The following is a 72,089-nucleotide window of genomic DNA, read 5'->3' on the forward strand; positions in this document are numbered from 1 at the left end:
GTCTCCATTTTTATCACACCATGCCCCTTAACCCCACCCATTCCTACCTCTCACCCTCAAACCTACCCTATTTGGTTTTGTCCACATGTCCTTTATACATGTTCCTTGATAGTCCTTCCCCTATTTCCCCCATTATCCGTCTACCCCCTCTCCTCTGGTTGCTGTCAGTTTGTTCTTTATTTCAATGTCTCTGGTTATATTAGCTTTTGAAATATCAGAGCTAAGTCAATCTTTATTCTAATTATTGCTCTACCATTCATTATTTTGGTGACTTCTATCCAGTTATTGTACATCTCTGAAAGTTTAAATGTCCTCCCCTATAAATTGGACTGTCACTAGTGCCCACCTCACTGGGTTCTTGTGAGGAATTTACAAGTTATGGATGTAAAGTGCTCAGCAATGTTTTCATCAACTGAGTGTTTAATTAATGTTAATTATCATAACAATTATTGTGATTAATAGTTAAAAGTCAGTAAGGAGATGGTCAGGAATAAAACTACTTATGTCAAAAGACTGAGTAATGACAGTATAAAATAAAATTCACAGTACACATTGTTAATGTTGAAATGCAGGCAGATACTCAAGATAGAGGAAACTACATTTTTAGTTTTAACGAAAATTTCTTTGTCCACAAGAAATAAAGTTTAGATCAGAATTTTGTGCTATCCATATATCAATCTGTTTTAGAATACAACAGATTGTTCATTATAGCAAATAGACCATGTACAATTGTGGGTGGAGCTTGAGAAATAAATGTTTGGAAAGGGGAGTTGAAAGATCAGTCAAAATTAACTAATGTGCTCTTCCACAGGAGAACAATCACAGATTATAGAGAAGTCTGTATTAATCCCATGAAGGGAGCTGATGTACAGTATTTTCATTGCTGTGGACCTTTTCTGTCTACCATCTCTGTTAATTCTCAGGGATGCTCTAGTGGTGAGCCTGGGTAGGTTCTGGTTGACAGGACTAGTGATCCAGATAGAGCTGTGTCTGTCTTTTACTGAATTTAAACAGTGACAACTCTCAGAACATAATGGCTGTTGCTTTGCCCCAAATCTCACACAACTTCACTTTTGGCTAACTCTAACCTTGAGCAATAGGGGCAAGGGGCTTCTGTGAAACATAGTTCCTACTGTAACCAAGATAAAAATGAACAATCCAGCATAATTTCTAAGTTGACATTTTCATCTGTTGTTATTATATAGAGATATTATCTGTACTGTTGTTTATATGTACATTGTCTGCACTAATACAACCACATGCACATTGATTATTTGTTTTAGAGCTATATGGGCGATATTGAATGTGTTCCATGATTTTTGGAAACCTGAACACTGAGAGGCATAGCTATGAACTTTCCTGGACTACCTATCCAAAGTTAGCTCATGCAATTCCAATGGGGCTTGGGTGAGAGGTTGAATCATCTGCTTGATTTCATTCATTCATTTTACTCCTTAATCATCTTGTGCTTGCTGGCAAAAACACCATCGTTTATTTTAAAATTTGTCTTATTCCTTGTTGTCTCATCCCCTAACTGATGTACCATGTGCATTGGTTGTGATATTTAGTTTATTCTGCTAACAAGTTAAGGATAGTTGTCATTACTGAAGTGTAAGGAGCCTAAGATGAAGCTGACTGATCATTTTCTGGAGTAATTAAACCCAAACAAACAGAAACAACTCTTGTTAGGCAGAAAGCTTGTTTGTGCTGAGATATGTACAGCTGTATTATGTGTCACCTCTAATTTATCTCAAAATGTCATGGTACATTTCCTTTACTTACAATAGATTGCAAAAAGAACTTGGTAAGGAGTCCTAATGTTTGCTTCTAGAGATTGTATATGTGAAAGCTGTGCAAGTAAGGAGGTTTAAATTCTTTTTTTAAATAACAAAATCTAGGCCTCTGTGTAGAGAATATTCCAAGCCAAGATTTGAGGGCTGTCCAAAAAATGGCTCAACACCGTGTGCATTGACATTAACTCCCTCAGCCACCATAATTTATGAACATCAATTAGATAATGAGCTGCTTTGCCTGTTTTTATAAAAATGCCAATTTGAAACCTTGGCATTGATGGCAAAAGCCTCTTCTGCTGTGCATGGAAGGCGGCCAGCCAAATGGTCTGCATGGAATTCCTTCATCAATCTGGAATGGCAGGCAATAAGTGATTCCCTTTGAAAACTGTAATCACCTTATAGAGATCTCACAAGGAGGTGTGTAGTTATTTATTCCCATCTTTGCAGAGAAGCAGAAAATGCAATGCTGTGTCATTATGACTACACACGAGGCCCAGCAGATCAGGATCACCAGTTAGACCCCAGAGTTCATTCCACATTCTGGCCTTCAAATCATCTCCCTTGTCACCAACAGCCAAGACCTGGCTAGTATATCCAGATCACTATTCCTAGATCCTTCTGTCACAATAAATTCTGCCTCAGACAATTCCTCAATTAGACCTTCCACAACAGAAATCGTTCTATTGAGCTCATCCTTTCAGTTCTCTAGGCTTTTCCAGACATGCAAAGCTCCTAGCAATGGGCACAACTTCTGTTCAGTCTCAGCCTACTAGCCAACCAATTCCTTAACTTAATAGATACCCTTTTCCCCTCCCCAAAACACATTCCCTACACCTCTACTGAGTTACTTTAAGTTCACAGAGACCATCACATTTTTTTCATTTTGAGATTTTTTTTTTGAGGTTCTCTTCTCCTCATCTTGTTTGCCTGGAAAACTGCTTATTCTTCAAGATTTCTCAAGAATCATTTATATTTTCACACTTTATCTAACTACTTCCTCTCCATCTTATCCTCACTGCTCAGCACATGTGCACACACACATACATATGAACACAAATATAGAGTGTTTCTTTCCTACATGCTTCCAAGGGGATTATCAATTGTTGCATATTGTTCTAAGAATTTTGTATCTATTAATATTATCTCACTTAATTATCATGACCATCCTTAATATCACCTATTTTACATATGAGGAAACTGAGGCAAAGAGGTTTAACTAACCTGTGTAATTTGTGTATGATCACTCACATTTGACATGTTGTAGAGTCAGGAGTAGAACCTCAGCAAGATAGTCTATAAACTTAATCAGTATTCTAGATGGAGAAGCTCTATCAGAATGTACATGCATTTGAAACATGTGTCCTAGACTGGGGGATCTCTTGTTGGTAAACAAAGGTCAGCTTTTCTATTAAACTAACAAAAGAAAAATATTGAAAATATTGAAAAGACATTATATTTTCATAGGATGATTATGTTCATTTTTATACATTTGTTTTCCATGTGTTCTATAATTACAATGTATGTGCTTTATAAATTTTATCATACATAATTAAAGTATTAAACTCATTTATAGCTATTAAAGATATATCTATCTTTAATAGAAGATATAAAATATCTTTTCATCAAAAAATAAACTAGTTAAATAATTTTCAGAATTTCTTTGCTCTCTGTTACCATTGTCTCCAAGAAAAATGGAACCAAAGAGATCGAAGCCTGTGGACACATGCAATGATGTGCTCAATCTCATTGGTTATAAACATGCATTTCATATATGAGGCAAACAGCTGCACTGTGTCATTCTAATGGTTTGAATAGGTATTTGGAGAATGTGATGTCTATGTGTCTCACATCCGAATGAGAAGGTGCCACATCTCAGTTGGAATTGCAGCTTATTTTACAAAAATTAAGTGAAACTTTTCTCCTGATACTTTGGTAAGCATTAGGGATGGCTATTAGAAAGGCTAATTATAAATGATGTTCACTGCTCCCCTTCCTTTGTATGCTATGTTTTTACAAGAATCACTGCATCGTTGACACATACTACACCTTGCCAAATGCTTGGTACAGAGAATAGTACTTTTAAGATCATTGGTTGCATCCATATGAAATGTAGCTGAATAAAATAAAGTTTATTTCTCCAGTGTGACCAACCAGATTATCAGGTAAAACAGACCTGAAAATTCTTGCCAGCCTTTATCACACACTTGTCCATTGACTGTTCTATTCTTTGCCTAATTTGGCCTAGACATTCCGTACAGTATTATTCTCATGTTTGATTTGTTTCTAACTATATTTTTCTTTATCAAGATGTTTTGTTATCTTACCCATACTCTCCTAGCATCCACTCTTCCTCTTTTCTTTCACTTATGCATCTTTAATTTTTGTCTTAAAATTCACAAATTAGAATAACCTTGCAGTTTCATGGAGATTGAGAGAGGATGCAGCCTCAGTAAACTGGTATGTAATTTTCTTTTTATAGAAACATATATTACTTTTCTAAACAAAACAATTGATTGCATTATAAGAAATTATCCCAAATAGGAACTCACATTTTCAAGAGTTTTTTTTTTGAGAATTTTAGCATTCTAGAAGTACTTTTAAAAAGTATATTTCTCCAAAAAATTGTCTTAAAAAGATGACTACAATAATTTGCCAGCTTTATATAACTATATACCTTAATACTGTGGTTTTTATGTTTAATTATACTGATTTTAGCATAAATAATGGCATATTATGGTATAATTTGCAATAGGGCTCTTTATTGCAAGGAAACGTCTTGTAACATGTTGGTGATTACCTTAAAATATAAGATATTGGAGTAGAATAATAAAAATAGCTAACATTTATTGAGGGCATATTAGGTTTCAAGAAACTATTCTATGTTATTTAAATGTGTTAACTCAATTTTCACAACCCTACAAGCTATTATTATCGCCATTTCTCAGATGTGAAAACTGAGACATGGAGTGGTTAAATAACTTGCTCAAAGTTACACAGCTAACTAGTGGTGGAATGAGGATTCAAATCCAAACAGGTGGATACTATCCAGAACTCATATTCTTAACTGTGCTTTTTTTCATTAAGGGTTGTAAAGAGTAATTTTGAAAGTTCTTAAGCATATGTCCTTTGTTAAGATCTATATAATATAAGAAGTGTTATTGCTTAAGAGCCTCCAGTGAAAGTCCACTTTATTGTGGCATTCATACCTGACCAATGCTACTGGATTCTAAGCACTTCAATTTCTATCAGCGGTTAAAAGTCAGAAATAAGGAGTCTACTGTGGTTCATAATTGTTTTAAGCTCCTTAGTGTAAGAAATCTGCTTCAATGTACTAGTGTTTTATTTCCTTTCAATGTCATGAAAATTGCCAGGTGCTCTTGGAACCTAACCCGCTTTCCTGGCTTAGTTCATAGTTGGCACAATATCATCTAATTCTGGGTCATATGCAAAGCAAAGGTCCTCATGTAAAAACTCTGTGAGTTTCTTTTTCATAACCTATTTATTTCAGAAATTCAATTTTTCTTTTGGGGTTTTTGGATGGATTGATTAAGTAACTATTGATGGATAATGGCATTGCTTTTGGAGTATATCAGTGGAATGCTTCAGTCCTGGCCTTCTTTAGGTTTGTACACACTTATTGAAATTAAAGCTATTCATCACATTAATGCTGTACTGTTATTTAGAGTTAAGAAATAAAACTCGTTCCATTCTCTTGGAAAAGGCACCAAGGTAAAATCGACACTGGTATTAAGATAAGCCATCAGCCAGTGTCACAAAAAAAAGGTAAATCTTTTAATAGTGAAAATCATATACAGAAAACTTAATAATTAAATATTGTACAAAAATATGTTGCATTCAACATTGTTCATAATCACCCCAAGTAGATAGTTCAATGTAAATACCATCATTATTTTACCATCACTGTGAGGTACAGAATTGAAGTAGAAAAAATGTTATTATAGAGAGAAGGTTTATGTTAAAACCTAATGCCCGATATGATAGTATTAGCCCTTCTCAGGGGTGATTAAGTTATGAGGTCAGAGCCCTCATGAATGGGGTTAGTAGCCTAACAAAAGAGGCTTCCAGAGAACTCCCTCCTCTTTCTTCCATATGAAGACACAGCAAACAAAAATAAATAAATAAATGTCCATGAACTGGGAAGCAAGATCTCACTAGACACAGAAACTGTTGACACCTTGATTTTGGACTTCCCAATCCACAGATTATGAGAAATAATTTTTTGTTGTTTATAAGTTGGCCTGTCTATGATATTTTTGTTATAGCAGCCTGAATAGACTAAGATACATATTAAGCTATGAATTCCAATAAATTATCTATTGTGATATCATCTCATGCAAGCACACCATTTTTCACAATTACAATGGTCTTCAGAAAAATTTTGGAACAGGCCAGTCTATCTCTTGATTCAATATTTTTAATGCGGCTTCCTCCTCATGGAATTATATTTCTCCTTCTTGTAACCTAGGTTGGACTTTTCCTTTTAAAAATCTCATGTTAACATCACCCCTGAAAGAGACCTTCACTGACTGTGCTATTGAAATTATTCCCAATTTTATTTTACTATCTGTCACATAAGATTGTTTTATTATTTTTTCTTCAAAACACTTATCACAGCCTTTGTTGTGTCTACACTATATTTTTAGCTCTCCCACTAGAATATAAACTCCACAAGAAAAGTGTCCTGGAAATCTGGTTCACTGCTCTATATTCCCAGTACCTGCCATTTGGAAGTTACTCAGTAATTATCTACACAATAAATAATCATATTTCCAACATCACCAAAAATTGAAATAATTGGTCATGCTACTTAACTTCTAGGTAGTGAAATGTTCAGCTCTGGCTGAATGTCTGAGACAGTCAACACTTTCTCATATTTCTCAGAAAGAATGAACTTACAATAAAAACTTTGGAGAAAGATGTAGATTTTACTAACTCATGGGGCACAGAGAGGAGGGTTTTGTTGTTGAAATTTCTTTCTCCATGGTCTCTCTGCTGATCTTGCCTAGCTGTGGAACACTGCCTCAGCCCTTTTCTCATGTAGCACTCAGTCTCTATGTCTCCTCACTATCTTCACAAGGGTTGTAGCTCTGTGCCCAAATGTGTATACAAACAAACAAAATTTTTGACTGTAGCAAGGTCCAAGCTCTGAAGGAAATTTAATAACCAGCTCTTATTTAGCAAGCATGCTTTTGGGGAGCTGACAAGTGGAATTTTCCCCAGTTTCCTATATCTGTAAGTGATGTATTTTGGTTTTGTTTCTTTTCTGGTTTTGTTTGTTTATTTTGTATCTGGAAACATCATCACTGAAAGCCAGGGCTGTGTTGAGAATCAAACAACGTAATGTATGTGAAAACATTAATTTATTTAAAGGTTTATTAGAAGAATACTGTATGCCACACACTGTGCTAAGTATTGAATATGAAACGGTGACTCCTACCCATTAACCATTTAAAGTGTCCATTGTTAACTATACAGAATGATGACAATTTAACTTCTTGTATCAAATAATTGTACATTTGCATTATCAAAACGGTCATGTCATTGACCCTTGGGTTGAAGTTATTAATATTCCTGAATTCTGAAAACAACACTCAAATCATAAATGCTTAATAAGTTTAATGTGATATTTCAGAAAGGTTAAATAAGATCAGTCCTATTTTTCCATTGGTTGGTTTTATTACAATTTAGAGGGGATATTTTAAAGGAAAAATCACATGAGTTCTTCTTTAGTTGTTACTTATCTACTGTTACTCAGATCTATTCAGGAGTCAATTATTTAAATACTACAGATATAAGTTAAGCATGACCTGGCTTAGAATAAAGGTCAGGCCCACAGCACTGCTTACCCTTAGATAGCTCAAGTACAAACATACTCCCTCTAACTCTCATAGCAGTGCACCAACCATACATCTTCCAGTTGCCCAAGAAGTCTTTTTTTAAGGAATTTATTTATTTATTTTTAGACAGAGGAGAAGGGAGGAAGAAAGAGAGGGAGAGAAGTATCAATGTGCGGTTGCCTCTCGCATGCCCCCTACTGGGGACCTGGTCCACAATCCAGGCATGTATTCTGATTGGTAATTGAACCAGTGACCCTTTGGTTCACAGGCCAGCACTCAATCCACTCAGCCACACCATCTAGGGCTCTCTAAGAAGCCTTAAAGAAAAACCATGTCACCTGGTTCTGTTTATCTGAATACAGCTACAATGTAATAGGAAATACAATATATCACTACATTACAATGTGATAAATTCTGTAATAATAAGCATGAGAGTCTATACTGCACCATAGATAATGAGGCCCTTCAGTGAACTTGGAGCATCATTCTACTAGGAAGAGGTAGTATCTGCTCAATAGCCTAAAGACTGAATAGATGCAAACCAGATGAAAAGGAGTCTAGAGAAAGAAAAACATAACACTTCCATAAAGTCAAAGAGAACATAAAATGAAATGGTACAGAAATAAGACAACAAATAGATTTAGTTTCATTTTGGGATGAAGAAGTAGTAAAATATAATAAAAGAGGGGAGATTGGAACCAATGAAATTGACAAGGATTTTGGGTACCAAGCTAAGGAAATTTGAAGCTATTTAGGGGTTTTGAGCAAGTGAGTTATTAGTCTGATTTTAGTCCTTACAAAGAATAGGTTAGAGAGGGAGACCAGAAGCAGAAAAACCAGTAGTTGGAAGCTGCTGTATAAATTTATGATAATCTAGACCAGGCTGGTGGTAGCTTTAAAAAGGAAAAGGCTGGTAGAGGTGTTTAGGAAGTATAGGAAGAAGAGAGAAAGATGACAGTGGCTTCCATAGTTCCAGCTGTGGCACTAGATGAAATGCTTTTTGAAAAGGCAACATGGACATGGAGTCAAGACCCAGATTCTAGTCCCAGCTTCATTACTTATTATCTAAATAATCTTGCCCAAGTTACTTAGCCACTTCAAGCCTCAATTTCCATATCTGTCCAGTGGAAATACCTTACCCAATTCACAGGTCAGCAGAGGCATAATGTATGTAAAACTTCCAGATAGCCTATGTGAAAAGATTATTAATGAGCTCTCTAAACCATGGCATTTGTTGACTAGCCATATATTATCTGATCATGCTTTGCTGTCACATTTATGTCACTTATTTTCCTTCATTCTGATGGGAGTGCTGACACTTGAAAGCTGTGTTTAAAAAAACTAGACATTGCACTGGCTGGTGTGGTTCAGCAGATTGAGTGCTGGTCTGTGAATCAAAGGGTCACTAGTTCAATTCCTGATTAGAACACATGCCTGGGTTGCAGGCCAGGTCCCCAGTAGGAGGCATGTGAAAGGCAGCCACACATTGGTACTTCTCTCCCTCTCTTTCTTCTTCCATTCCCCTCTCTAAAAATAAATAAATAAAACCTTAAAAAAGTAGACATTAATTGAAGGTTTTGTTCTGAATTTTAATTTATTTACTGAAGGAGAAAGCTGAGGGAAAAATAAAATTTGCAAATATTATTAAATATCTTCAAATTTTACACAGTGCCATGATTCATGGTCAACATTATGGAGAATAAAGAAATAAGTAAGATCTGTTGTTTACTCTCAAGAAGAAACTCAACTGAAAGACAATATCTAAATATCATTAGTAGCCTATCATTATATCATAAGATGTAAATAAAAGGTAACCAATAGAGGGATAAGCCAAGAGTAATTGGAATTCCAAAAGGAATGGTACCATGGGAGGCTAGCAGACATTGAGGAAAGAAACACCAGAAAAAACATGGTGCATTAATGAAATAAAGTAATATATGACAAACCCACAGCCAACGTTATTCCTAATGGGCAAAAATTACAAGCATTTTTTTTTAAAGATCAGGAACAAGACAGGAATGTCTGCTTTCACCACTCGTATTCGACATAGTACTGGATATCCTAGCCACAACAGTCATACAAGAAAAGAAATAAAATCACCCAAATTGGAAAAGAAGAAGTAAAACTGTCATTATTTGGAGATGACCTGATTCTTTATACAGAAAACCCTGAAGATTACACACACACACACACACACACAACCCTACTAGAATGGATAAGTGGATTCAGTAAAATATCAGGATGCAAAATGAATATCCATAAATCAGGTGCATTTTTGTACACCAATAATGAACTATCAGAAAGAGAAACTAGGAAAACAATCCCATTTACAGTTGTATCAAAAATACATAGGAATAAATTTAACCAAGGATGTAAAAGACCAGTACTAAAAAAATTATTAGACACTGAAGAAAGAAACTGAAGATACCAGTTAGTGAAAGCATATAAAGTATTCATGAATAAGAAAAAAAAATATTATTTAAATGCCCTTACTACCTAAAGCAATCTATAGATTCAATGCAATTTCTATCACAATACCTGTTGGGAACCGCCCTGCCTGGTATTAGAAGCCGTAACCCCTGCCAAGGCTAAGGCTGAGGGAACGACCTTGGACCGTAAGCCAGCAAGGAGACAAAAGCATATCTCCCTGGCTTAGGAGTGCTGCTTCTGCTCCTTTTACTTCAACCATAACTGGCCCCCAATGCTTGGTTGGTTAGCCAATGACAGGTAAGATTCCCCAAGGGGGGAATGATCTAAGACAGGCACTATCACATGGGAGGCCCCCAAGGAAGGACTTTGGGGGCTACAGCAAAAGGGGGTGATGGAACCCTGCCCCTCGGCTTTGACAAAACCTGAGTCCTCATTGTCTGCGAGAAAATTTCCTAATCTCTTGGCTGCCTTACTTCCCTTGCTCCACCTAAGCCTGAAACAATGACGGAGGGTGGTGCAGCCCTGTGCTGGAAAGGGCGGGTTCCCCAGGCAATCAGGCCTAAGAAAGAATATGTAAAATCCTGTGAAACCTGCTTTGTTTGGAATGTTCTCAATGAAATGATAAGGGTCCAAGCAAGAAGTAAGTTTGTTCCTCAAAGTTTTACAGCTCTTTAGCTATCTGACCCTGATTCAAAATAGGCCCTCAGACTTTGTTATCTATTGTTTGATCCTTACTTCCTGGCAATGAGTAATGAGCTTTACCTGAATTCCTGTGTTAACAAAACCAATAAAAGCCTGCTCGGGCGGGAGAACGAGGTGCTCTCCACCAGAGAGAGTGGCCGTTTCGTCCCTATTTCCCCACAAGACTTGGTTGTCCCTGTGTATGTTTTTCTCGTGTTTCGACGAGCATCTGCAGCCACGACAGATACCGCTGGCCTGGTATCCATCAGAGATACCAATGATGTATTTCACAGAATTAAAACAAATATTCCAAATATTTATAGGTAACCACAAAGGATCCTGAATAGCAACCACAATCTTGATAAAGAAGAACAAAGTTAAAGGAATCACACTACCTAATATCACACTATACTACAAGGCCATAGTAAACAAAACAGCATGGTGCTGGCTTTAAAATATATCGATCCATGGAATAGAAGAGAGAACACAGAAAGAAACCCACACCCTCATGGTCAATTAATATTTGACAAAAAAGGCACAAATATACAATGGGGTAAAGACAGTCTATTCAAAAAAATGGTTTGGAAAAATTGGACAGATATGTGGAAAAGTAAAAACTAGACAACCTTCTCATAACACATGTGAAAATAAACTCAAAAATGAATTAAATACTTTAATATTAGATTGAAAACCATGAAAATATTAGAGGAAAATATAAGCAGTAAAATCTCAGACATTTCCCATAGTAGTATTTTTTTTTCTGATATATCTCCTTGTGCAAGGGAAGCAAAATAAAAAATAACAAAAAGGGACTACATGTATCAAACTAAAAAGTCTTTGCACAGAGAAGGAAACCATCCACAAAATGAAAAGACAACCCACTGAGTGGAAGAACATATTCATCAATGATACATCTGATATATATAAAGAACTTCTAAAACTCAACACCAAAAAAACAAATAATTCAATCAAAAATGGGCAGAAGATCTGAATAGACACTTCTCCGAAGAGGACATACAGAAGGCCAACAGACATATGAAAAGATGCTCTATGTCACTAATCATCAGAGAAATGAAAATTGAAATGACAATGAGATGTGATCTCACACCTGTCAGAATGGTCATCATCTGTAAATCAACAAACATCAAATGTTGGTGAGGATGTGGAGAAAAGAGACCCTTCATGTACTGTTGGTAGCAATACAGATTTGTGCAGTCACTGTGGAAAGCAATATGGTTTTACCTCAAAAGAAATATACCCAAAGAAATATATCCAAAGAATATACCCAATATATCCAATATCCAAAGAAATATATCCAAAGAAACCCTAAACACTAATTCAAAAGAATATATGCTCCCCTATGTTTATGGCAGCATTATTTACAATAGCTAAGATTTGGAAGCAGCCCAAGTGTTCATCAATAGGTGAGTGGATCAAACATTTGTGGTACATTTACACAGTGGAACACTACTCAGCCATAAAAAAGAAGTAAATCTTACTCTTTGCAGCAGCATGGACAGACCCAGAGGGCATTATTTTAAGTAAAATAAGCTAGTCAAAGAAAGATAAGTGCCATAGGATTTCACTCATATGGAATCTAATGAATAGCAACAAAATAACAAACAAAATTGAAACAGACTCATATTTACAGAGAACAGACTAAGAGCTATCAGAGGAGAAGGGGTTTGGAGGGCTTGGTTAAAAAAGGTGAAGGGATTAGGCAAAGAAAAAAACCTCATAGACATAGACAACAATATGGTGATTGTATGGTGAACCAGAGGGAAAGGAGGGTGGGAGGAGGCAGAAGAAGGTATGAAAGGAGAAATGTTGATGGAAGGAGAATTGACTTGGGGTTGTGAACACACAATACAATATACAGGTTATGTATTACAGAAAAAAAATAAAAGAAAGAACTTAATTTAAAATCCCCCTTCTGCCACTTGTTTTCTGTATGATCTTGGGAAAATCACTTAATTTCTCTGATCTTCAGTTTTCTTCTCAGTAATTTGAGGATAATAATGACATCTCTCCTTAAAATTTTTAAGAATTAAGTGAAATAACACAGCAAATAGAGGCTGAATAAATTTTGGTAGGCAGAAACTGCATCAGTAGCAATCTTCTAGGCAGAAACATCAGCAAGAAAGTAAATGTATCTTTCCCCCCTTTGATACAGGATAGTAGAAAATTAAAATCCCCTATAAAATGCAAGAAAGCTTTTAGTCTGGGTAAGAGGCGACTGTATGAGTCTTCCGCAATTACTGAAAACTTATAAACTGACTCCATTACAAAGGTTTGTCCTGGACTTGCAGTAAGTCTGGCTAGCTGAGCCAGAAACATCAAGGTAACATAATGCAGTACTGGGTACTGTCTCAAGCATATATTCATTCTCAATGTAGTCTTTCCTAAGTCAGCCAGGCAACTGCCCTGCTAGCAACCCAGCATCAAGGAATACACAAGAGTCACTTAACGTAGCTATGCTATTCACTCAGCTTTTATTGAATGCAGGTTCACTCAAAGTACAAAGTCAATATATGTTCATATCCTACTCATACTCGAACAATCTAAGAGAATTATAACACACACACACACACACAACAATCAATGAGCAATAATGAACCCGAGTCCCAGAGTTTCAGTCTGCAGGTGCAGGAGATAGCACGGTGGGCAAGGGAGTGATCAGCTTCTTGCCAGGAAGGACCTCCAGAGCAAGGAGGGCAGCAGGGCAGATGGACTCCTCGATCCAGCAGGGCAGAGCCTCTGGTGGCCGATCCAAGGGAGATCAGCATGGCATGGGACAGCACTCTGGTGTGTGGAGCTCGGCTGTTTCAGCAGTGGTCTGGAGCCTGCCTCAGTTATATCTTGAGAGTGGTGGACTTCACCCTTCCGGGTCTCTTGATAAGTGTCTTGTCACCCCTGATGCCATATGGGGAATTTGCCCAGGAGCCTATGGGTAGTACATGGCTGTTCTGCTTTGCACTACGATAACAACTGTTGAATTTCTCCAAAAGCCTATTTATGGGTGGTCCCTCTCTGCAGACGTGGCTGTTCTGATCACACATGCAGATATCTTGGGTGTGTCTTCTTCTCAGACCTGTCTTCTCTGACTGTGTACGCAGATACCTTAAGTGTGTCTCCTGACCAGATGGGTCTTCTCTGACTTAGGTAGTTTTCCTCTTGAACCAAAGTGTTGTGGCTAACTGGCAGCCATCTTGGTTGACATGTTTGACTCCATTTTGTTCTATATACTTCATGCTATTTTCACCAGACCAACGCCACTTTATTGGTCCTGCTCTCCACATATACTCAGTGAGTTCTCAAGAAATGGTTTCAAAGGGATGTAAGAGTGCAAAAGCCTAACCCAGGTAAAAAATCATAGAGGGATTGTTTGGGCCATCAAGTGGCAAAGCAGGTGATTGATTGGCAGTGAGTCAGAAGAAAAAATAAGAATAAGTCAGAACACTGGTAGAACACTTCTTTTCTATAGCACAATACTTGTGCTATTAAAATCAAAATTACTTATTTCCAACTGGTTGAAAAATGACACACCATTTTCCCTTTTCTAGTAATGTATTAGTTATGAGGAAGTTTGATTAGGCTTTAGTAACTGCAGCTAGAGAGTAATATAAAATTAAATGTTCCTGCAATTTTTTCATTTCTGTTACCAACCATAAATGTAATCAGTTTTTTCCAGAATAGTCAAACTAGCAAGTTATTTTGAAATTCGTTTTCAAAATGACATACATGATTGTAAAAATAAATCCATACAGGTAAGTTTTACTAATGGTACTAATCAAAGCTGCAAAATGGTAAACATTATTCCTGTCTTCTAAAGAGAAGCACCCAAATTAGCTATGGGAAGGAAAGAACAAAATGTAAAATTTTAAAAAGACACATCCCCACAATTGTGGTTATACCAGGTAATGATTAAACATATGTAATGCCACATAGCTTTGGAATCAAGTATCAGCCCTGTGACTTGCTAGATTTATGACTCCAGGCAAATTAATATCTCCAAACCTCAGTTTTCTTACCTTTAAAATGCGAATATTAAATGTGTCTATATATGTAAAACAGCTAGTGTAATGCCTGCATTTGGTAATCAATAAGCATTAATTGCCTTTAAAGTATTTTAATATAAACTTTAACTTTATCAGCACCATTATTTGTGACCTAACTTATGTCCCAAGATTTTGACAGTTGTTATCCTCTAAAATGTACTTATTTGTTCTGAATTGAGCATTCTCATTTCAGGGTAGATAAACCAATGTTTACAACTGGTTGAATGAAGAATCTAAACAGAGTTGGACTGTAAAGCCTACATTGATCCTATTGCCAGGTTTCCTTTTGAGTAAATAAAGGGAAATATCTCAGATTATTAAGCTGTACTGTCAGCAGTCAAGAATTGGCCAGGTGTCAGGGCCAACTCTGATTGGTATCCATATTAAGCCTATTTATGAGGCCTGACAGATAATTCGGGATTTTTCACTGATAGAAGCAAAGGACATCAGGAACTATAAGTGTGTTTATTGTGTTGCTTTGTGAACCGTGTTCATTTTCTCATGTAGAATAAATATGCATACAGTAATCATCCATCCCCTGTTTTTCTGCTCATTCCTGTTTTTCACCTTCCATGTCTGTCCTCAAGTGGCTGCCATCAAAGTCCCACAGGGGCCAATTATATTCAACTCTGAGTAGAATATAATTCTGACAGAAGCTCCACCTGAAGCTGGCTCCAGGCACACAGCACACCTTCATATTCATAGCCCAGTAAATGCTCCCAAGATTTGGGTTCACAGGGGGTCCTGAGCTCAATAGCAGTATGGGCTCTCAACACATGAAATCAGAGGCAGATGGCAAGGAAAAATGTAGTCAGCTATGCAATTCATTCCTCGTCAAAAGCCATTTCAACCTTCACAGTCCTATTAGAGTTACAATTTCCAAACGCTGATATGGTCATCTGAGTTCCTGCTTATGAATATTGTGTGGCTTCCTATTGCTTGCAGGGTAAAGTAAAATCTGAGACAGTTATGCCTTCCCATCTGCATTTCCATGATGTTCTACATCCACTACAAAGTTTACCCTCTAGTCATAACAAACTGCAAACCTTTCCCATTACATGATTTTAGATTTCTGTGACTTTTACATGGGATCCCCTGTCCATGAGTGAACCATCATCCTGCTTTCAGCATAGACACAGCAACTGGGGAACCACCTCTAGATGGGGAACTACATCAGGAATCAAAGTCACACCCACGCATGACAGGCAAGCTATTTAACATAGCTATAACACTGGCTGTCTGTTAATGATCTGGAAAATAAACCAGTCCATCCACTTTCTCATCCCCCAGCCATGGCAGTGAAGGCTTTGGGATTTTTTTCTTTTTTCTATATTCCCAGGGACTTCTCAGCCTATACCCCATCCTGAAACTTGTTCCACACCTGTTGCATTAAGAGTAAAGAGTTGAAATGAAGAGGATTTGTTCAAAAGGTATATAGTTTAAATTATAGAATATGAATAAGTTCTAGAGACCTGCTGTACAACATTGTGCCCAGAGCTAAGGATACTCTACTGTGCTTTAAAATTTTTATGAGGGCAGATCTTAAATAAAGTGTTCTTAATACAAAAAAAAAGAAGGCAGGAGGAAACTTCTGGAGGATGGTTATGTTTATTACTTTAACCATGATAATAGTTTCATTGGTGTCTGCATATGTTAAAAGCCCTCAAATTGTGTACATTAAATATGTACAGTTTTGTATATCAATTCTATATTAATAAAGCTGTTAAAAATACATTTTCTACTGTGACCCAGGGGTATACATATATAACTGAAACAAATGTTTCATGAAATACCCTTACTATGTGTGATTAACTCTACTATTTTCTACAGTATTTTATTGCATTCTTATTCATTTAAAAGAAGATGCTAATCACAACCAGATAAATTGATTTCTTGGACTTCTTAACGACTTGCAGTAATACCTTGAAAAACTCTGTCTCAGAAATAGGCAAGAGACATATTGAGGAGTTATTTGTATGTCATAATAATGACTTTGGGATTTATTCTGAAGGTAAAGGGGGGATTAAAGGGTTATGACCATGTAAATAAATTATGATCAGACTTGGACTTTTAGAAGAACATCTGTCTGCTTAGTGGTAATGTTGTAGAGACGGGTAAGAACTGGTTCTGGGAGGCAAGTAAATGGCAGTAAAAGATGCAAAATTTGCCCTGGAATGATGGTAGAGATAAAAATGAAGTGATTCAAAAACTTTCATAAGATCTCTTACTAGAAGTCTGTGTATGCACATTCACTTACCCAAGAGCAATGAAATTACAAGAAAATCATGACAGTCACAGAGAGGGAGAAGTCAAAATTTATTTCCCGATTTATTGATTCAGTAACTATGAGGATGGTTACAAAATTTACTGGTACTTGAAACCTTGGAGGAAAAATGGGTTTCTGTTTTTCTTGTGAGATGAGGGGAATGTTGAACTTAGCTGAATGTGAGGTGCCTGTGAGACATTCAAATGATGCCAAACCATAACCACTTGAGTATTAGAATCTGGGAATGAAAGCATATGACTACATTAGAGGATGCTGAACATGGAAAACAGATTCAGCTTCATGTAACAGAACTTCCCCAAAACAGTGGTTCAGGAAAGGGAGAAAGTTATTTTTGTTTCTCAATGAAGAGTAGGGTGGAGGTAGGCAGTCTAAGGTTAGCTACGTTTGTGGGCCTCACAGTTATCTGGGATCCAGAAGGCTTTCCAATTTACTCTTTCACCAACCCTTTCGTATTAACCTCATTTCTATGCTTGACATGAGGTGTATTTACCCAGTCATCTTCTAAGCATCAGGATAAAGGAAGTGGTTTGCTGTGTCTTCTTCCTTTAAAGACATGTCTGAGGCAACACAAACATATCACAACTGCTTATGGCTTATTGGCCAGAACATGGTAACATGCCACATACGTCTGCAAGGAATGTACAAATGCAATTCTTAATCTTGGCCATGTGTTCACCTAAATGCTGGGGTTCAATTACTGAGGAAGAAGGGAAAAGTAAATATTCTGGGGTTACTAGCAGTCTTAACTAGATAGTAATTGAGATAAACATGTAGATAAATTACAAAGTGAAAATACACCATATGAGAAAAGAAGAGAGCCTGGAGTAATTTCAAGAGCACGTGACAACTGAAAGGAACAGGAATAGAGAAAAAGATAGTCTTTTTGACAAATGGTGCTTAGACAACAGGGCATTTGCATGCAAACCATGACTATATGACCGTTAGTATGTTGAGGTATATTCCTTCTATAATAACTTTGTGAGTTTTTATCAAGAAAGGATGTTGAATTTTGTCAAAGGTTTTTTCTGCATCTATTGAAATGGTCATATGATTTTTATCTTTCATTCTGTTAATGTGACTTATCACATTTATTGATTTGTGTATGTTGAACCAACCTTGTATTCCAGGGATAAATACCACTGGATCATGGTGAATGTGATCCTTTTATTGTGAAGTTGAATTTGTTTTGTAATATTTTGTTGAGAATTTTTGTATCTATATTTATTAGGAATATTGGCTTGTAATTTTATTTTTTTAGTACCCTTATATGACTTTGGTGTCAGGGTATTGCTGGCCTCCTAAAATAAACTTAGTAGTGCTCCTTCCTCTTCAATTTTTTGAAAGACTAGAAGAGGATTGGCATTTATTCTTCTTTAAAAAAATGAGGACTTCTGGCAAGATGGAGGAATAGGTGGACGCACCGTACCTCCTCGCACAACCAAGATTAGAATAACAATAATTTACAGATAGAATAACACTCAGAACTGATAGAGGATTTATCTGAATGGAAGTCAGACAGCCAAGAAGTTGAAGTAGACCCGTACATCCAGACTGGTAGGAGACGACGAGCCGGGCGGGCCTGGGGCTGGCAGGGGTCGGCGGCACGCGGAGGTCGGGGAAAATTTGGCACGAAATCGGTGTGACAGCCATCGGGGGCGCAAAATGCAGTGGTGATCCCTGAGTACGCAAGCTGCGGCTGGCGGACCCAGTGAGGCAGCGATTGTGGACCAGGGCAGAGCTCGCAGCCCAGGATCCCAGAGAAGGGTCTGAGCCCAGGAGAACGGAACTACCGCCATTGTTCCCTCCTGTCCCGCCCCCGCCCCCACATATAACGTCACAATCTAGCGACTGGGGTGCCCGGCCCCAGTGAACACCTAAGGCTCTGCCCCTCACCGTAACAAGAGCGACCAGACTGAAAAAAAAAAAAAAAAGGAGAGACAGGGAGAGACATGTTTCCAACAGAGGAACAGATCAGTCCCCCAGGACTCATCCTTTTGAGCGACCAAGAAATAGCCAATATATCAGATGCACAGTTCAAAACACTGGTGATCAGAAAGCTCACAGAATTGGTTGATTTTGGGCGCAATTTAGATGAAAGGATGCAGGTTACCATAAAAGAGATGCAGGAAGATACGCGGAGGAGAGCCAATAGTGAAAGGAAAGAATCTGAGTCTCAAAACAATACAGCAGACCAGAAGGAAGATAGAATCAACCAAGCAGGAAAGCATGATGAAATAAGAATTCAAAAAACCGAGAAAAGCTTAAGAGCATCCAGGACACCTTTAAACGTTCCAACATACAAATTATAGGGGTACCAGAATGGGAAGGGGAAAAGCAACAAATTGAGCACGTATTTGAACAAATAATAAAGGAGAACTTCCCCAATCTGGCAAAGGCAACAGTCTTCCAAGAAATCCAGGAAGCTCAGAGAGCCCCAAAGAAGTTGGACCCAAGAAGAAACACACCAAGGCACATCATAATTACATAAGCCAAGGTAAAAACGAAGGAGAGAATCCTAGAAGCAGCAAGAGATAAGGGGACAGTCATCTACAAAGGAGTTCCCATCAGACTGTCAGCTGATTTCTCCAAAGAGACCTTACAGGCAAGAAGGGGCTGGAAAGAAATATTCCAAGTCATGAAAGACAAGGACCTACATCCCAGATTGCTCTATCCAGCAAAGCTCTCATTTAGAATGGAAGGGCAGATAAAGTGCTTCTCAGATAAGGTCAAGTTAAAGGAGTTCAGCATCACCAAGCCCTTATTTTATGAAATGCTAAAGGGACTTATCTAAGAAAAGAAGATAAAGAAAAGATGTATAGTAAAAGGACAGCAAACTCACAATTATTAACAACCACACCTAAAGCAAAACCAAAAGAAACTAAGTAAACAACTAGAACAGGAACAGAACCACAGAAATGGAGGGCACATGGAGAGCTAGCAGCAGGGGGGTGGGAGGAGGAGAGAGGGGGAAAAGGTATAGAGAATAAGTAGCATAGAATGTAGGTTGAAAATAGATAGGGAGAGGGCAAGAATAGTACGGGAAATGTAGAAGCTAAAGAACTCATAAGTATGACACATGGACATGACCTAAAGGGGGGGAACGTGGGTGGGAGAGGGGGTACAGGGTGGAGGGGAGAGAAGGAGGGAAATGGGACAACTATAATAGCATAATCAATAAAATATATTTAAAAAAAATAAAAATAAATAAAAAAATAAAAAAAAATGTTTGGTAGAATTTGCTAGCGATACTATTTGGACCTGTGTTTTTCTCATGGAGAGGTTATTGATTACTGATTCAATCTCCTTGCTTGCTATTGCTCTGCTTAGGTTTTCTGTTTCTTTATGATTTAGTCTAAAGTAGATTGTATTTTTCCAGGAATATAACTATTTATTCTAGGTTTTCTAATTTCTTGGCATATAATTGTTCATAGTAGTCTTCGAAAATGAATAGGGCCTCATACTATGCTCCAGTATCAGTCTGTGTTGCAGTCTGTGCCCTGAAGTTGGGTGGGATCACATGCTGTGTTCTATGATCTGGGGGGTTTCTGCCTGTGCTTTATTATTGGGAAAGGTCACTGGCTAGGATACCTGAAGGGTTTTGTCTACCAGATGTACTCTGTAGTTGGATGAGGTTGGAGACTGTTCTGCATTCAGAAGGTGTCACTCTCTGAGCCCCATTGTCAAGTGAGGCCACAGGCTATGTCCTCCATTGGTCCACATTGCTGACTGAGGCTCTCTGCATGGCCTAGGATGTGCTTAGCAATCAGTCAGGGTTGTAGTCTAGGCTCCACAGCTAGGAGATACCATATGCTGGTGTCCAAGGCTGCATATGGTCACTATTCAGTCTCTCTAATCAGGTGTGACCAGAGGTTAGGCTCCACAGTTGAGTGAGGCTGTTGGTTTAGCTCCCTGCCCAGGTGGGATCATAGGCTGAGCTCTAAGGTTATCCTAATGTCAGGGATGGAGGTTTTGATCGACAGTTTGGTATGCTACTAGCTTGACTTCCTGCCTGGCAGGCTATAGAATGGACTACGTTGTTGTGTGGAGTGTCTAAAAACTATGCTCATCAGTTGGACAAGGCTGCTGACTTGCTTCCTAGCTCAGATGGGTTCCACAGTAATGTGAATTCTCTGGCCAGGTTTCCTGTCCAGGTGGGACTGGAGATTGCACTCAGCATTTGGGTACTGACTTGCTTCCCTGCCTGGGATGGAGGTAGTATAGGCTCCAAAGCTGTCAGCGTTCTCTAGCCAGACTTCCAAGACCTTCAAGGATGGAAGCTATATTCAACAGCTGTGGAAAGCTACTGACTTGCTTCCCTGTCTTGGTGGAGCTATAGAATGGGTTCTCTGGGCAAATCAGCCCATTGACTGGGGACCCAAATCAAGTAGAACTGACAACTAAGCTTCCTGGCAAGATAGGGCCACTGGATTCATTTTGTAAATGGGAAGAGCTGCTGGCTGTTATCTCTGCTCAGGTGCAGGCACCAGCAGTTTGCCAAGATCAGCATGCTTGCTCTGAGCCTCAACCCCCTTCTCTGTCTCTAGCTGACCCTCAATTGTCTAACCCCACTGATTTACCAGTGATCCCCATGAGGTGACACCAGACTGAGTCTTTTGAGAAGTGTCTCATAACACTGAGAAAGCTGGATGAGGGGAGACTCCAAAAATTCAAGGAATCTTTTGGAGGGTGGGCCACTTGTAGTACAGTCTTCCCCCACTAGGTGAGTGTTCTAAGAACCCATCTGTATCAGTTGTACCAGCTGGCATTGTTGTGAGAGGCTGTGGTTGGCTTCAGCAATTTTTTTTGAAGGTTTTCAGTGTGTTTGTCCATTTCATGATGGGTGATTTATGAGTACACATGCCAATACCAGGCTGAATGTTTAGCAGTTTTTGACCAAAACTGCATGGCTCCCATGTCCCACCCTCTTTATTTACCCAATTTCACCCTGAGTGACCTTTTTTTGTTGTTTCCCCAGATGAAAAAATTCCTCAAAGGGAAATGTTTTGCCAATGTGGAAGAAATGAAACAGAAAATGAAGCACTAAAAGGCATCAAAATTGACAAGTTAAAAAACTGTCTTGAGCAGTGGGAAAAAATATCAATAGGCATATTGCACCAAATGAGGAGTACTTTGAAGGTGACTGAAGTTTAAACATGCAAGAATATATACACATTTTAATAAATAAATTCCATTTTTTGGGTCCCCATTTACATGTGTTGGGTTTTCTTTACCCAGTGGAGAAATCATAGGTCCAAGGAGACTGTTGTTGTGTTATGATGACCTTGAGGGCAGCAAAAGTGGCCAACATGAAACCACTCCTTTTGCCTTCTGATGCATTTTTTTCTCAGTTTTGTGTGTGCATTCTAGGGTGTGTGCCTCAGCCTCACTCCCAGGTTCTGGGATTATCTTAAGGGCATCTTGTCTGTGGATAATGGCTAGTCGGTCTTTTTGTCAGGAGAAGTAATGTCTGAAACGACCTATTCTACTATCTTGATGATGTCATTCCCCAGTTTGGCAGTTTCTTAGAAAACTAAACATATTTTGCCATATGTTCCAGCAATTATACTCTTAGGTATTTACTTAAAGGAACTGAAAACTCATGTTCACACAAAAAGCTGCATAAAGATATGTATAGCAAGTTTATTCATAATTGGCAAAACTTGGAAGCAACAATGTCAATTAGTAGATGAATGGATAAATAGTTCATGATATGTCCAGACAATGGAATATTATTCAGGACTAGAAAGAAATGAGCTTGCAACCTATAAAAAGACATGGATCAAACTTAGATGCATATTACTAAGTGAAAGAAGCCAAATTGAAGAGTCTGCATACTGTATGATTCCAACTATATGACATTCAGGAAAAGGCAAAACTATGAAGACAGCAAAAATTAATAAATGGAAAACAGAGGATTTTAGGACAGTGAAACTACTCTGCATAATATTATAAATATTGAATACATTTCATTATATATTTCTCCAAACTCATACCAAGTACAGCAGCAAGAGTAAACACTAATGCAATGTATGAACTTTAGGTGATAAAGATGTGTCAATACAGTTACATTGTAACAAATGTACTACTGTGGTTCAGAATTTTGATAGTGAGGGAGGCTCCATGTGTGGGGGAGGTGGCAGGGATAATATGGGGATATGTACTTCCTACTCAACTTTACTGTAAACCGCTTTGAAAATAAAGTATATTTTAAAATTAAAGAAAAAATGGACAGCATGTGTAAAAAAGAAACAAAAGAAGAGAGTATATTCAAGAATGGGAAGAGGAACCTGAACCATTTCCTGAGCTGACTAGCAGAAACATCTTTTTACAAAGGTCCATGGGAAAAGGTTATACTTGTGCTCTGAAGATTCATAAAGATAAAAAGCCCATAATACTGAAGGCTGAAAACAGCTTAATACTTTTTTCTGTAGATGTCATGTTGCCCATTTGAATCTCCAATCTGCATTCAGGAACCACATTAACACAAACACTGTAGCCATACCATTATCTAAAAGGATACTTACATGCACTATTTTACTTAATTCTGACCACAATTCCATAGTGAGAAGGCAGAGTAGGCTGCTAATCACATTTTACAGTATTGCCAAGACAAACTAGAGAGTATAAAATTATCCAGTCAGGATTTTAAGCTAGGCAAAACCCAGATGCTCTGACAGATAACCTAAGCTAAATGGGTGAGAGTAGTGTATAATCAACTGAGAGAAGTTTCCTCCCTACCCGCCTTATCCAAGGACATTTTTTTTTTGCCATTACTTTTAGAGAGAGAGAGGAGAAGGGAGAGAGAGACACACATCAATGTGAGAGAAAAACATCAATTTGTTGCCTTCCATACACACTCATACTGGGGATCGTATGCACCCGAACCAGGGATTGAATCTCCACCCTTCGGTTACAGGACAATGCTCTTACCAACTGAGCCACACCAGCCAGGGCAGGGAAGTCTCCCTTCATGTAAAATTGAGTATACAAAGCTAGGTAAAAGGTAACTTCTTTAAAAAAGAGAAGAATGGATATTTTCTGATGAATTGTAACTGGAAAATCCCCAGCCTTGTGAGTAAAGCTATTCCCACCTCAATTAGTTAAGCAAATGACATAATCCATACAAGGGTTCCACGTTTTAGCATGGGTTCTCCAGAAGACAGAACCTCAGGCAAAAGCTAATGTGTTATTGCATGTTAGATAACTAGTCCCAGCAGTAGCAGGAATGTGAGAAATGGAGAACAAAGCAGAGAAAGAGAAAAATCAAATACAAGTGGACATTACCAAGCCCGCTACTGCTTAATAAAACAAGCATTGTTTACTTGACTATGAGAATATTTTCCAAGAGAATACATCAACCAATGTACCTCAGGACAATCTGGTTGGTGAGAAGACAAAAAAGGGAATATACCTGCCAAGCTTCTATCTCTCATTTTTCAAAGTATGCATACGTATCAAGTAGATCTAAGTGTCTCACATCTCAGTATCTCTTGGGCAGGAAGTGAGAGACACATAGGGTTGTCATTAAGTTATGTGCTATCAGGTTGTGCCTACATTGAAGTTGGTGGCTATGGTAGCACCTGGGCAAAAAGCAACCAATATGGTTATTGCAACTGGAATAATACAAAGGACGAAGTTCCCAAGGACAGGGGAGCAGAGAGTATATGAGTCCATAAAATGTGTTTGATACACAACAGCAGCAGAAGACTCTAAGAACATCCATGCCTGGGCCCCATATATAATCTGACAATTCCAGATTTTAACATAGACTGAAACAATGCATGAATGGATGACTATACTCTCATCATCTAATGCAATACTTCACCCTCATAGCTACTATTCCTATATCAAAAACATCAACCACTATCACCACTCTTAAGATTCTTGCATAAATAACACAATATTATGTAATACTACACTTCATGCACATAATCTAAATTAATGTATATAATTATACCAACTTTCTATTGTTGCATAACAAATTACTACTAACTTAATGCCTTAAAACAACATCTATTTATTATCTCAGTTCCGTAGGTCTCAAGTCTAGCAGAGCTTGACTGGGTCTTCTACAGCAGATTTTTCACTTCAGGTGATAGCCAAACTAAATTCTTATCTGGAGATTCTAGGGAAGAATTAACTTCCCACCTAATTCACATTGTTGGAAGAATCCACTTTTTTGCAGTTATAACTGAGGCTCCTATTCCCTTGCTGGATGTTGGCCAAAGGTTGTTCTCACCATCTAGAGGCTACCTGCAGTTCATGTTATGTGCCCTTTTACATTTTGAATTTCCTTGACATAAAGCCAACTGTTTAGTGTTTGATTGAAAACTGAAATAAGATGTGTGTATACCAAGGGGAGAAATTCTGTCTACCACGTAATCTATAATGGTTTCTAACCAGCCCTGAAATTCAATTTGCCTTTTTACTTTTATAAATTGCACAATAAAAGGTACTAAACATAATATTTGCCTTTGATATGTACCACCATTTCCAAGGAAGTCAGGGCTTTCCACATATGTATCCTTAGAAGGGTGCAATGTAGGACAATGGTTACTTAAGACTGTTGGCTACAGCTCCCATTGCAGCCTTGCACAGTGTGGCCTTTTAGTATACTATGTTTTCCACATGAATTTTCTGTAAGTGATCCAAGGGTTGATTAGTTAGTTTTAGATCTCTTGGACACATACACCTAGAAGTAAATTGTCACTTTTCATAAATTTAGCATAATGATGGTATTCAACCAATTTATCCTTTCCTTCTTCAACTTAAATCTGCCAGCTAAAGTCTCAGTGGGGAGGGACTGACTGAAAAGTAAAAGAAGTTTATACTCAGATTGGTGCTCACAAGCAAAGCAAGACTAACTTTAGGTCACAGTTCTTCATGGTTAGAAGGGACCTTGGATGACATCTCCTCTCTAATAGTTGACCTTAAATGATACCTTCCTTTATCTATTTCCCAAATGTTTTAAATATATTACATCCTTTTATATTTCTTCAGTGACTTAAGACTTGAACCAAATATCATCCTAATTGGACTATATTAATTTTAAACATTATTCTTGGCTTGGAATTCATCACTACTTTCCCCAGATATAACACTTGACTAATTAAGCTAATTGTGATTTGCTTCTGATCTAATTAAAATATAATGTAATTCCAAGGAAATATTTGCACTAAATATAATTCATAAACGTATTGAAATGTATTTTAATAATAATGGCTTGTAAGAACATTATTTTAATCTAAAAATAATGTTCTAATAATCTAATAAAACATTCTGAAGCCTTATATACAAAAAAATCACTTGTAATGATGCAAAAGTTATAAATAAATTGTTATTGGGATAAGTAGGCTATGAAGAAATAGTTCATAAGAACCAGAATACATTCGGATATGAACTTGAATTTATAATAAGGTGTACATTATGTCTATCAGGTGATATTATTGTGAATTATATTATTTTAGATGATAGCTGTGGAACACTGGATTGGCAGTGACTGAAATGATTTTCAGACATGTTTGAGGACATTAACAAAAATGAATTAATTAATAATGTTCATAAAGCACACATATTAACTCTATAAATTTTCTATATGTATCAGTATGTAATGTCTTTCAAATTTTGAGCACTGAAATAGGTAATAGAACACACTCCAAGTAGTCTTTCAGGTTTGACTTGTTTCAAAGTATATGAAGAGAATGAGCATTTTTAATCCCTTACTAGATAATAATCATTTTGCTTTTTCCCTTGAAGATGTCATCAGCATGCTTTTCTTCGAAAACCACTTCAAATAGACTACAAAAGTTAAAAAGTCCACTTGAAGCTTAAATACTAGCAATTAAAGTACAAAAAGGAAAATGTTAAAGTATTTTCTAATGCAGTTCTCTTTTGTTATATTATTAACCATAATTCAAAGTGAGAACATTTAAGCAAGGTGAAAGACTTAAGGCAAATCTCTGACTTGTGTGGGAGTTTAGGAGAGATAACTGCATTTAATTTTTAGAGGAGTGGGGTCCTGGGGTTTGATACACATTTAAAATCTGATGTTTCTTTTCTCTAAAGTACTGAATTTCAGGGTGATTTTAACACATACAAAAATAATTATCTATTCATATATTCAGAAAATATAAAATAAGCATCCTGGAGCTAGAAAAATTTACAGTGAAATCTATTAAAGATCTGGAGAATAGTAGCTTTCATCAGAGATTAAAGGAATGGGATTCTTAAGCAAAGAAGACAATAGAAGAGAAAAATTAATAACAGTGCTCCCATATAGTCTGAATTATTATCAAGAAGAAAAAATATATTTTCTATTACATCAAGGATAAAATGACAAGAAGTAAAAGAGACTTGAAAGAATGATGAACTTTCTGAATGAAACAGACTTGTCATGGGAGATTCCTTCACTAGAGATTTTTAATGGTAAATTAAAAATTATTTCAAGATTTTTCTACCTATCTTCTAAGAAATTATAAAACTCCTCAAGCTAATGAATCTGATTAAATGCAGTCAGGCATACACAGAATCTTGGAAAATTACTGGCTGGAAATATGAATATTATAGAAATAATGAAGATGCTCTGTGGTGGAATTGCTTTAAACTGAGTCAACTCTACATGGTTGACTTGATCAAGCCATGGTAAAAGTTGCTGACCAAGGAATAAGTCAAAACGGTAGACAAGATTCACTATAAGAGAGTAAAATAATGAAATCAGTCACATTGTGCTAATTGCAGTCAAGCCATAGGACCTGGATATTATGGCAGCAAGATATAACAAGTATCTAAATAAAAGTAGAGTTAGTATTCAAGAGGAGCATTTTAACTTTTAAACATTTAGTTTTAAATTATCCAAACTTATGGGAATATTATAAAACTAATACAATGAGCATTTATATCCCCATCACTTAAATTCTACAATTGTTATCAGTCTACTTTATTATATGCGTGTATATTACATGTGCACACATATGCTATGTATTTTACTAATCCTTTTCCAAATAAATTGCAGATTTATTTTATATTTAAACCTTAAATATTTCAGCACACATACCCTAAAAAGTTAGGACAGTCTCCCACATCATCAAATAACATCAAAACTCCTAAAAATTTAACATTAACTTTTTAATATCATTTACTGCCTATTCTATTTTCTGATCTTTCTAATTGTTCCCCAAATGTCTTCTCTTCATCATTTACCTAAATTAGTTTGAAATAATTTTAGACACAATTACAAATTATACAGAAATTTCCCATATTATAGAATATCCCCATACAATTCATCCAGTTTCTTTGAATGTTAACACCTGTGCAATCACAGTAAGCTTATGGAAATCAGTATAATACTTTCTATACTGACCATATTAAACTTTAACCTAGTAATGAAGATACTCAGGTAATCATCACAACATTGTAATATAGGTATTATCATCATTTGAAAGATGAACAAAAAATAAAACAAATTTCTATCTTAAGATCATAGAAGCAAATAATGTTGATTCTTACATGCTTGACTATAATGTTTATATACATTTTACTACATGATATTGCTTTTCTAGTATCTACTATACAATGAGGTCAATTATTTAAAAGAGGAAAAATTATGACAAATATTTGATCATTTATCACTTATTATAACCTAGAACTGGAAGTTCCAGATGTTTTTAAATATCACTTAGAAATTTCATTAAGACTTAAGTATTTAAAGGACTTATATTACAAAATCATACATTTTTTTGTAATAATTCATCAACTTGGCCTATTCCTTCTTTATTATTTTCTGCCCAAGCAAAATTCTTTTTGGTTTATATAGTTATATGTGACAGTAGTTAATTCTGCTTAAAATACTCTCAATTTTGTAAAATTATGATCAACCTAAGAAAAATTTATGAGAGGAAGATGGTGGAGAAGTGAACAGAAGTCACACTAACTTCCTCCCAGGACCAATCTGAAATTACAACTCAATTGTAGAGAAACCACCTGGAACAAACAACTGAACGCTAGTGAAAGAAAGAAGCCTTATAACCTCAGACAGATGAAGAATTAGCTTCAATACAACCTGTCTGATAAGGAGTGCAGGGGTGACTCAAGAGGGCTGGCTGGGTGTCCACAGGCAGCAGCACTGGAGGGATAATTAAGAGGCTGGTTGGATCACCCTGAGAAGAATGGAGTCTAAACCCTAAGCTAGGAGTCCAAACCTAGAGCGCCAGAGTCCAAAAAGTACACAAATAACAAGTGGCGAAAACTATCAGGGCTGCAGACACAGATGGCTGGAGATGCAAGAGCCATTTAAAGAGCCAACACAAAAATTTTCATTTGTAGCCACTTACCTGGGGCTCAGGCAAAGGCAGGGGCAGAGTGGGCTGGAGACGCCTGAGGAGAGACTGGGGATGGAAGCTTTGGAGAAAGAGGTGAGAGAGTAGACTGTGGGATCCCAGTACTGAGTCATCCCCCATATGACAACAGCCATTCTGCTCAGGCAGACCACTCCCCTCCAAGCACCAGCAGCCTGAGGGGAAACAATAGCCCCAAACCCAGGATGGTCTCTGCCCTGCCCAAAGGGTTTAATCCTGACTGCTGAGTGCAGAGTGACTAGATTAACAACTGAAAGGGACAGTCATAGAAGTATTCCTTGTAGTCTCAGATCAGGCTGCCTAAGATCATACAGAGTCAACATCTGACATCACTACAGGCAGATCCAGAAAGAAAAAACAGTGGTAAACACTAGAGGTTACTGAGACAAAATCCACTGTGGTCTTCGTGATTATCTCTTTCTTGTATAGCTTTTTAACACCCACTTCTTGTCCAGCAAATTTGTACATATTAAGTCACTAGATTTTATACCATAGTGTATTTCAATTCACATATTTTGCCCCTCCCTTCTCATACCACATTTTACCTTCTTCTTTCTTTGCATTATTTTCATTTAAAATTTTGTTTCCTCTCTTGCTACAACTTGTTTCCATTCCACACTCTTACTATTTCTCCCCCGTCCAGACACACAAAACCTATTTTCTTGTCAATGGTCATCTCGCATCCTTTTCTCCCCCACTCTTAAAATACCTGTATTCTCTCTTCACCTTTAGCACTCTTTGCTAGTTGGTTGTAGGTACAGTAGTTGTATTTTTTAATCTTATTTCTAGAACTTCACTAATTTTTATTTCAAATATCAAATTTTACTGGTCCCTTCTCATATTCTTTTTTGCCTCAATTTTTTTAATTGCGACCTATCTTAGCCTGTTATTTCTTTTTTGTCTTTCTTCTATTTCTCTTTTATCCTGCTCTTTTTCTTTATTCTCTTGTTTTCTTTTTCCATATCTCTCAAATTTTAATTTTTCCCTGTCTTAGCCTGGTTTGTGTTCCTCACTCTTAGTATTCCCTTTCTCTCTATCATTTCAAAATTACTCCCCATTCCTCTAGACATCTTTTAAGTTTTTCTTTGTTTCTTTTCCCCCTCTTATTCCCATACCACTTATATTAATATTAGCTTGTTTGTTGTTAATAGTACTGAGGTGGATCTTTCTCTCCAATGTCACTCTATATTTTTATTAATTATTTACTATTTTTACTTCTTTTTTCTCTCTCTCACTTTATTTTATTTATATTATTTTAATTTCTGTTTAAACCTAATACTATATGACTCCATTCTCATACTCCATTCCACATTCTTCATTCCCTGTTTTATTCATGATGTAAATTTTACTTTCTTAGCACTGCTCCAACTTCCACCTTTTATTAGTGCTCCTCCCTTTTCCCTTTCAAAATAATTTTTATTTCTGTAGGTCATCTCATATACACTCTCTTTTCTTATAATAGTCTTAATCTCTTTAACCTTCTTAATACTGGTTCATTTGCAGTTGATAGTGGGAGGGCAGGGGAGTTATTTTTGCCAGTATGGGTGTATTTCCTGGGCTTTGTGTGTTTGTTCTGGCTGCACCTGCACAACAGCACACAAGATGTGGTGGGTGGAGTGACCCTCAGTCAATCAGCTGGGGGAAGGACCCACCAAAGAAAGACCCAACAACAATCAAAACCCAATTACATCCAGAGAGCCAACATAAAAGGCATAAAGGGCATCCCAAGAGCATCAAGTTCAGGTGATCAAGGATACTGCACCACTGAACCTCACAGCCCTCCTATCATAGAAGTTCACATCACAAAGTCAGGAAGTTAAAACAGATCAATTTGAGAAGCAGAAGCAAACAAGAAGGGTCCCACAAATAATACTAAGACAAAGAGGCAACCCCCAATCAAAAAGAAAGGTGGAATCCTCAGAAAGAGTGCTAAATGCAATAGAGACAAGTTAACTATCAGCTATTGAGTTCAAAACAATGATTATAAGTAATCTCAATGAGCTCAGTGTGAATTAGCAAAACTACAGGGAAAGTATGAGGAACTTATTGCAAACCATATCAGCATTAAAAAAGGACATAGATACAATAAACAAGGGCCAAGAGGAAATTAAGAATACAGTTTATGAATTGAAGAACATAGTAGAGGAATCAAAAGCAGGCTAGATGAGCCAGAGGATTGAATCAGCAAACTGGAAGACAAGGTAGAAAAAACTCCCAGAAAAAGCAAGAAAAGAAAAAAAAAACACTCAAAAATAACAGAGAGGGGTTAACAAAACTGCAGGACAATATGAAATGCAATAATATCTGTACAATAGGGATGCCAGAAGGAGAAGAAGAGCAAAGAATAGAAAACCTGTTTGAAAAACTAATGATGGATAACTTTGATGAGAGAAAAAGCCACACACATCCAGGAATCACAGAAGGTCTCAATCAAAAGGAACCCCAAAAGGCCCACTCCAATACACATCATAATTAAAATGGCAAAATTCCAATACAAAGAGAAAATTTTAAAGGCAGCAAGGAAGAAACCAGTAATGTACAAGGGAGCCATAATAAGGCTAGCAGCTGACTTCTCAATAAAAACATTACAAGCAAGAAGGGAATGACAAGAAATATTCTAAGTAATGAAAAGCAAAAGTCTGCAACCAAGACTACTCTATCTATCAAGGCTCTCAATAAAAATGGAATGCAAAATACGAAGCTTCCCAGACAAAAGAAAGCTAAAAGAATACACCTCCACCAAACCAGCGCTGCAAGATATGCTATAGGGAATGCTTTAAGAAGAGGAAGAAAAACAGTGAGAGAGAGAGAGAGAGAGAGAGAGAGAGAGAGAGAGAGAGAGAGAGAGGAACACAGGTACAAAGGAATTAAAATGGCAATGAATAAGTACCCTACAATAATAACCTTAAATGTAGATGAATTAAATGCTCCAATCAAAAGATATGGGGAAGCTGAATGAATAAGAAAACATAACCCACACATACACTGCCTACAAGAGACACAAGAGACACACCTCAGAATGAAAGACCTACACAGACTAAAAGTAAAGGGTTGGAAAAAGATATTCCAAGCAAACAGACAGAAAAAAAAAGCTGGAGTAGCAATACAAATATCTGACAAAGTAGACATCAAAACAAAGGCCATGAAAAGGGAAACAGAAGGACACTTCATAATACTCAAGAGAAGAAACCATCAAGAAGACACAGATATTGTAAACATATATACACCCAACAACAAATCTTGGATGACTTCAAGAAAGTTATAGACAGCAACACAATCTATAGATTCAACACAATACCAATTAAAGTACCAATGGTATATTTCACAGATATAGAGCAAACATTTCAAAATTTGTATGGCACCATAAACAACCCTGAATAGTTGCAGCAGTTTTAAGAAAAAAGAACAAAGTAGGAGAGATCACAATACTTGATGAAACTGTATTACAAGGCCACTGTCATTAAAACAGCCTGTTATTGGCATAAGACTAGACACATAGATCAATGGAACAGAATAGAGAGTCCAGAAATAAACTTCAGTTTCTACAGTCAATTAATATTTTACAAAGGGGCAGAAGTATAAAATGGAGTCAAAATAGCCTCTTCACCATATGGTGTTGGGAGATCTGGACAGCTACATGCAAAGAAATGAAACTTGATTGCCAACTTACACCATACACAAAAACAAATTCAAGGTGGATAAATGATTTAAATATAAGTTGTGATAGCATAAAAGTCCTAAAGGAGAACATAGGCAAGAAAATTTCAGATATTCCATGCAGCAATATCGGCAGCAGTGTCCTTGAACAAGTGACATAAAGGAAAGAATAAACAAATGGGATCTCATCAAAATAAGAAGCTTATGCGTAGCTAAAGAAAACAGTAAAAGAGGCCCAACTGTATGGGAAAACATATTTGCCAATGATACCTCAGACAAGGGTTTGATCTCTAAAATATATAAAGAACTCACACAACATCACAACAGGAAAACAAACACCCAATTAAAAAATGGGCAAAACACCTGAACAGACAATTCTCCAAGGAGGACATACAGAGGGCCCAGAGACATATGAAAAGATGCTCAACATCACTAGACATCAGAGAGATGCAAATTAAAACCACTTCACACCAGTCTGAATGGCCATCATAAACAAATCAACAAACCACAAGTGTTGGAGAGGATGTGGAGAAAAGGGAACCCTCATGCACTGTTGGTGGGATTGCAGACTGGTGCAGCTACTGGGGAAAACAGTATGGAATTTCCTCAGAAAACTAAAAATGAAACTGCTTTTTGACTCAGCAATTCCACTGCTGGGATTATACTTTACAGGCCCCGAAACACCAGTCCAAAAGAACCTATGGACCACAAAGTTCATAGCAGCACAATTTACAATAGCCAAGTGCTAGAAGCAACTTAAGTGCCTGTCAGTAAATGAATGGATCAAAAATCTATGGTACATTTACACAATGGAACTCTATGCAGCAGAAGGAAAGAAGGAGCTCCTGTCTTTTGCAACAGCATGGATGGAACTAGAGAGCATTATGTTAAGTGAAATAAGCCAGGCAGTAAAAGACAAGTACCACATGATCTTACCTATAAGTGGAACCTAATCAACAAAACAAACAAACAAGCAAAACATAACCAGAGGCATTGAAATTAAGAACAAATTGACAGTAACCAGAGGGGAGGTGGGAGGGTATAATGGGGGGGGAGAGGAAGGGTTTTCAGGAACATCTATAAAGTATACATGGACTAAACCGAAGGGGTATAGGATGAAGGATGGGAGGTGGGGATGGCTGGGGTGCTGGGGAAATGGAGACAACTGTACTTGAGCAACGATTTTTTTTTAAAAGTTAAAAAGAAAAAGAATTAAAAGAGAAATATTGCCCAGCCTTCTGAGGAACAGAATTGAGAGGTCAGGGTACCATATGGACTAGTGTAGTTTGTGAGAAATATTCCATGGTGAATGTGTTAAAGATATTTTAATAATAGTAACTTCTGTTGTGAAATATCACATTGCCATTTAATGAAACAATGTAACATTTTACTCATTACATGCTAACAATCATTAACTGTTTTATACACAAAAATCCTGTGTTGGTGGTTGTTTTGGAAAGGGTGAGCAAAGATAATAGCTATGAGCTCACATTGGAGGAAATTCTAGTTTGGTTACAAAAACTGAAAGATTGAGAGCAGAGAACAAGAAATAGGTAGAAGCAGGGAATCATAGTCAAAGTACCATAACATTACAACTAGACACAGGAATTGGCCAAAAAAGTTGATGAGGGCATCGATCAAAGGATCGATTCAAAGGAATGCCATTCAAAGGAATGGCAGCCATCAGGTTTATATGAATAAATGGTATATTTTCCTTGAGATTACTAGATAGAAGTGATTAATTGTATGAATAATGAGAGAAAAAGAACCACACTTTTTAGAATATATATGTTAATTGGCCACAAGGCTTGCTCACTAAGAAATTGACTGTTGCATACAACAGCCATGGTAAATATGAATTAGACCTGCCTCAAAGATTAATAAAGGATTAACATGTAGTCAAAATGATGAATATGAAGTATACAGGTACCAGGGATCTATGGTATAGTTTTTTTTTCATTTTTGTCTATTAATAAGTCTTCATTTATACAGCATATAAAATAAAGGTTCATAGCAATAGAGCAAAAGGTATAGATATTTCTGACATACCTTCTGCCTGACCATATGGCATAGACTCCCTCATTATTAACATCCTTGAACAAAGTGGTACATTTATTAAAACTGATAAACATATATTGACACATCACTAAAAGTCCCTAGTTTGCATAGGGGTTCGCTTTTGGTGTTGTACATTCTATAAATTGTAACAAATGCATAATGATGTGCATCCTCCTTTATAGTATCATACAACGTAGTTTTGCAAGAATAAGCATAAATTCTTCCTTAAATGTTTGGTAGAATTCACCAGTAATCCTGGGCCTGATGCTTTGTTTTTAGGAAGGTTATTCATAAACATATTCAGACTGTCTATTCCTTCTGCTACGAGTTTTGGCAGAAGGTGTTGAAATGTGTCCATTTTGTGTACCATATCACATTTGTTTGTAAAGTGTTGTTCATAGTATTAGTATAGCATTCTTTCAATGTCCATGGGATATTTAGTGTTGTCCTGTCTTCCTTTCTCATATTAGTAATTTGTGTCCTCTCTCCTTTTTTTCTAGTGCAAGTAGAGGCTTACCAATTTATTAAGGTTTTCAAAGAATTGTCCTTTGGTTTTGTTGATAATTTCTATTGGTTCCCTGCTTTAAATTTCATTAATATCTGTTCTAACTTTTATTATTTCCTTTCTTCTGCTTACTTTGGATTTAATTTGCTTTTTTCCTCTCCATTCTTTTACTTTTAGTCTATATGTGTTTTATATTTATAGTGGTTTTTTTGGTAGACAACATAAAGTTATGTCTTGTTATTTGATACATTCTGAAAAATCTCATTTTTTAATTTTAATTTTAATTTTTTAATTTCTTTTTTCAGCCATTTTTTTAAATTTTAATTGTTGTTCAAGTACAGTTTTCTGCCTTTTACTCAAACCCCAGGCCAGCCCCCCAACCCTCCCCACCTCCCGTCCATTTCCACCCCTCCTCCTTGTTTTTGTCCATGTGTCCTTTATACTTGTTCCTACAAACCCTTCCCCTTTACCCTTGAAATTCCCTCCCCTCTCCCATCTGGTCACTGTCAGCCAGTTCTCTATTTCAGTGTCTTTGGTTATATTTTGCTTGCTTGTTTGTTTTGTTAATTAGGTCCCTGTTAAAGGTGAGATCATATGGTATTTGTCTTTCACTGCCTGGCTTATTTCACTTAACATAATGCTCTGTAGTTCCATCCATGCTGTCGCAAAAGAGAGGAGCTCCTCCTTTCCTTCTGCTGCATAGAGTTCCATTGTGTAAATGTACCATAGATTTTTGATCCATTCATTTACTGACAGGCACTTAAGTTGCTTCTAGCACTTGGCTATTGTAAATTGTGCTGCTATGAACATTGGGATGCATAGGTTCTTTTGGATTAGTGTTTCAGAGTTCTTAAGATATAATCCTAGGAGTGGAATTGCTGGGTCAAAAGGCAGACCCATTTTTAGTTTTATGAGAAAATTCCATACTGTTTTCCCTAGTGGTTGTACCAGTCTGTAATCCCACCAACAGTGCACTTGGGTTCCCTTTTTCTCCGAAACCTCTCCAACACATGTTTCTTGCTTTGTTTATGATGGCCATTCAGACAGGTGTGAAGTGGTTTTAATTTGCATCTCCCTGATGGCTAGTGATGTTGAGCATCTTTTCATGTGTCTCTGGGTGCTCTGTATGTCCTCTCTGGAGAAGTGTCTGTTCAAGACAAGGGTTTAATCTCCAAAATATATCAAGAACTCACACAACTCCACTCTAAGAAGACAAATGACCCAATTAAAAAATGGGCAAAGGACTTGAAATCTCTGTCTTTTAAATGGTGCATTTATACCATTGCTATTCTAGTGACTAATTATTTTGTTGGACTAATATTTTCCTTATATGTAACTATTATCTCTTTGGTTACTATTTTTCTTTGTTCCTATATTTTTCTTCAATTATTTTTCTGTAATTTGTGGTTTTAAATGAATATTTTATATATTTAGATTTTCTTTCTTCTTTAAGTATATTAGCTATACTCTTTTCTTATTGATAGGCTTACATTTACAACTGATCTGAGTCCCCTTTCAAATAACACTATACCTCTTCATAGGTAGTCCTAGTATCTTATAATAATCCTAATTCCTTACTGTTATCCCTTCATTTCACTTACACATAAATAAATATACACACACACACACATGAGAGAGGGCCATCAAAAAAAAAAAAAAGAATTATCTTCTGGTGGGCAGGCCCCTTGTAGTAAGGCTTCTCCCACTAGGTGAGTGTTCTAGGAACCCATCTGTATCAGTGTACCAACTTGCATTATTGTGAGAGGCTGCATTTAGCTTCACTGAATTTTTTTTGAAGATAACAAGTTTTACCATTTCATGGTGGGTGATTTACAAGTGAACCTGCGAACACCAGGCTGAACGTTGAGCAGTTTTGGACCAGAAATGGCATGACCCCACTGCCCTGCCCTCCCTATTCACCCAATCCCACCCCAAGTGATCTTTCTTTTGTTTTCCCAGATGATAAAAAGTGCTCAAAGGGGATCATTTTGCAGATGTGGAAGAGGGGAAACAAAAAAATGGCAGAAGCACTAAGAGGTGTCAAAATTGACAAGTTTAAAAACTGATTTATGCTTATCACATTTGCTGTGATAGAAATAGAATGTAATTTTTATCTTTGCTCTTCTATATAGGCAAGGTGTGTTTTTTAAACCATAACTCTATCCAGGACTGTTTCTTCATCTTTAATTTTCTGTAAATTGAAAATTATATATCCATATAGTTTCTATGGTATTTATCCTATGTGGTATTCTCTGAACTTTCTAAATCTGTAGTTTGGTATCTGACATTTATTTGGGGAAATTCTTATTCTTGTTTTAAATATTTTTTCTCTTCTAATTCTTTCTTCTGCTTCTTCTCCTAGTATTCCCATTATACATATGTTACAACTTTTGAAGTTGTTCTACGGTTCTTGAATATTTTGCTCTTTTTTCAGTCTTTGTTCTCTTGCTTTTCAGTTTTGAAAGTATCTATTGAAATATCCTCAAACTCAATGTAAAACTTAGTAGTGTCTATTCTACTAATGAGCTAATCAAAGACATCCTTCATTTCTGTTACAATGATTTTTATCTCTAGTATTTGGTGGAAGAGGGTTCTTTCTTAGAAATTCTATCTATCTGCTTTACTGCCCATTGGTTTTGCATGCTGTGTGATTTATCCATTAGTCTTTAGCATATTAAAAATAGTTTTTGTGCTCACTTCGGCAGCACATATACTAAAAAATGGAACTATATAGAGGAGATTAGCATGGCCCCTGCACAAGGATGATACACAAATTCGTGAAGCATTCCATAAAAAAAAAAAAAAAAAAGCCCTGGCTGAGCAGATTGAGCACGGGCTGCGAACCAAAGTGTTGCAGGTTTGATTCCCAGTCAGGGTACATGCCTGGGTTGCAGGCCACGGCCCCCTGCAACCGCACATTGATGTTTATCTCTCTCTTTCTCCCTCCCTTCTTCCTCTCTTTCTCCCTCCCTAAAAATAAATAAATAAAATCTTTAAAAAATAGTTTTAAATTACTTGTCTGATAATTTCAACACCCTGGCCATATCTGAGTGAGATTCTAATGCTTGCTGCCTTCAACCTGTTTTTTTTTTTCTGTCTTTTAGCATTTCTTGTATTTTTTTTTCTTGTTAGCCAGACATGAGGAACCATTACTTGCTCATAGATAGTTTTCTACTCATTGGTTTATACTCTGGTAAGTTGTGATTCTCTGTTTTTATTTGTCAGTGACTCCAATTTGGGGGGTCAGAGGGTGGTCCTATGACCTCACTTTTCGTATGTATCTAAAAAGAGTTGTTTTTTCAGTTTGTTCAGCTTTTTACTTATGTCAGAACAAATTGGCCACTTCCACACTTTCTACCAAACCTGAGTGTCCCATATAATTTTCATTTTGATGTGTGCTGAGTAAAATCTGACCAGTTTTTGAAGCATCAATCAGTATTTATTATCAACTTATATATTTGTAAATGTATAATATAAAAAAAAACAGACTTGGGCCATTTTCTTCTCTGTAGTTACTATCTGCTTTACATAACACATTACATACACAAAACATTGAGTTTACATTCCAAAAAAATTAGGTCACCTGTTGTATAATTCCAAAGAACCACACAGTACTCTGAACCATTGTATTTGTGTAGTTTTTGTGTGATATTTTAGTAGTGCCTATTTACTTCATTCAGTTTTAAGTGTCTGTGTCATTCTCTCCAATACTACATAGGTCTGTGTCTGTCTTGTTCCTACCTGTATCCACAGTACCAGCACAGTAGTAGATACTCGATAAAGTCTTATTAAATGAATGAATGAATGAATGAGAAAGTTTTCATGTACATTAGTTCCACATGTTGATTAAATAATTGTTAAATTACTTGTGGCATGTAGAAAAATAAAGCAAAATATAATGTATTAATTTGAAGTTTACAGTAAGTACTAAAGGGATTTTAATAAGACATACATAATAATGAAGATCATGTAAAGGTTTCTTTTTCTTGCTTGTTTTTCTCTTTTTTTAAAATAGGAAATACCAAATAAGTTTGAGAGAAACAAGGAAGAGGTAAACAAGTTTGGGAAATTGATTTTGTATAAAAGATGCATTTGTCTATTTTTATTTCTAAACAGATAATAGCTGGCTATTATTATCAGGCATCAATTAACAATTTATACTAAGAATAGATATTTAAGTGTTGCCTAAGTTTAAAATAGATTATGTAAAAGTATTCATGGAACAGAGAAATAGAGTAACCACCATCATTATAATGAAATCTCTTTTATATATGTGAAAAATGTTAACTGCATCCTCCCTTAATAATCTCATCTTTATAATCATGCATCTTTGCCAGTAGTCATCAAAACTATTTTATGTATTTTAAAATGGACCTTATGATTCTTCTCTGAGCCCTCTCTAGAATTTCTACCTCTTGTGCAAAGTTCAGTGACTCAAATTAATCTCATATTCTCATACACTTCACTAAGGCAGGACATTCTCAGTCATTGCATTTGCTTCTCACTATATTCTGTGTCACACTGACTTTTGATTCAGAGTAGAAATGTTGCTTACAAGCATTCAGTTTCACCCTGAAATGACTTTTTACCTTACTTGTAGTCCATTTTGTATACATCCTGTCCAATTTTCATCTTATTTGGACCCATTTCTAAAATGTCTCTTATTTTTAAGATTACTTAAAAATGCATCTATTCTTTCCAGAATATTAGAAACGCCAAATAACTTAATTCTATCTGAAATTCTGCTGGATATAACTTTAAGTTCTTAATGGTCAGGGTCTTAATGTCATTGAATGTTACCAAGGCCATTCTTCATGGGTTACTACACTGAATAATCACCAAAATTAACTCCACATCTCCTAATGACTTACTCCTCATTTTTACTCAAAGTAATGTCATCGTTCCAATTTTATTTTTTATTAATAAGTAAGTCATGTGGAATATAATTGAGAGTGATACTGAAAATCAATGTTTACCACGTTTCCAAATTATACTATGAATCTGATCAGTCTGATATTACATGGCACTAATCTTTTTTTTTTTGTTTATTTTAAAGGAAGGGAGAAGGAAAGGGAGAGAAACATCAGTGTGTGGTTGCCTCTCATGTGCCCCCCACTGGGGACCTGGCCCACAACCCAGGCATGTGCACTGACTGGGAATTGAACTGGCAACCCTTTGGTTCATAGATTGGCACTCAATCCACTGAGCCACACCAGCCAGGTATTTTTTTTTACATGGCACTAATCTTTTCCTTTGGAATACATAGGCCCCAAATATCCCCTCTGCTAATGCTCTGAGAAGACATGGTCTCCTAAGAATAATAGCTTATGATTTTTCTGGAATATCTGCCAGTTTGTTTTATAACCAAGAGTGACAGCCAACAATGTTTTCTGATACCAATCATCCAACTTCTTATTTAACTTTATGCAGACACAACATGAGACAGATACATAGCTCTCTTCCATAATTATTTCAGTAATGTTTTATCTTTGTTGACATAATTAATATCATTAAGAACAGTTGTTCTCATTTTATATAATGTATTGCAGGTTACAAGTGAAATTCAAATAAATAGCCTCTTCCTGCTCCATTTTTGGGTTAAATAATCAGCCTTAACCTGAAGTCTTTCTAGGTCAATGTTATTGTGCAAATTTAATTAACTGATTTCGGTTACAACTGCCCCCAATTTTGTTTAGAATGACCAAGCTAATGTACTTCATGTAATAGATGTAAAGAAGTGACTGAAGATCTCATTTTCAAAAATGATATAGCTACACAATTGAGAAAAAAAAGAACCTGTTTCTGTCTCACCTCAATATAGAACAGAATCCTGTTTTCTTCTGTTTCAAAAAGATAATTCCTCAACAATTTTTGTACCCATGAATATACTCACCTACTGTCACAATGAGTAATATTCCCACAAGTTCTCACAAAAGTTATTTTCACTGTTATTCTTACTTCAAAGGGTAAAAGAATGCCATTTCCCAATAACCTTCTTGTGAACGGTTCCAGTGAGGGCATTCTAAAGGGATAATCCATAGTCAAAGGGACCCAAAGGGATTTTCTGTACAATTTGTGAAGCTGGGATAAAACAAAATAAAGTGCTACAGGTTTATCTGCAGATTTAATCTATGACATTCTTTCAAAAGAAATAAAAAAAGAAAGAAAAAAAGGGTGGGAATTGGATTGCAATGTAAGCAATGACTTTTGGAAGGTTTTATTTCATAATCTATTCTATGTTGTAATAATTCTTCTCTGATATGGGTAAGTAGGAATGAGACATTATACATTAAATTATGTGTATGACATTCTGGAGCATTTTTATATCAAAAGAGATTTGTGATTATGTGTGCTGTTACTTGGTCTTATAATCATAATAATTGACGTGGTATGAAAAGAATGCACACTTTGCTTTTCCCCAGTAAAAGAAATGTTAATGCATAAAAATAGAGATGTCAGCCCCTGGTGTGTTTCCAGCCTTTGAATCCTTCTCTCTTCACAAACTATGCAGACCACATTGTCATGCTGTCAACATCATTGGTTGCAAGGTTAGGTCACTGTTCCCTCACAGTCCCCCAGATCTGCTCAACTATCTAAGCTTCTAACTGGATTTGGACTTTTTTTTTTGTGGCCCTTCAGGATGAATTTCAGCTGGACTTCTGGGACCAAGAGCCCTACTAGACAGCTACATAAGACCAGATATGTCCCTGAAACCAAAGCTTATGACGCATAAGAAAGCCGTTCAAATCCTATGGAGTAAAATTAACATTTTAGTCATTTGAGCAGACTGAGTATTTGGTAACTGCTTAAAACATTTGTTCTCAGTTTGAGGTATACCTTAGAATTTTCTGGGGAGATATTTAAAATAGTGATGCATAGAATATACCCCATTTTAACTAAATTGGAAATCCGAAGGCATGTTTCCTTTAAAATTGTTTCAGTAGTTTTTCTTTTTTCTTTTTTCTTTCTTTTCATTTTTTTTTTTTATGTGCAGCTAGATCTGAGAACCACTGCCCTAGAAGAACCAACACTACCTGGACATTTGTCTTGTTTCAGATTTCCATTTGAATGTATTCACTAAGTATTTATTAAGTCTATTACATTGGGACTGTTTTAGATAAAAGGGTATAAATATGAACAAAATAAGTAAGTTTATTGCCCTCATGGAGCTTGAATTTTAGTAGGAATCTTTTAAAATATATTTGATTATGCTATTACAGTTGTCCCATTTCCCCCCTTTTATTCCCCTCCACCCGGCATACCCCTCCCACCCACATTCCCCACCCCCTTAGTTTATGTCCATGGGTTGTACATATAAGTTTTTTGGCTTCTCCATTTCCTATACTATTCTTAACCTCCTCCTGTTTATTTTGTACCTACCATTTATGCTTCTTGTTCCCTGTACCTTTCCCTCCATTCTATCCCTTCTCCCTCCCCACTGATAACCCTCCATGTGATCTCCATTTCTCTGATTTTCTTCCTGTTCTAGCTGTTTCCTTAGTTTGTGTTTGTTTTTTTAGGTTCAGTTGTTGATACTTGTGAGTTTGTTTTCATTTTACTGTTCACGGTGTTTGATCTTCTACCTCTTAGGCAAGTCCCTTTAACATTTCATATAATAAGGGCTTGGTGATGATGAACTTCTTTAACTTGACCTTATCTAGGAAGCACTTTATCTGCCCTTCCATTCTAAATGATAGCTTTGCTGGATAGAGTAATCTTGGATGTAGATCCTTGCCTTTCATGACTTGGAATACTTCTTTCCAGCCCCCTTTTTCCTGTAAGGTTTCTTTTGAAAAATCAGCTCATAGTGTTATGGACACTCCTTTGTAGATAACTGTCTCCTTTTCTCTGGCTGCTTTTAAGATTCTCTCATCTTTAATCTTGGGTAATGTAATTATGATGTGCCTTGGTGTGTGCATCCTTGGGTCTAATTTCTTTGGGACTCTCTGAGCTTCCTGGACTTCCTGGAAGCCTATTTCCTTGGCCAGATTGGGGAAGTTCTCCTTCATTGTTTTTCAAATAAGCTTTCCATTCCTTGCTCTTCTTCTTCTGGCACCCTTATGATTTGGATGTTGGAATGTTTAAAGTTATCCCAGAGGTTCCTAAGCCTCTCCTCAGATTTTTGAATTCTCGTTTCTTCCTTCTGTTCTGGCTGAATATTAATTTCTTCCTTCTGGTCCAAACTGTTCATTTGAGTCCTGGTTTCCTTCCTGTCACTATTGGTTCCCTGTACATTTTCCTTTATTTCACTTTGCATAGCTTTCACTTCTTCCTCTATTTTGTGGCAGTACTCAACTATTTCTGTGTACATCCTGATTACCAGTGTTTTGAACTATGCACCTGATAGGTTGGCTATCTCTTCGTCACTTAGTTGTATTTTTTTTCTGGATCCTTGATGTGTTCTTTCATTCAGGACATATTTTTTTGCCTCAGCACACCTGTTTCATAGTAAGGGGCGGAGCCTTAGGCATTCAGCAGAGCGGGCAACCCACTTGGCTGCATTGTGGCACTGTATGTGGGGGAGGGGTCAGAGAGAAAACAGTGCTGCTTGTTCAGCTCTCTACCAGCTTTCAGTCACTTCCTCTGCTACCCACAAGCAAATTGGGCCCTTCCAATGCCTATTCTCAGATGAGTAGCCATTTGTACGTTCTAGGACCCTGTGGGTCTCTCCAACAAACTCTCCTGTGAGGATGGGAGTTTCTCCTGCCACGCAACCTGCACAGGTGTTTTCAGTCAGAGGTTTTGAGGCTTTATTTACCTGCACTGGAACCCTGGATTGTGTAGTCTGTCTCACTGCTCAGTGTTCCTCCTGGTTTATCCACACACAATTGTGGGGCCACCTGCTCTGCCAGACTGATCTGCCAGCGCAGTCTGCCAGCTGACAACTTGCTGTGAGTCCTCTCTACCTGGCTGCTCATCTCCGCCCCTCCTACTGGTCTGTATGAATGTTTCTTTCTTAACTCGTTGGCTGTCAGACTTCCATACAGTTTGATTTTCTGCCAGTTCTAAGTTGTTTTTTCTTGTTTTAAATTTATTGCTGTCCTTCTTTTGGTTGTGCAAAGAGGCACAGTATATCTACCTAGGCCTCCATCTTGGCCAGGAGTGCTTATCTTTTGTTCTGTTTAATATCTGATGGAGGGCAACAAAACCAGAGTCGTTTATCCCAGAACTCCCTGAGATATCCAGGAAAAAAATAAAATTTCTCTCTAGGCCCCATCACTCAGCAGACACTTCTGCATTCTCACATGAGCTAGAGCCCATAAGGATGAAACTCCTCCCCACTCACCCTTCTTCAAGAACTCTAAAGTTCAGGAACTGATGTACAGAATCAGGGTCACCTGATATAATAATTGACCATATCTTGGTGATATCAGTCTTAACTCAGAAAACACCCCGTGATAAAGTAAGCTATTATGGAGTTATTTTTCAAGAATCATCATATAGGTATTGAAATATGTTCATATTGACCATAAATCTGAACTGAGGTCATGGTCTTACTTTTAACACTCTGAACACCTCTAAACTTGTCAACAAAATTGATATATTTCTCAACTTTTAACCCATGCTAAAGAATTAATGAGCATACTTTAGACAGGGGTGTCCAAACTTTTGGCACCACTGGGCCACACTGGAAGAGAAGTTGTCTTGGGCTATACACTACATCATGGCAACATGTAATCATAAAAAATTTCATCATGCTTTAAGTAAATTTACAATTTTGTGTTGGGCTGCATTCATAGCCATCCTGAGCCACATGTGGCCTGTGGGCCGCAGGTTAGATACCTGTGCTAGAAGATCTATTACCCTCAAATGGCTTATAAAAATGATCATATTAATATATACCTTGAATAATTGTTGTATTAAAGGAGATCTTTCCTAAACTCTTCAGCCTAACACTGAATATGTTCCATAACCTCCTCAGAACTACATCATTCCACACAGTCTATAATCCAATCACCCTACATAATTCTGTCTTTTCTAATAGTATGCAAAAAGCCTTCATCTACATTAATAAACCATGTCATCATCAACATTTTAAATCACTGCATTGTATTCCATTAATGGATCCACCAGAATTTACTGTTGTACATTGTGATTGTCTTTTATTTTTTGTGACTATAAATTACAAAGCAATAAACGATAATGAAATGAAATCTGTACATATATCCTGGTTAGACCAATTTCACTTGTGAGTGTTCTATGACTCTCATTCTCCTTAGCTGTTTCTCCTTATTTTGCTAATTTGTAACAGTGAGGCACAGTCCTCAAAACTTATTGCCCTTGATGAAATCATTGGATTATATGGATTAAAATATCATTTTTACACTGAAACTCAGTTTGGACCTTTCAGTGTCCTCCAGAATTATATAATTTACTACCCCCTGCTACATCTCACCATTTGGAAGACTAATATGCAATTGAAAATTAACACATTCAAAACCAAATTCTTTTTCCAGCAAAACTCATTATTACTACAGCATGCTCTACAGCAGTAAATGCCAACTTCATTGTTCTGGTTGCTCCATCTCAAACTTAGAATATTTCTTGCCTTCTATTATTACAACCTAGCACATGTTGTTAGCTTTATCTTGAAACTATATGATCCACCTGATCCACCTGAATTTTTAACACTATAATATCAATACAAACCAGCATCATCTCATTGTTGAATCTCTTCTATTGTCTCCTAACAGATCTTCCTATTATTTCATTACACTACACACACACAGTCTGTTCTCAACAAAGCATTCAGAATTTTCATGAAATATTTTGTCTTTCTGCTGAAGACAATCCAATGATTCAACGGTCCAAGGCCTTCCCATCTCATCCAGAGTAAAATTAAATTATTACAGTAGTCTAAAGACTACAAAATCTGTCTCCTCTTAAATTCTTAGCTCTGACCTTAAACTTCTATTACAACCTTCCTGCTTAAGTCTGCTTCCAGACTGCCTGCTTAAGCTACATTGATCTCCTTGAACTTTTCCTAATTGGTCACTTCTTAGGGCCTTTGCCCTAGCCCTTCCATCTCCTTGGAATGATGTGGCTAGGCATCTTCAAAGCTAGCTTGCTCACCTGCTTCAGATCTTTGCTTCTCAGAAAATAGTTCTCCAAACATCCTGTTTTAGACAAAGACCCATATTTCTCACTTCACTTTGTTTTTCAAAATAAAAGTATAAGCATCACATACACTAAATATTTTATTAATTTATTTAGCATACTGTGTTTCCCCACTAGGTTGTAATTTCCCAATGAGGAAGATTTTTCCTACTTTGTTCACCACTATATCCCCAATGTGTATAGATCCTATCACATTTATAATTTTTAAGCTTTTTACATAACTGGCTCTCTGGCTAAAATGTGGGCTCCATGTAGGTTCTCAGTATATACTTGATGATTGGATGAGAAGGTGAATAAATATTTAACTATTTTCATATTATAAAATACATTAAAATATATGCAGGTTTTAAGCTTCATTCAAATTAACACCCTCAGTCTTATAGCTTTGTATAGCTTTTAGATAGTTTTAAAATGTTTGTATTATTTATTTTTATGACAACTTTATTTACATATAATTAATATACAGTGAAAGCCCACCATCTAAATTGTACAGTTTAATAGTTTTTAATATTCTTAAAGCATTGTGCATCCATCACTACAATAAATTTTAGAAAACTTTTATTATCCCCAAAAGAAAATACATATCCTTTAACATTCACCACACACACACACACACACACACACATACACACACACACACATGCAGCCCCTTTTCCTTTCAATACTGCCTACCTGCTCTGTCCTAAGCAATCATTATTTTGTGTCTCTAGAGATCTCTATTTAATGGACATTTACTATAAATGGAACCATACAATATGTGGTGTTTTGTGACTGGCATCTTTCTTTATATAATGTTTTTAAAGATCATCATGTTGTGCAGGTGTCAGTGCTTCACTTGCTTGTATTGCTATATTATATTATAAAGTCACTGAGAGCCTACATTATCAGTAACATTTTATGTTAAAGACTGAGCGTTTTAACATCTCCTGGATGGTATGCCACAATTAGACACATACCCATTGTATAGATATAGTGTATCTTATTTATCTACTAATAAACTGATGGGCATTTAAATTGCTTCTCTTTCTTGGCTATTATGACTAATACTGCTTTGAACATTTATTTATGTGCAAGATTTTGAATGAATGTATCCTTTTATTTCTCTTAGTTGTATATCCAGGATTGGCCTTCCTGGGTCATATGGTAACTCTATGCTTAAAATTTTGAGAAACTGCCAGACTGTTTTCCAAAGTAATTGCACATTTTACATTCTCACCAAAAGTGTGTGGGCTTTTAATCTAGTAATTTTTTGATGTATGATACCCAGGTGTCACTAACAAAGGAGTTATATTAATATAAGTCTCCCAGCATCAGCATGTAAGAGAGTTCTTGTTCTCCTGTACACCCATAAATAGTGGATAATATAATTTATTTTAATCTGACAATTTTATAGCACAAAATATTACTGTAGTTGTTTTAATGTGCATTCATTTTATTACTACTAGTTACACAAGATTCATGTTTCAAGATATTTATATAAATGCTTTTAAAACTATTCCCATATCATATGTAACATTTTCTATTATGTTATTGTTAATTAATTCTAAGTTTCTTTCTATAATAAAGAAATGAACTCTTCTTCAGTTATATATGCTATAAGTATTTTTCTCCTTTGGGTACAAAACAAATTCTTATTTTTTTAAATGATTTTAAATGTATACGTTATGATGTTCTGGGCATATTGAAGTGGCATACTTAGAAAGTCATATTTAACTTATATATTCCTCTAATTATTCCTTTCTTAATTTTAGTTTTTTTTTATTTTACGAGGATTTGATGTTGATTCATAGTCAGAGGTCGGGGTCTAAATATTTTTCTATTACATAACACTTAAAAATTTTTTTAAGTGGTGAGACAAAATTAATTTTTAGTTTCACTTTTAGCAAACAAGAACATTTAATAAGCCAGGGCATATTATATTCAACATAGTAATCTCAATTAAGCCAAATATACACACAATTCTTTAAGAAGAACAATATCATCTTCACTAAATCAAACCAGAAATGCAAAGTATTGATAATAGTGGCATTTGATCAATTTGAATAATGTTGCTACATTCATGTATATGTCAAAATATTATAGATGCATTTAACAACATCAAAAAAGAGTTTGTCCTAAATGAAAAAAAATCTCCTTAAATTTAAGAAAATAACACTATAATTTCTAGTTGAAAAAATAATTCTGGGGGCATGTAGTAAAATAGGTATTTCCACATAACTAGTGGTGAAGTTTAATTGTACAATATATACCAAAATCAAACTAGTATCTGTATATTAGGAAATTCAGGTATATCCAAACATTTTTGGTCTAATAATTCCATTTAAATTGAATCACCTATTCACTTGAAAAATAATGAATGAGTATCTACCATGTGCTAGACTCTCTGATAAGACCTGGGAATATGGTGACCCCTGCCTTTATGGAGTTTGCATGCCAGCTAGGAAAGGGTTGGAGAAAACAGACATTAAATGATAACACAAATGATTTTATAATTGCAGTAGTAGTGTACTGCAAAAAATGTACAATGTTACAATAGCTTATTAAAAGTGTGCCTGACTTACATTTGAGGGCAAGAACAGGCTTATTTGTGAAAATGACAGAACTCAGGACCTGAGAAATGACTAGGAGTTAGACAAGCAGAGCGCAGATGAAGGGTGGTGTCAACAGGCTCAGAGGAGTGAGACAAGTTATGATGCAGAAAGAAATACACATTTGGGAATGCCCCTTCTGTGTCATAAGCAGAGTAATTCCAGCCTGTGCATGAATAAATAGTGCATCTGAAATAAATTACTGATGACCACTTTTTATCATATTGAAAGAGTTTTATAAATTAATAGGACAATGCCTGTGAATTACAACTATTAGTAATTTGGGGATGCTGAAACACATGCCATCTGGAATGTTTTAAATATCACAGAATCTGTTTTAGAAACAACTTGGTAATATGCTTTGTCATTTTGTGAGAGAATATTAAGCATGCTTCCTAGTGATTCACATAAATGCCAGCTCATCAACTGCTTTGGAGATTATATGTGCCTCACTCTCCCATTTGCTGTGATACTCTTCACACAACTGCCTTTCTTCTTCCCTTCTTGTCACTCTTTCATTACTAAGCAACATTAATCTCTTGTTAAAGAATGTGTTATCTCACACTTTGGGCTCCCAAATGACCTCCTTTGTTCTGACATCTTTAAAGCTTCTCAGGTTGGAATTCTTAATTATCTTTCTCATCTCTCCCTTTTTATCCTAGTTGAGGTTTAATGGGACAGAGGCTAAGTGTTGCATACTCTCTCTGAAGTCTTCCTAATCAATCCCTTCTTAATTACTGGTAGGTAGTATTTATTATTCTCTTTGGGCGTTAATATTGGGCTTTAAGTATATGGAGCACTGTTGAATGGGAAGTCAGCAGCAATTATAGTGATCATACCATACTGGATGAGAAGTAAAGGATCAGAGTTGGAAAAAGACCCTCAGAATCACTTAGCCTAATGCCCTCAGGTAATGCTATCATGAGCCCTTCCTCCTTCCTTCATCCTCTCTTTTCTCTCTGAGCTTCCAAAGTTTAATGTTCACTGTTCTCTACTGTGAATAAGACTGTTTACATTCTTATCATTGCTGTTATCCATGGAACACATTTAATGTAGAGACCAAATCTTGCTCATCAATGTATTCCCTGAGGCCCAGTCAAGTGCTTGAATTGTAAGACAGGCCCAATTAATATTTTGGAATGGTTAAATGATGTTAAAATAAAGTGACTGACACTAAAAAAATGTATAAAACTACAACATGGACTAGACAGCTTTTGCAGCTATGCATTGATCTGGTCCCAGGTCTGTCAGCACATATGTGATACTTAGAAGCTTACCAGATGAGAGTCAGAGGCAGAGCCTGAGTTCCTTCCAGATAATACCAAGGGTTATTTTCTTGCATGACAAATTATTCAGGTCACAGTACAGATATCCATGGCCCCCATATGCACAAGTTGTCCCTTGAATGTAGTGCTGCTTGGTGCATCAAGTCACAGTAGATTGACAAGGAGTTTTCTTTTTTTTAGTTTTAACAAGAATTGGGGGGGTATGAATATATTTTGAGGGTTTTAAGAAGGCAGATGACTCAGTGTGAAGAACTCATTTGAGGAGTTACAAACGCTTGAGTGGTGACACATGTCACCATCCCTAGAGACCCACACATGGTGGGGGATTTCATATAACGTGCAAGACTGAATTAAATTTTAATAGACTTCAAACAAGCTGGCAAAGTAAAACCAGAGACATTGAAGTTAAGAACAAATGGACAGTAACTGGTGGGGAGGTGGGAGGGGATAATGGAGGGTAGGGTTTTCATGAATAACTATAAAGGACACATGGACAAAACCAATGTGGGGAGGAATCAGGGGAGGGAGGGAGGGATGGCTGGGGTGGGGGTGAGAGGGAGGGGAAAGGGTACAAAACTGTACTTGAATGACAATAAAAACAAAAAAAGAAGAAAAAATTTTAATAGGCTTCATAAACAGGAATAGGAGTGTCTGTGTAGTAGTAGATAAGGCACATGACCAAAATTTACATGTACAGTTTAGTACAGCTTCACAGTAATTGGTATCCAATGGTTTACACACAAAACAAGTACTGGGGATTATAATTTGAGATTGGCTGACTCCTCAGTGTTGCTTTCTAGAGATATCATCTGAGAAACAGAGAAAGGAAAGTAACTGTACAAATGTCTGAGAATCAGTTGGTCACAATATTAGGCAAAAACAGTGTGGTCACTCCATATGACGGCACTGTTTCTCAGCTTCATATTTCTGAAAAATAAATAAATTATATATTCCATGTGGGATAAAGTACATAGTGAGATGTTTAGATGCTCCCTAATATAAGGTACTTATACCAGGGCATAAATGTTGGACAGAGAAAGAGTCTGAGAGTTTCATAAACCATGTGTTACTGACAGTATTTCAAAAGTCTTAGGAAATTATATAATCCTTGTGTGAAGAGTTGGATTATAATGAAGAAAACTTGAGAGCTTGATTTTTATTTAGAAGACATACTGCATTGGAAATTGCCTACCTGAGGTATTCTGCATTCTATTTTATTACCTATTAAACACAGAAAGAGAAGAGGATAAACAGGGAAGAAAATAAAGTTAGATTGACACATATTATCAATTATATGTGTATTTTAAATATGCTTACATGACATTTACAGATATAAATTAGTACAAAGTAACATTTTATATAATGTTACCTAGAAATGAAAAAAATACTAATAATTAGTACATCAAGTGTGCATTTGCAAATGCATATTACTAAAATGCTTGAGAAAAAAATATAATCACTTAAGAAATGTTAACAACCAAAACAAAGTTTTTATATTAACAATTTACTTAGGATACATTTCATGGGAAACCAATGAAGAAATATTCATTTAACTATAGAATAATGAATTTGCATTGATGGAATCTTAATCCATGATGTGTCAAATGATTCTCCTATAGCAAGTATCATAAAGATGTTCCTACAGTTTATATCAATGCTGAGGTCAGGTTATCCATAAAATAAAATATGTTTTTAATTTAACAGACATTTAATACTCACTGTATGTCAGACACTGTTCTATGTGCTTTATTTATATTTACAAATATAAATTCAATAAACCATTATAGAAACTTTCTGAAATGGATATTGTTACTACCCATGATTTACAGATGAGGGCATTAAAGTTCAGATTGCTCTGAAGTAACTTGCTCAAAATTACAGATCTGGTAAATGGTAGAGCCAGAATCCAAATTCAGGCAATTTGGCTCTACAGGGCAGACTCTTAAGCACCATAAAAAGTGTTTTATATTGTATTCAACTATCATCCTCTTTTCAAATCAGAATGGAAAAGTGAATCTTCAAATCTCTGTTCCAGCACTTTTTGCTTATGAGACCTGGTGTGATATGACTCGCAACAACTCCTGAATGTTTGACTTGATCAAATATTAATTCCTACCACCCAATCTCAATTTTTGTTTGAAGTGATTGCATTAGGGGAAATGTCAAAGCTTTATAAACTTTTTATCAGTGAATGCATGTATTTTTTAAAGACTAAGTAACCACACACAGGTATTGAGGAGGCCCAGGATTTCAGGCTAATGGGTCAAGTCCGGGTCTTTGTGTATGCTGTTTCTTCTGTCTCATCTCTGTATATATATGCTTCCTACTTATCCTTTAGGTTTCAACCCACCATTGACTTTCTTAGAGAACCCTTTCCTGATGTCCTATCAGAAACCATATCCCTCCTTTCTCTCCCTCTCCCTGCCCTGCCCACTACTCTCACACACACATAAAAAAAAATTACTGGCAATCACAGTATGCTTTTCTTCAAAGTGCTACTTACTATATGAAATTATATTTATTTCTTTTTCTGTTACTCTCTCCTCTCAATATAAGCCCCATGGTAGCAAGAGTCTTCATTTTTACTCATCTCTATATACTCACTGTGTATCTAAGCACATGGGTGAATAATGGAATGAAGAGACTAGAGAGTTGAATTTCACAAACCAATGCTTATTGGAAGCAATGCAAGAGACAGAGCAAGGGGAGGTGGCAGTGCTGTGGAAAACAAATGCCATTTTTGAATCAAGTATGTCTATGCCTAAGTATTCATCCTCTTCATAGGTTCACATTCAATCCTAAGAACATGTGGAAACTGTTCAAGTTACTTTTCTGGGAAAGAGATACCCCATGGTTGCTAAATCAGAAACTGTGAGAATTTACTAATCTATAAAGAACAGAAAATCTCTGGTGCTAACTTTTCTACTTTGTCCTTTAGCTTAAATCAGTTTCTGTTCAGTGGAGAAGAAGTAGTCACCATACTTCTTTTAATAGTACATGAATCAGTTACTATACATTGCAGAAATCTGACCATTCTCTCCAGTCTGAATGCTTTCAGCCAACTCTTCTTTTTACATTTCATTTTGAGTAATTCTATAATCATTGTGATAGCTTTTTAATTGATTTTCCTGTTCGGGCTTTGGAAAGAGGAAGCAAGGGCCTGTTCTCTGTCTGTGAGGGCCCAGGCCCTGCTCCTTTTAAATAATGCTTTGGTGAGTACAGGGTGCATATATTCTTTAGAATTAGTGTTTCAGGTTTCTTCAGATATATTCTCAGAAGTGGAATTGCTGGGTCATAAAGCAGATCCACTTTTAATTTTTTGAGTAAATGCCATACTGCTTTCCACAGTGGCTGCACCAATCTGCATTCCCACTAACAATGCAGAAGGATGCATTGTTTCTCCACATCCTCGCCAGCACTTATTTTCTTGTTCTTTTTTTTTTATTAATTGATGATAGCCATTCTAACAGGTGTGAAGTGACATCTCATTGTGATTTTAATTTGCATTTCTCTAAAAATTAGTGACATTGAATATATTTTCATATGTCTATTGCCAGGCCCTGCTATTTTTTAACCATTAGCCTTGCCTTGAGCTTCCTTGCATTTATTACTTATGCATTTCCAACTCTTCTTTCAAATGAACAGTTCACAGTCAGCATCCATTTTCAGTGTTTGCTCTAAATGTTATTTAAGTAGGTTCTTAACAGTATGGGCTTCCTGAATTTCTCACTCTGTGGGATTGGTATCTCTGGGATTAACAGACTGTGGCTCCCTTCATTTGGTCTCTTGGGGCTAGAAACCCTGAATTAACATTTGATTTTCAGATTTACTCTGTTCCTTAGTGACGATCAAAATTGTTTTTTTTTACCTTGTAGTGATCATTTACTACCTTTCTTCAAATATAATCAGTCTTCTTTAAAAGATAGTGAAAACAAAGTGGGGGTTTGCATGCCATTAACTCCAGAGTTGCACATCTCCTCTCCTTCACAGTTTATTCTCTGATTTAAATCAGTCATTTTAAATTAAAGCAAGTTATTATAAGAAAGGACTGCCTTGAGCAAGAAGGGAGAAGTGTCTTTATGGGATAGGAGAGCCACTGCATGAGGGTCATGACTAAGTATATCTGACTAGTGAGAGGAGAGAAAACATTTTTCATTTTTTGCTTATAAGGATATTGGAGACTCTGTCAAAACCTAAGTTTTAACCTTTCCTATCATCAGAAAAAAACATCTAAAGTAGAAAATATGTAGTATTTGTGACAACTAGTAATGGAAGAAGGATTTGCAATACATGAGGAACTGTTTCCACCTCCAAGACAAACAAAAGGCCTGGCAAACATCTTTTCCTGATCACAGCAATTATTATTTCCACTAAAAATAACTGTGATATTGGCTGTTAATTTAAAACAAATCATTATCTGGATACACATGTGTATTAGAAATAGTTTTATGTCATGGAAGACTATTTAACTATATATGTGCTCTTTTATTTATTGAAAAATAATTTTTACTTAACATAGAGTTAATTAACTTAACACATAATTATTGATTGACTACTATGTGTTGACTTCATGCTTCAGGCCCTAAGGCACAGCATGAAACAAAATCCCACTCTAATTGTAGTGGAGAAAGACAAACAGTAAACAAAATACATAAATTATATAGGATGTTGGAATGTAATAAGTGCTGTGCAATAGCAAGTAAAATGAGGTAAAGAGGATAACAGGTGTAAGGGTAGGAGCAGAGAGATGTAGGTTGCATTTTAATTAGGGTTTTCAGGGTGGTCTTAACCAAGAAAAAGATATTTGAAAAAATACATAAAGAAGATGAGGGTATGGTCAAGTGGATATCGGTAGAGGGGACATTCCATGCAGACCAGAGGCATCACTAAAAAGGGCCCTAAGGCAGGAGCATGCCTGGCATATTCAAGGAAGCAGAATGAAGTGAGTGAGTGGGAGAGCATTAGAAAATGAGGTCAGAGTGGAAATAGAAAGCTGTGGCATAGTGAGAAGACAGGGCTAGCAGGGAACAGGCTTCTGATAAACCAGAAAACTCAAATATAGAGAGCCTGCTGGAAAATCTGCCCTCTGCACACTCTGGCTTGATCCAGTAGGAGGCTTTCGCTTGGATGCAAATTCATAAAATTACTTTGATTTAAACACTGGTAAATTTCAGAATGTGTCTTCATTAGCACATACTCTTCCAGTACTATGTAAAGCACCAAAGGTGTTCAAACCAGCTATAAATCTAACAGATCATACTACTATTTATTAAGTAATATAAAACTTATCTTTATCTAATTGCTTGGGACAAAAAAACAAGCAACAAACAAAATAACATCTACAACCACCATAAAATTATCTCTCAGGAGGCTCACATATTAAGCTCTTATAGTCATTTTATGTATATGTGAGTGACTGACATTATCAGTGCACTTTCTAAAGGTATCTTTTTAGTTCTTTGAGTAACTGAGGGTGAATTTGTATGGAATTGGCAAAGAACAAGAGGAAAATGTGTTTGTAAGGTTATTGCCAAAAGAATATAAAGACAATATTTGACCTGAGAAGTCAAAGGCACTAAACAACTTTTTCAGTTTTGAATCCTGGCTGCAAGCTCAACATCTGACCTCCAAATGGTCTCAGTTAATAACTTGGTCTTTACAGAATAAAAATTTGTTAAGCTTGGCTGATCCCTAATTATCTTGCCAAATGGTTTCTCAATCTTCCCTTATTGTTAGGTCTCTAAGATAAAATGTATGTGAAAACTACTCATCAAACTTGAGTTGGATCAAGGGATCAATCTTGATTATTATTATGGTGGAAAGGTGAAATAGAAGGAAAAGCAAGGCTTCTTGCTTTTTCTGAAATGGGAAGCCTGAATTCAGGAACCTGGATGGAAAGATGACCAGTGAGGTCAAGGGACTTGTTTCAAGGTGAGAATGTGAGAGTGGTACTAGGATACAAAGGTTCAATACAAAATGTGTGTTCATAATGTAGATGAGGTAAGCAGACTGGCTGATTATCTAATTGCCTTGTTTGTTATTTTTTCATCTGCATCTGACAATGTTGCATTTTACTTGAGCCCAGGGCTTCCATAAAACATTCACATTAAGAAATCCTCTGACCATTTTGTGTTTCAGAAAGGGGGTTACTCAAAAAAGCCACTTTTCCTCAGATGACTTAGATAAGACTCACAGATGACACCATGTTTTACCTAGGACCAGACCAGACACAAATCTAGCAAATTCTCATTTGTTGTTCATAAATAATTAGCTGAACTTTTTATTAACCACTGACCAATCTAGACAAAATACCTGGTAACTTGACTTGATTAAACTTTAAATCTTCCCTTCTTCCTCCAGGCCAATGAATTTTTATGTTCCTTCAGCTAGCATTGAAATGCAGAGAACCCCTCTTTAAAGGCCCCTTACAAGTATAGGTAGGCTAACCCTGACTGAGAGGAAAAACTTTTCCTCCTCAAATGTCTAATCATGCTCCCCACTCCTTCCACTGCACCATATCTGATTCTTTCTAAGCTTGTTTATCCTTTCCTATAAATGAAATTTTCTCTCTGCCTGATCTTTGATATATTTTCAGATCTCATGGTTGGAGTGTTTTCACTAAATCTCCAACCCTATCTCCTATTCCCATCTCCTATTGCGGTATTGCAGTAGTCAACCTTCCCTTATTTCACTAATCCCTTTAAATCAAGAATCTCCTTACCTAGCCCTGGCTGGCATAGCTCAGTGGATTGAGCGCGGGCTGGGAACCAAAGTGTCCCAGGTTCGATTCCCAGCCAGGGTACATGCCCGGGTTGCAGGCCATAACCCCCAGCAACCGCACATTGATGTTTCTCTCTCTCTCTCTCTCTCTCTCCCCCTCCCTTCCCTCTCTAAAAATAAATAAATAAATAAAATCTTTTAAAAAAAGAATCTCCTTACCTAATTTAACATATGGTATTTATTCAATACATCCAAACAATGTGCAATAGAACTCTGGGGACATGAAATCAGAACATATTTTACCTAATATCTAATGTCCTGTCAATCCCTTACTAACTCATAGACTCATTTTTAGCAGTTGGCTTCTTGAGGAAAACAGTGTTTGGGAAAGGTGTGTAGGTACATGTATGTTTGAGTTCTCCCATGCCTGTGCTTTAGAGTATGGCTTTAGATAGAGCTTTGTAAGGAAAGCTGAGATGAGAATAATGAAAAAAAAAAACATAGACATTGCTATGATCTGAATGATCTCCCATATTTTATGTGTTGAAACCTTAACCCTTAAAGATGTTGTATTAGGAAGTAGATGATTGGAAGGTGATTAGTTCATAAGGATGGATTGTACATTAATAGGATTAAGGCCCTTGTAAGAGAGATCCCACAGAGCACCCTAGAGCCTTCCATCACAGAACACAGTAAACTGGCATCAGCTATGAACTAGGAAGTAAGCCCTCACCAGCCACCATACTAAATTTCTGGCTTCTGATCTTGGTCTTCTCAGACTCCAGAACTGTGAGAAATAAATTTCTGTTGTTTATCAGTTTCCAAGTCTATGCTACTTTGTTAAAGCAGATCAAATTTATTAAGACAAACATACTCTTGATTTATAGGTGTTAATAAATCTTCTGTTACAAATCAGATCTGGAGAAACTTAAGTTCTGAGAGAATATGATTTAGATCTTCCTTGTTTTTATAGTAATGTAATGCAGAGCCATTTTAGTTAGACTTTAACATATACTTAATTTGTTTAGCAATTTAGCACTTACACAGCATAATATTTTTCCAATGAAATTTTGAGCCACTTTCCAGATAATTGTAGTTTTGAAAAACAATGTCTTTACCCAGTTACAGATTACACTGCAAAATATTTTAGAGTGTTTTCCAAATGATTTGTTGCAAATTACTTCTTAGGGAAAAACATGGCAGTGCTACCACATCAAAAGGAAGCCTGGCATGTGTATTTCATGAATATTTTTTCTTTAATGAGCTTGTCTACCAACTTCAATTCTTTTCAAAGGGTAAAGAAAAATCAGTTGTATCTCGTAGCCTTGCATTCAAGCACCATATCATTTCCATAAGTTGTGGTTATGGTATCAAAGTCTCTAAATCCACAAATCCTCTTTCCTTTTTGTGACATTTATTGTATTCTTTAGTTAATCTTCTATTTAACAGTTTTAATGTTATTTTCCAAACTCCTGACATAAATGCAGCAGAATTTAAGAGTCCACTTCAGCTGCTGTCAAAGAGATTTCAAATCTACTTTTACACATAGCAGTGGAGGTCCACCAAATTTGCTTTAATTGGAGGAATTATTATTTAATTTTGTAAAAGTTATCCCTGAAGTTAGCACAAGAAAAAAACTTAAATCAATGTCTACAAATGTCACAACCTAGAATTACATGCCAATTAGGAAGAAATGTGATTTCAAAGGCCACTTAAATAAATTATTGACCACGAAATGGGAATGTATCAAAATAATTTAAGTAGATAAAGTCAATGCTAATCTTAAGTTCATCTGAAAAGGATGACAAGGTCAACAGTAGAAAAAAAGTACTTAAACCACACTAAAATAATATATGAAAATTGACAAGGGAGGAGCTTCCAAATCAATCAATTCTATGAGACTGGAGCTCTTTATGCTAGTGAATATTTATGTCACAGAAAACAAATTACTCCACCAAAAGAAACACTTTGGCATTAATATTTTTCTTATTGTTATTATTCTTAATTGATAAGTAATATTCTCTAGTATTTGTAGTAGAAAGCAGTAGTCCAAAGCACAGGCTTTAGAGCCAGAGTATCTGGGTTGAAATCCTAATGCCATATCTTTATTTGCATCATGACCTTGGGCAAGTCACTCAACATCACACACTGCACTTTATCTTATTACCTAGGAAATGTACATAAAAATAGCCACTTCCCAGGACTGTTGTGTAGATTGACTAAATGAAGATATGTGACTCAGAACAATGCCTGATCTGTAGTAAGATCTCAGTAAATGTTGACAAACCTCATTGGTTTATCGCCATCTGTTTTACCAGAAAATGAAATACACAATAAAAGGTAGTCAGTACATATTTGAAATTTTAAGCAATTTCAGGTTGTAGATGTCTATATTGTTTTCCAATGTGCAGTTACAAATACTTAAAAGTAGTAAAAGTCATGTCTGAGAGAGGAACGAAGTCTAAAATGTCAACTCTTCATAAGAATGACAAAGAAGCTGACAAAAACGATTAGATTCAACTTTTTTGGTGCTCTAGAATCTAATCTAAACTTACAACAGCCAAGGAAATGCTTAATGAGGAAAAAAAGCTGCTGGATTTTGTTGAAAGAGCTCTGTGGCATTTTAGTTTATTCTGTTATTAACTCTCACACCCCAGTGTGGCACTGATTTTGAATCATTGAGAACATTATAAGTACAGGTTGCTAATACCAGAGAAAGCAACATGGATTTTCTTCCAAACATTTTCATTGTGTGTTTTCACCTTGCTAATGGCTCCCTGAAGGATTGACTTAAGTGTTTTCCTTTGTTTTATTTGTGTCAGAGTTTACCTAGGATTGAGGTGGCTCCCAAGGCAGTGTTTGTCAAAACATTTCAAGGCAAATACATTAGATACTGATTCCTGGAATAAAAAAATAACAGTTGGTGCAAGAAATATACCAAAATTCCTAGGAAAGAGAAGGTTTAGGGAGGAATTACTTGGAGAATAAATTTTTTGAAAAGCTCCCATATATTCTGGAGACTCCAGAAGTGTACATGAATGCAAAAAGAGGATAAATTCTCATAAATGACCTAAGAATACCCTTAGCCCTCACCATTGGCTCACCTTCAGCCTCTGTACAATGAAGTGAAGGCTAAAGTAGAGTTGTAAATTGCCTGGTTAAGCAATGGAAATCCCCCAACACAAATCCAATCTGCAAAGACTGGGAGAATTTTTGTTTGGTTTAGTTTGGTTTGGATCTACATATTTAACAAAATTTCTCAAATCACTACCTGAAAACTTGGTGAACAAAACATAGACTTCAATTGCCAAGCACAGGAAAGTATACAGACACTGCAAAATTAGTATAAGAGAGTCAGTGAAAAACAAAAAACACACAAACAGCATCAGCAAACCCTAAGGAAGGTGGAAATATAATTTCTAGATTTGGCACATTATAGTAATCAATATATCCAGATTTTAAATTTTTAAAAAAAATTATTAAACATGCAAAGAAACAATAAGATATACCCCACTCACAAAAATGAAGACATTAATAGAAATCACCCTTAGAAAACCCAACATTGGATTTATTAAACAAGGATTTTAGATATGCTCAAAGTAATAAAGAAAACCATTTACAAAGAACTAAAGGAGACTGCAGGAATGATGTCCCAAATACAGAATATCAATTGTGAAACAGAAATTATTAAAAGAAACCAAATAGAAAGTAAGAGTCAAAAAGTACTATAAAGTGTAAAAAATTACCATAGAGGTTTAACACTGATTTAAGCAAACAAAAGAGAAAAATCAGTAAACTTAAAAATAGGTTCATTGATATTATCCATTGTGAGGTTAAGAATAGTAGGAAGAAGCAGGAAAAATAAGAAAGAAAAGAAAAATAAAATGAAACTGAGACACTAAAGGAACACTATCAAGGATAGCAATATATGCAGAATGAAAGTACCAGAAGAGGAAGAGAAATGAGACAGAATTATTAGAATAAATAATGATCAACCCTCCCAAATTTGATAAAAGAATGAATCTATACATCTAACAATCTGAAAGAAACTTAGGTACCTCTTGGAGGCCATGGGCTACGTGGATGCTAAAGCCATGTGTCCCACAGAAAGAAGAGTCAAATACACTGTGCAAGTACAGATAATGAGCAAGCTAGCCATGAGCAACAGAGCATGTCTTTGTTTCCCTGAGATTGTATTAGTTTTGGGTGTGAGATGGACCAGGTTCTTTCACTCACCTCTCAACCAGTCCCTTCTTTCCCAGTCTAGACTGACAGACTCTTTGGTCCACCACATCTCTGTGTGCCATTTAAAAAAAAAAGATTTTATTTATTTATTTTTAGAGAAGGAGAGAAGCAACAACATGTGGTTGTGCAGGTTGGCGCTCAATCCACTGAGCCACACCAGCCAGGGCCCATATGCCATTTTGACTTCTTTGGTTCATATGCCTGCCATCCCTTGGCCCCACCCCCAATCTGGTACTGGAGTGGGAAAGTGCTTTTTCCTGTCCAATTATGTTGCTAGTTTTTCACACACTTGGGCCCCATCCATTGATATTTTTAGCTTTCTGCACACTCAGGGTAAGAACCTCCCCACCACTACTATCTCAGTGGATGTGGGAGATGCCCCAGGCTCTAACTGTGCCCTGGTAACAAAAAAATACAAAAATTTTTCATGGAGCTGGGAAAACTAAACTTTAGGTTCATATAAGGATGAAAAATGAATAAAATATTAAATACATCCCTAAAGAAGACAAAACAAAGTAGAGGAATTATGCAACCTGATATCAAAAATTATTATAACAGTATATTGAGACAATGCAATCTTGTGCAGGGGTAGACAGATTAAAGTAAATAAATAAAGAGCATAGAAACCAGCCCACACTTACAGAGGTATCTGGTTTATGTGATAGAACTGGCATTGCTCATGAATAAGGAAGTCATTGACTATTCAATAAATAGTCCTCAGACTGACTACCATTTACAAAAAATAGCTGCAATTAAATCACTCCTAACACCATGCTCAAAAGTTAATTCCAGATCTTGAGAAGCTAAATTAAAATAAAAATTCAAATAGTTCTAGAATAAAATATAGAAGAATATTTTTAGAATACCAACTGTAATATATAAATTTCTTAAGAAAAGAAAAAAACCATGAATGAGATCAATAAATTACACTTCATTGATATTAAAACACATAGTACTCACAATATATGAAAAGTCATTACATATCAATAAGAAAAAGAAAGGTATGCAGAGGAAAATGGTAAAATGAAATAAAATAAAAAATAGAAACAGGTTTAGATATTGTACAAAAGAAGAAAGCCAAGTTCCATGAGCATGTAAAATTATATCAATCTCATCAGTAATTAAGGGAATATACATTAAAATCACAATAATATACAATACCATTTTATACCTGACATATATGCATATGTAATTTTTTTAAGTTTGACAAAAACTATTAACAAAAGTGTCACAAAATGAGGTTTTATACACTGTGTGTAGTGGGATAAGTGCTGTGAAAAACTACTTGGTCTTATAAAGTTTAATATGTGTATATCATAAAACCCAGTATTTACACTCATAGGTATAAAATGTAGAGCAGGGTTTCTCAACCTGTGCATTGCTGACAATTTTTAACAGGAAAGGCTTTGTTGTGCAGGCTGTTTTGTGTATTGTGGTACATACCTGACCTCTGTCCAATAGATCCCAGAAGCATAGAGCATCCTATCCCAGTCATGTTAACCAAAATTATCTCCAAATATTATGAATATATGCAGTATGGCATTATAAACAGCTTTAAAGTACTTTAGACATGTATATGTATATAGTAAAACTATAAGAACAAGCAAGTTGAGCATAAGCATAAAATATTAAATAATGCTTAACCTTAACAGACGGTTGAAAACAGAGGGATGCAATTGTGGATGGACACACAGTAGGAATTCAATACTAATAATTTGAATCTTAATAAAATCATCATATTTTTAAGGAAATGGGTGATTATGGCAACATTTCCTTTATTATTCTTTAAACCTTAAAGCACATTTGCATTTTCAACTTTTTAATGAAATATTTCATAATTTGAAAAAATACCAGAAACCAAAAGAAGTTAGAAAGGTTGATTTGCAAATTAAAACCACGATGAAATATTACTTTACATCTGTTTGAATGGCTATCATAAAAAAGACAAGAAATAATGTTGGCGAGGCTGTGGAGCAAAAGGAACCCTTGTCCACTCTTGGTGGAAATGCAATTTGGTGCAGCCACTGTGGAAAAATGTATGGAGGATCCTCAAAATTAAAAATAGAACAACCATATGATCCAGCAATTTCACTTCCAAATATTTATCCAAAAGAAATGAAAATAAATTGAAAATATGTATGTAAACCTATGTATGTCCATTGCAACATTATTTACCATAGGCAAGACATGGAAGCAACCTAAATGTCTATTGGTGGACAAATGGATAAGGAAGAGGTATATACACATAAAACTGAATACTACTGATCCATGTAAAAGAATGAAATCTTGCCATTTGCAACAATAGGAATAGAATGTTGTAATTCATAATAATTATACATAAAAATATAACAATTTAATATTTAAAAAACACTGCTGTACATATTTTTAAATCTCATGATGGTGACATATACAGATCAACTGTTAATTATTATCCCCAGTTTTTTATAAGCAAAGACATTGAATTTAGGAGTTTATTACTTGCACAAAACCCAGTTAGATGTTTAGAGACCAGCTTAGAAACATTTTTCATGGGAAGATAGTTACAGTTCTTTTCTAATACAATGGACAAACCAGAGGTTCTCTTTTTTCTGACTTCCAGTTTATTATGCATAAAGATGTCCTTGGATTGTCTTTTATTTCTCTGATTAGAAAACAGGTTTATTTGCCTTTGCTCCCTCTGTATTGAGGTCTGTTTATGTGCTTAGTACCACCCAAGTCTATTGAGACCCATGTCAAATAAACAAGACCGAATTTTTGAACATATAAATTTGTTGACCCTAGACTTGTCAATACATATAAACTTTACATAAGTTGATAATAAAATAATCAAGGTGTAATGCACTCTTGTTTTTTTTCTGTCTTCCATTTTAGAAAGGATATTTTCTTTTTCTTTTTTCTTTTTTAATTTTTGTTTAATTAATTGGGGTAACATTGGTTAACAAAATTACATAGGTTTCAGGTGTACAATTCTGTAATACATTATCTTTATATTGTATTGTGTGTTCACCATTCCAAGTCAAATCGCTTTTCATTCATTCCCCATTTACCCTTTTCTACCTCCCCCCACATCCTTTCCCTCTGATAATCATCATATTATTGTCTGTGTCTAGCACGTTGTTTTGTTGTTTGTTTGTTTGTTTTTTGCTGAATCACTTCACCATTTTCACTGAGCCCTGCAACCCTCTGATAGCTCCAGTCTGTTCTCAGTATCTGTGAGTCTATTTTATCTATTTTTTATTAGATTCCTCATGTAAGTGAAATAATATATTTGTCTGACTCTGACTGGATTATTTACCTTAGCATAATACTCTCAAGATCAATCCATGTTGTTACAAATGGTAGGACTTCCTTCTTTTTTATAGCCAAGTGGTATTCCATTGTGTAAATGTACCAAAGCTTTTATATCCACTTATCTGGTGGTGTACATTTGGGCTACTTCCAAATCTTAGCTACTGTAAATAATGCTGCAATGAGCATAAGGGTAAGTATATACTTTTTTAAATTAGTGTTTGCGTTTTGGGGGGTATACAGTAGAACCTCAGTTCTTGAACTTAATTTGTTCCAGAGAACTGTCCAAGAAGTGATTTGTATGAAAACTGAATCCCCTTTGAGGCCTGAGAGCTGTGTGACTGATTAAACAGGTATCAGCACAAAAAGGCTGTTGCATAGAGAATTAAGACCCAAAGTTGTGTTAGATAACTGAGACATTGTCTCAGTTGGTCAGGAACTGAATTGTTCAAGAACTGAGGTTTGACTGTATACCGAAAAGGTAGTTCCATTTTTAATTTTTGAGGTATCTATACACTGCTTTCCACAGTGGCTGCACCAGTCTGCATTCCTACCAACAGTGTATATGGGTTTCTGTTTCTCCACAACCTTGCCAGCACATGTTGTTCATTGATTTATTGATGATAGCCATTGTGGCAGGTGTGAGGTGATATCTCATTGTGGTTTTAATATGCATCTCTCAATGATTAGTGGCATTGAGCATCTTTTCATATATCTATTGGCCATGTATATGTCCTGTTTGGAGAAGTGTCTACTCAAGTCCGTTGCACATTTTTTTTAATTGGCTTGTTTTTTGGAGGTTGAGTAGTATTGAGTTTTTATATGTCTTGAATATTAACCCCTTATCAGATGCATCTTTGGCAAATATGTTCTCCTAATCAATGAGTTGTCCTTCTGTTTTTTGATGGTTTCTTTTGCTGTGCAAAAGCCTTTTAGTTTGATATAGTCTCATTTGTTTATTTTTCCTTTTGTTTCCCTTGCCTGAGGTGATATATCAAAAAAAATAATGTTACAAGTAGTTTCAGATATTTTACTGCCTATTTTTTCATCTAGTTTTTTTTTAAAAAATGGTTTTGAGTCTAACATTTGAGTCTACCATTCACTTTGAGTTTATTATTGGGTATGGTGTAAGAAAGGGGTCTAATTTCAATTTTTGTATGTATCTGTCCAATTTTTCCAGCACCATGTATTAATTAGACTACTTAAAACATTGTATGTTTTTTGCCTCTTTTGTCAGGTTTTAATTGACCACCAAGCCTTAGGGTTATTTCTTGGATATCTATTCTGTTTCATTGATATATATGTTTGTGTTTATGTCGTAACTGATGTTATGACATAACAGACTCAACAGACTCAAGGGGTTGAGTCTGCCCAGACCTCTATATGTCTGCTCAGGCAGCTGACTCCTCAGCAGGGAGCAAGCTCCACAAAGGTGGGGCTACAGGGAGTTCAGGTGGTAGAGCTATTGCTTTCCCCCTGGCTGATGCCAGATGGAGGGGTAAGGGCTCCACCCAAGAAAGGTTGTGTCTGCAGTGTGGGAGAGTAGCTCTGCATGGGTATCCTGGTTTCTGTCCCTTAATCTTTCTTCCCAGAGACATAAACCCTAGTCTCTCTTCAAGCTGTTGCACTCTGCTATGTCCTTTCTCTACTGGAGCCCTGTGTGGATGGCTTAAAATGAGATTTTGTGCATTGGCCCTTTAAGAGGATGCCTGTGTCTCTAGCAAATTCTCTTCTCTCTCTACCTGGTGGACAGAATCCCTGATGATTTTCACAGCTAGATGTTAAGTGGGCATCTCTTCCATCTCTGGTGCTCCAGGGTAGGGACCCAAGCAGAGGTTGAGACCCTGCACTTCTCAGGGGGAACCTTTGCAGTTGAGCTATCCCTCTGAAATCTCGGCTGCTGCCTGTAGGAGCAAAGCCATCCTAATTTGCATCTCTGACTTTACTACTAGATGTGGCCTCTTGAATTGTCTTAAACCATTGTGATACTCAAGATTTTTCAAAAGAGAACTTTTCCATTTAAAAATTGCTGAATTTCATGTTTCATTCCTCAGATTATCCTCTTTATAAATCTTGACATAAAATTCATCAGGAGTTGGAAGGAGATAATTTTGTGATAGCAGTTTCCACTGACATTTTTGAGGATCAATACAAATTACCTCAAAGAGGTAATAACACATTCTGTCACTGTCCTTGTCTATTAATGGTACTTCTGAGGTTAAATTATTACTGTGTTTGGGGGAAGAATTAATGGTGGAATGGTCTTGTTACCTTTTCCTGTCTCATTCTCAAATATGTATGTATGTATTTTTGACAAACATTCTTATATGAACTCTGAATAAAAGTAAATTAAAGTCAGGGAAAATGTTTTAAAATCACAAGTAGTATTGACACATAGAAAGATATAGTTGGTTAGTCTAGAGAATATAAGCTATATGTGAAAGTTTAAACACATCAGAAAAGGCACAGAACCTTCCAAGATCAATGCTTGCTACTATCCCAAATGATATCTAGAGGTAGCTTTTGCTTGGAAAAAGATGATGATATTCACTGTGTAATGATAAATAAAGCACAAAAATAAGATCTGACATTGATTACTTATACTGGGTCTTAAAAGTAGTTTACAACCTTCTGGAATTGAAAGAATCATACAATCTGTTCCTCATTTACCTTTCCAGTTTCATTTTTAAGTGTTCCCCTGTATGAAACTTTCACTCGAGGAAAACATCAAAGTACTGTCACCTGATATGGTTTATACTTTTTCATCTCTTTTCACTCTACATCTCTTTTCAGAACACACCTTTATGGCACGCCCTTATGACTTCCACACCCCAAATCTTCCCCCCTGCTCCCACTCTGACCTTTCTATTTCTACCTGATGAAGTCTAAAGTTTCCCAATGGAGGTGTCACTGCCATATCCTCACAGAAAAGGAAGTATATATCTCTAATTTGTCATGGTACAAACCTGTGTAGTGTTAGTTTTATTTTAATTGAAACTGGAAAATAAATCTGGACACTTCACTAAGCACTGTAGTTCTGGAGATATATACATCATGGTGATACCATGGCCTTCTATCCTGTACTTTCTGAATCAGTAACACAACCCATTCCCTAATAACCTACCTTCCTTCTACTTATTATTTTCATCATTTTCTTAGTTAAAATGTAGGCTATCTGTAATCTTGTAACCATTCTGTACATGGAGAAAAGGTGCAAGTGTCAAGATGTCTAGAAAGGTGCAGAAAACTACAATGCTGATTCATAGAAAACAGCCACAGTGCCTGTGAACAGACTAAAGGTTTTTGAAGTTGTAGTGGTACACAATTCACCCCATGTTGCCTGATAGTGGAAAGGATTTTGGTGGTGTGTTACATAGAAGCTGAAAAAGACAACACATGGTGGCAATTGGGAAAAATTATTTTTTGGAACTTCATAAATCTTGGTTAAAAATCTACATCATTGAGCAGCCCTGAGCTGTTACCAGCTATATCTATCTTGTGACAGCTTCATAAATGACAGCTTCATTCAATATATGGTTTCATGAGAATAATAAAATCTCCCAAGTTAAAGACAACCACATGGTATTTGACTGTCTTGAAGTTTCTCAAGGCCCTGATAGAATTGTAGATGATCAAAAGGGTATCCTTGTGTTGGCAACAGCTAGCTTTTTAGTTACTGGGTTGCATGCAGTATTTCTCTTCCTAAACTGTCAACTGTGGGTGAGCTTTGATGGAAAATAAAATCCCTTATTTTACTTTCCTGATTCTTGAGACTTATTTCTAAAATTATGTGCTTGGAGTGTATAGAGACAAGATAGAAGGCATAAATTATGGGTTTTGCTGGTGCAACTTTAGTAATAATCTTCTCTCACAGAAAAGGTATATGTGAAATTTCTCCATCAACTCTATTTTGTTAATTTCATCCTCAGCAAGGACTCTTAAGAGCATAGAAGTGTGCCCCAGGATCTTCTCCCCAGAACAATTTCTCATTTGTGTGATGCAACACTTATCTCAATTAAAGATTATTTTTGAATTAGAAGAGCACTTACTCAAAATTTGAAATTTTATAATTAAATTATGTTGCAAGCAATGACAAACTTCTACCAGTGTGTTCTCTTCCCATATCTTATCTTCCAGACTTTTTGATCTTGACCAAGGGTAAGTCCTTAACATCAAAAGGATCTGGATCAGAACATTGCTCCTAAAGCTGCTCCTGCTTTCATAACAGAAGTCCAGAAAATGCCATTAATCTGGTTAAGACTGACCAGTCTCAGACTTCTGCATGTCTGTTGCAGCAGTGAAAGGATGACCAAGAACTCTGTGCACTTCTAATACCAACTCCTCCCTTCATCATAGACATTTATGACCTCATGTCTATTGTTTATCTTGAGATCATCAAGACAAATATATTATGCCTATTTTTTTGATTTACAATAATTTGCATATGAGGGCTAGGACTTCTGATTCTAATCTACTTATGGCTCTGGGACAGTGAGGCAACCCCCACCCTATATTCTCTTCCACTCCTCTGCACTTTATTTTTCCCCATATGTCATCAAGTGATACACCATATATTTTACTCATTTATTTGTTTAATTCTGTCTACTAGATGAGGGCAAAGTTTTTTGCTTATGTCTTCCATGAAATACTGAAGTTTATATTACAATATAGTGTGAATGCACTAGATACCAACAAAAATTCAGTAAGTGTACAATAAAAATTTTAAGGTCTCACCTTTGTTTTCTATAGTATAGAGATTTTTTAAAATTTTATTTTAATTGTTGTTCAAGTACAATTTTCTATCTTTTACTCCCATCCCATCCTACCCACCCAGCCCTTCCCACCTCCCTCCCATGTCTCACCTTTTAAACTTGATTATTTCTTTCAGTTTAGAATGCAGATATGACAGAGGCAGTCACCTTATTATTGGGGGCTTATGCCACAAACCCACCACTGACTTTACTTACCAATATTTGAGAACAAAATTCCTGTTTCTCTTCCTTCACAAAGAGTTTTAGCTTTCAATTGCCAATCTCATCACACCAAAGCATTTAAGGGAGTAATTTGATTTCCTTGGTGTATGTATGGTGTCTTTAAAGGAAAGAACATCAATTTTCGGGGACCTTCCAAAATTGCATCGGAAATATTTGCACTGTGTTAAGAAATAAGCCTTGAGCTGTGTTCCAATTTCCTGATGATCATTTCTTATTATTACCTTAGTAATATGAAGCAATTATTTTAACTATTTTCACAAACCATTATCCCTTCAATTTTATCTCTTGTCTCTTGACATGAACATTGATGTACAAAAAGAAAAATAGGCCTATTATGGCTTACTTTTTCTGGTGATCATGCTACATTTTCAAATTTTTCTCAAAAGCCCAAATTTTGCCTTAGGATACTTCAATATGATCTTATATCTTTTCCATCAGAATTTAGCTTCTCTCCCTGTATAGACATCACTTTATGTAAAATCTTTAGATTAAATCAATATCTATTTAGAGTATTCATTAATTCATTCAATAAAAAAATCTACTCAGTACCTACAGTATTATAGATATAATGCTAAGAATAATTTATTTTATTGATTACAGTTATCCCAATTTTTTTCTGCACTTTATCCCCCTCTTCCCTGCACTGCCCCTGCACCCTCCAGCACCCCCCCCCACACACACACACACTTAGTTCATGTCCATGGGTTGTACATATAAGTTCTCTGGCTTCTCCATTTCCTATACTATTCTTAACCCCACTGTCTATTTTGAGCCTACCAATTATGCTTCTTATTCCCTGTACCTTTTCCCCCATTCTCCCCCTCCCCCTCTCCACTGATAACACTCCATGTGATCTCCATTTCTGTGATTCTGTTCCTATTCTAGTTGTTTGCTTAGTTTTTGTTTTTGTTTTTTAGGTTCAATTGACAGTTGTGAGCTGGTTGTCATTTTACTGTTAATAGCTTTTGAACTTCTCCATTTTCTTAGATAAGTCCCTTTAACATTTCATATACTAAGGGCTTGGTGATTATAAACTCCTAAATTTAACTTGACCTTACCTGGGAAGCACTCTATCTGCCCTTCCATTCTAAATGATAGCTTTACTGGGGAGGGTAATCTTGGATGTAGGTCTTTGAATACTTCTTGCCAGCCCCTTCTTGCCTGCAAGGTTTCTTTTGCGAAAGAAATCAGCTGATAGTCTTATGGGCACTCCTTTGTATGTAACTCTCTTCTTTCTTCTTGATGCTTTTAAGATTTTCTCCTTACATTTAATCTTGGATAGCCTAATTATGATGTATCATGTTGTGCTCCTTTGTGGGTCCAATGTCTTTGGTTCTCTCTAGGCTTTTTGGACTTCCTGGAAGCCTATTTCCTTCACCAGATTGGGGAAGTTTTCCTTCATTATTTGTTCAAATAAGTTTTCAGTGTCTTTCTTTTCCCCTTTCCTTCCAGCACCCCCATGATTTGGATGTTGAAATGCTTAAAGTTGTCCCAGAGGTTCCTAAGCCTCTTCTCATTTTTTTGTGTTGTTTCTTCATTCTGTTCCAGTTGGATGCTTATTTCTTCCCTTTGTTCCAAGTCGTTGATTTGATTCCCGGTTTCCTTCTCTTCACTGTTAGTTCCCTGTATATTTTGCTTTATTTCATTTTGTGTAGCCTTCATTTCTTTCTTCATTTTGTTACTGAGCTCAGTCAATTCTGTGAGCATCCTGACTACCAGTGTTTTGAACTCTGCATCAGAGAGGTTGTCTTTCTCTTCATCACTTAGTTCCTTTTCGGGAGTTTTGTTTTGTTCTTTCATTTGGGCCATATTTCTTTGTCTTAACACACCAGTCTGAATGAATGTTTCTTTATCTCCTTGGTTTTTGGAGTTCCATGCTGTTTGCTATTCTGGCAGTTCTGGTGGCTTATTGTTTTTAAATTGGTTGTTATCCTTCTTTTGGTCATGTGAGGAAATTAAGTGTTTCTATCTATGCCTCTACCTTGAGTGGAGCTCTGTACAATTATTTTTGTATAATATATTATGAAAAGTAAACTGAGTCAAAGGGTATGAACACTTTCAGTACATTCTGTTTCACTAAATTTCTTTGTAGATTTGGTATATCAATTTGCACAACCATCACCAGGGTGTGAAAGTGCTTATTTCCCACAATTTTATCACCATGAATATT

General features: G+C 36.1%; 1 non-coding gene across 1 annotated transcript; it reads left to right on the forward strand.

Moving 5' to 3' along the window:
- Positions 1–38,369: 38,369 nt before the first annotated feature.
- Positions 38,370–38,477, forward strand: LOC123819150. Its single transcript, XR_006785788.1, has one exon. It is a non-coding gene; the product is annotated as a U6 spliceosomal RNA (small nuclear RNA).
- The last annotated feature ends 33,612 nt before the right edge of the window (positions 38,478–72,089 follow it).

Source organism: Phyllostomus hastatus, unplaced genomic scaffold (genome assembly GCF_019186645.2).
Source record: "Phyllostomus hastatus isolate PE091 unplaced genomic scaffold, TTU_PhHast_1.1 phas_contig_30, whole genome shotgun sequence".
Classification (NCBI taxonomy): Eukaryota; Metazoa; Chordata; class Mammalia; order Chiroptera; family Phyllostomidae; genus Phyllostomus; species Phyllostomus hastatus.